The 72089-nt window shown below is 34.7% G+C and overlaps 3 protein-coding genes across 4 annotated transcripts; all 3 read right to left on the bottom strand.

Annotated features, from left to right (window-relative positions):
* Positions 1-379: 379 nt before the first annotated feature.
* On the bottom strand, positions 380-14725 carry LOC143233671 (17-beta-hydroxysteroid dehydrogenase 13-like). Of its 2 annotated transcripts, XM_076470158.1 has the most exons (5): positions 14478-14725; positions 14136-14332; positions 5808-6047; positions 3184-3290; positions 380-539 (listed from the first exon to the last, which is right to left on the bottom strand). In XM_076470158.1, coding segments are annotated over exons 1-5 (690 nt in total). In that variant the 5' UTR covers positions 14479-14725; the 3' UTR covers positions 380-394. The 2 variants fall into 2 exon arrangements, with proteins under 2 accessions (XP_076326273.1, XP_076326272.1); XM_076470157.1 differs by lacking the exon at positions 14478-14725 and having other exon boundaries at positions 14136-14471.
* Positions 14726-25567: 10842 nt separating this feature from the next.
* LOC143233672 (transport and Golgi organization protein 11-like) lies at positions 25568-42218 on the bottom strand. Its single transcript, XM_076470159.1, has 4 exons — positions 42077-42218; positions 38566-38779; positions 27698-27929; positions 25568-26342 (listed from the first exon to the last, which is right to left on the bottom strand). Exons 2-4 carry the CDS (start codon positions 38774-38776, stop codon positions 26123-26125), a joined length of 663 nt encoding a protein of 220 aa, XP_076326274.1. The 5' UTR covers positions 38777-38779; positions 42077-42218; the 3' UTR covers positions 25568-26122.
* A 4638-nt stretch (positions 42219-46856) lies between these two features.
* On the bottom strand, positions 46857-60089 carry LOC143233673 (techylectin-5B-like). Its single transcript, XM_076470160.1, has 5 exons — positions 59786-60089; positions 55943-56109; positions 54737-54842; positions 50501-50665; positions 46857-47200 (listed from the first exon to the last, which is right to left on the bottom strand). Exons 1-5 carry the CDS (start codon positions 59985-59987, stop codon positions 46938-46940), a joined length of 903 nt encoding a protein of 300 aa, XP_076326275.1. The 5' UTR covers positions 59988-60089; the 3' UTR covers positions 46857-46937.
* Between the last annotated feature and the right edge of the window lie 12000 nt (positions 60090-72089).

A 72089-nucleotide genomic window follows, 5' to 3' on the forward strand; every position in this document is an offset into this window, starting at 1 on the left:
AAATACAGTGGGGTCCTAAAGTACACAAGTTAAATGATTATGAATTTCACTTAAGCTGCTGCAAATAGGAAAGTTGTAACCCTGGAAATGTAAGGTTTACAATATGTTGAAGTTTAGCAACCACAGTTACAAAGTTCTAAAGAGAGCCAAATTGAAGACTTGTTTCCATCATAAAATCAGTTTGCAGAATAACTTATTAGAAAGTATAGTGGGTTCCACTAACAGATTTCTCTACAGCTAAGATGGAAAAGGTAAAAGGTTTTGTTTGACTCTTCTTCCACCTACTTGTTATTGATGTTCTTTATGTTCTAAAACGTTACACACAAACACTACACATATTCATATAAAGCACATAATCTCACTTATAAATAACTAAAACAATTCAGTTTAAAATTTACCTTGTTCGTGGGTAATGAGTAAGTCTGGTGTTCATAGTGCTCGGACAGACTGTCGTAAGGTGAATACAGTAATCTTTTCGATCAGCATATATCTCCTCGGCCAAAGCAGCCATGAAACCCACAACTCCAAATTTTGAAGCACTGAGTAATACAAGCAAAAATGGACATTTGAACAAATTTGTTAGGACAATTCAGCTTCATTCAAGATTTTTTGGGGAGATGTTTGCACAAACCTATTGAAGACTGGTTTGTTGTGCTCACTGTCTATAATTTAGAACTTACAGACTAGAGGGATGACAGATACATTCTACCAAGTATTTCGCTATCTGTCTGATCTAACAACAAGATCTGACCACAACCATAACACACCCATAGCTTTAAAGTGTAGAACGTAATTTTTTTTCTTTTCCACATAGTTTGCTACTTAGATCCCACACAAATAAGAAAACATACCACTACATATATAAAGTTTATGTACTGATGTAAAAATTCATGAGGTTTTTTTTAGTGCTGAAATTTATGTTACTGCCTTCTGGTAGTAGGTCAGTTATTGAAAACATTTGGCATTTTTCAATTTCATCAATACATATTTTTTGCATAATCCTGTCATTTGTTTATACAATCAATTAATTATAAACTGAACTAAATACACAAGGCTATCCTTGATTGAAAACAGAAATTCATACAAGATAGTCCGAGTTAAACTAAACAAACTATCATAATTATTTATTACACATTTTTGGTATCATGTTTTCATTATTGTAAAGATAAACTGGAACCAACAACAAATTCTGAACATGGATGACCATTTTAAAATCTGGAATATTAAAGAATCCCTTTACGTCAAATTACACTAACCCACACTTCCCTTTTATACCTAGAATCTCTGTGACCAAATAACACAGTTTGAATAATGGCATGACCAGACAGTTTCAGATATGTTCACTCACTCAGGGAAACAAAAATAACTCATTACGGACCATAATAACTACGAAAAAAAAGATGCTACACCATTCACAGTTTTGACTTCAATCTGAAGCATAATCCTAGTCTAAGAACAGACAGAAGAACAGCATTATAACCAAATTTCTACTACTTTCACACAGTTATTTTTTTTAAGAACTTGTGCAAAGTTTATATAATTATATTAAGCACATAATCTATTAGATCAATACAGATGTACACAACATTTATAGTAACACTTATGATTAACTAATTCACAGTTAAGTCATAAAATGTGCTATATCAATTCAAGGTTAATTTCTTGTGTTTTTGTGTTTTGTGTGTGGGGGAGAGAAAATTACAGTTGAAGGTTTATTTTAACTGTACTATTAAAAATAATTAGAAGAGAGTCATTTCACATAGGTGGATCTGTTATTTTCAAGAGTAGAATAACGTAATGTGGGAATGTAACTGAAAAACAGAATCCGATTATCTGTGTGTAGACAAGTCACATGTTAACAACATTGAAGTGGATACAAATGTAAGGCAAAAAGATCAACTTGAAGGTTGAAGAAAACCTAACAACAACACAGAACAGCTTACTTATCAGTGTAATCTGTTTATTTAAAGCTAATAACACAGAACAGCTTACTTATCAGTGCAATCTGTTAATTTAATTTTATATGTTCTTATTTTTTTAAATATTTTTTTTACTCAAATCAGCTACAAATTTGAAATAGTAGAAAATTAAATACAAACGTGTAGCCTGTTTGTACAGAAGACAATGTATTTATGTCATTTTCATAAAATAGAATAAAACTAATGGGTAAAATTAAAAGATTGTTAAAAATTAGAAGTTTCAATAATATGTCGCTGAATGTAAAAGGTGTAATATAAAAAAAGACGTGTACACAAGTTAATAATAATTTTTGGTTAGAGGAAGCCACAGTATCTACTTAGATCAAATTAAAAATAAACCCAGGAATGAGTATAGCTAATTAAATATACTTTTCTTACATTCTTCCTTATAAATATTAGAATGCATTATTTTATCAGTTGGACAGCAACTAAAAATTTAAAACTTTGTTTAAATGACACAGAAGGTATTAAATGTTGATATATAATGATGTTGGAGTCAAGTTAACATCTTAGGCTTAAAACTATTACGATTGGGCAATCAGCAAAATAACTTATCTGCTTCATGCTTTAGATAAAATGATTAGATTTGTTGTGTGTCCATTTCAACATTAACAGAAAATGTGTGGAACAAATGATGTTTTTCTGTTATTTTTTTTTTTATTTTAAAGTTGTTCTGATTGTGTTTGTTAGAGAAAAACTTAGTAGTTTTCCAGGATCTTTCAGGTATGACAACTAAACCTATTAAAAGGACAACCATTATGGTGAATTTTATTTATGAGATTTTCCTTTACTGTGAGTCTATAAATAGAGCAAAACTATTTCATAACTTTGAACATAAGCCCCACAGGTGCATCAAGTTGTGATAACAAATATAGTATCATTTCAAGGTTATCATAGAATATTTATTTTAGCATTCAAATTTCAGATAATGTATATCACAAAATAATATAACTTTTTAATTATATAACAGCATAATCTATATGTAATTAATATTACATACTTGAATAAATTTTGGATAAACTTTAGTTGAATATAAATGTAGTAAAGTATGGTAACATAATTTTAACATCATCTGCCTATAAATGCACACAAGCATCTGTCTACACGTAAAACAACTACATACACACAGTTTCATATATATAATTTCTATATTGAAAAGTCTTATAATACAACATCTATATGCATCCATAAATTATATCCTTACCAGTAATCTACAAGATTAGCACATCCAAGTAGTCCAGCTATAGATGCTATGGCTACAATGTGACCATGTCCGAGCTCCAACATACGAGGAAGAAACTGCCTGACAGTCTGAAACAGTTAAAATAAATATTTTTTAGTGGCTATTTTATTAAATTTCTTATTTTGTAAAGATATGATTATCACCATAAACTTGTAGACAATGCTTCTGATTCAATTGTGAAAAGAAGATAGTGAAAGTAAGTGCTGTGCATTCTCAATTTCTGTTGGCAGTTGTATTTGTTAAATACTTGTTTATTCCAAGTTAGACAGTTCATGAAACTATATTCTGTAAGTTAAGATTCCCAATTTGCCCATGAAGAAGAAAGGTCCACCTTTCAAAAGTGCTCAGGTCATAGGGTTTTTATTCATTTCTATCAAGACTTCTTGAACCTATGAGTTTTTTTGACATCATAATTGGATGTTAATTATTTTTAATTAAGGTTAAAGTCTAAGTTATATAAGTTCCTTAAATTTGCTAAAACATACACATAGATCTTATGTACTAGATACTTTTAATGACCTAACAATATAAAGCAATCTCAGCTATTAGCAACAAAAGCTTTAAAAATACTGTAAATCAATTATTTTTCTCACTACACTTGAGACCCTACAGAAGAATGTAGCATTAAAAATATAATAACTGATCTAAAGTATTCCTTTAATGTAATCTTAGTTTTATTACGAAACAATCAGAGAATACTCCACTAGAAAGTAGCAGGTCTCATGGAAAAGTGATTACATGTTTGAAACATTTTTAAATTAAAATTTTGTGACATAAAAACACAAATCATATGTATGCATAAAAATAAATAGCCCTATGTTAAGAGTTACAACTGTATACATAAATTATGTTTGAAAGGCAATTTGGTAATCTAAATGAACCCATATGCTTATTAAACAAATAAATTCTTTTTCAGGATCTCAAAACTTCAGATGCTTGTACCTAATCTTAAGATAGTTTCTATACAAATACAATTACATATAGTTATGTAAGAATTGACAATGACTACATATTGTCAATTTTCAGATGTTTCTCAGGTTATACAGTATTTCTGGAGTTTTTTTATTTTGACTGGAGTTATTCTTGCTATGAATAATTTCTATCTTTATACTGCTAACTGTTTTGTCATTACATTTCCTATAAATTTACACAAATAGTGCACCATGAACTGAATGATGTGTTTGTGCTCAGCTTGTTCTGTTACAATCTAACACTACATGTGGAGCTGGGCAATCACTGGAATTCTAATAAATTAAACATCAGTTTATCATTAATCAGTTACATTCAAGTAACTGATTATTCTCACATGAGACTTGAATAATCATGATAACCAAAAATTGTAATAATTAGAAAACTAATTCTGAGTAGTTGAGTATTTTTCTCAGTCAGTGATGAAAATAATCAATTTAGCTGAAAACCTCAAATTAATTGAAAATAATGAGAAATCATAATGGAAATAATTTGATCGCTTGAATGATTGGAATAATTAAAAACAGTGATAACACAGGCCTGCATATTTAAACTTCATAAAAGTTGTTTCAATTTTAACAATGGAATTTTCATGATGTTTCAATCCTAGAAGAATCATTATCAAGTACATAAGTTTCACTGCTATAGGTTTTAACATGTCAATCAACATTCAAACAGTAAATAAACTCAAAACAAAACTGTCTGCCCTCTCACAATGTTAATAAATTACATATATTATTTATATATTTACTGAATTAACTCCGTAAATCCGAACAGATTCTGCCAGAGTCTGGCCGAAAATCCTGACTCATCCATCACACAGTAACAACATCTCATAGCGTTTCTTTTTTTATTCTTTACCATTAAAACGTGTGTACTTGAGAATCATTGTACCAGAACTGAAATAATGTACTTATTTTACAAACAGCCTTCATTGCTGCAAAACAATAATTCTCAAATAGTATCAGCAAAATTGTCAATGAGTAAGTAAGTAGTTAGACTACTGGGACACTTATGACCCTGTTCCATGAGTAAGAGAAAACATATGTAATTGTATATAAAATTGTTGTATTTATTTTTCACAACTAGGATCCAAATCAATTACATATAAACCATTTGTCTGTGTTTTTGTTTCTTTGACACATATACAGGCATATACAGTTTACACATGCATGTTAGTTAAAGTTCTGAAAGTGCAAGTCCCTGACACAAAACAAATTGAAGCTGCCTAGTTCAACTATTCTGTTTATCTGAAGCCTAAAATCTAGAACCTAGTACAGAAAGGAAATGTTGTTTGAAAATGGTTTAAATCAACTTTTACCTTTTAACATTTTTTTTTACTTTCTGGAGGTGTGTAGTTAATAATACAATCACCTTTGATTTTAACAATTTGTATAAAACAAAATTAAAACAATTACATTACAAGTACAATAATATGACTTGTAAACTATTCCAACGAATAATATATTTCAAACTTCATATCAGCTGTAGTGATATCACTGTAAATTCACATTTACTGAAAAAAAGGTGATGTAATTATAACTTTCAATCATATCCTTCCACCTTGAAACATATCACCCATTTTAACAAAGTGAAAAATTTTAAAATCATCTCACCCAAAAATGAGAAAGTGTATTGATTTCAAGAGTTCGCCGAATTTGCTGGTTGTTCAAACAAAGAAGAGTTTGGCAGTGCATAATTCCAGCATTATTGATTAAGATGGTGATGTCTCCAATGTCTCGTCTAACTTCATGAGCTACCAACTCTACTTTCTGTTCATCTGTGACATCACAATGGTATGCAAATGCAACCCCACCTTTTCTTTTGACATCTGCTGCTGTCTTTTCAACAGCTTTCTGACAGTGGAAAACAAATACAAAAACAATCAGGTCTGGTAAACAAACAATTATGAATATTATATGCTAAGCTTTCTTCTGCAGTGTAACTAAAGAATTATAAATGTAATGTATGCACAGAAAACTTAGAACTGAGAGAAAAAAAAAATCTGAAATTGGAAAATTGGGAACTATGTTGCCTGAAATATGGGCTTCATATTTTTGTTTTATTTTATTCTAAACAAATGAACACAAATATTTTCTAATGACAAACTGAAAACAACAAAATTGCAACAGCAGTGTGCAATAAACTTGTGCACAATTTTCAACAAGCATACAAATTTAATGCCTTCAATAAAAAGTTTTTATTTATTTTGGGTGTGGGATTCAAAAGTGATCTGCAAATAAAAGGATCCCTCCCCACAAAATATATTTTCACAACACTTATTTTGTCAACATAATGCTGTATACAAAAATGTTTTAAAGCAAATTTATTCTCAACATAACAAACCACCTGAATGACAAGAAGTATTCAAAAGGATACAGGACCTTAAAAAAAAATATTATAAAACAGTATTTTCTAGGTTTTCAGATTATAGCCAGAGTTATGATCATTAATGTCTAGCATATCAACTACAGAAGGTACAATCACAACTGAATGTACTGATAATTTCCCTAACTTAATTTTCTTACACAAACATATAGATTAAAAAGCCTAAAAGTATCACAAACAGCACATGAGGATAAATGACAGTTCTATAAAGAACTTTATTAATAGCCTGGAGAAAAACATTGTAATTTAACTACATAAGAAAACACAAACACCTTGTTATAATTTTTGTACAAATATAAAAACCAAAATAAATGTGCATCTGTCCTTAAAATGTACAAAATTTAACAAATAAAAACCCTTATAAAGAGGTACTCATGTGGGTGATGTTAACCTGTCTTTGAAATAGAAAAAAAGATGTGTGTAAATATAAAATGAAAAGCAACTCATACAAGTTCCACTATTAGTACCGCCTTAAAAAATAAGTTTTGATAGTGAGTACCAGCAGAATTTTACCCATGCTTAACATGTTGGCTCCCACTCTATTTTCTTTTTAAAGGGCCACATATTGGCTGGGACACAACAGCTACATATTCACTCTTCCTAAAAAAAGTAATTGTGAAATGACTAGAGGGACCTGGAAAGTATCAGTAAAACAGAATTTGGAGCCAACAGATTAAAGGTACTGGTCTTAAAGACATTTTCCTAAACTGATTGAGTCCAATTATTTTAAACGTTGAATTGCTTTATGAGATGATCATAAAACTGAGAGCTAGGCCTGCAAATGTTAGGGAAATAAATGGTTCCTAAAATACAATACCAGCAGAATTTTACCCCTGATAAATATAATCATAAAATAAGGCAATTGGTAATAAGCATATTTAATCTACATACAAACTAGGAACAGACTATATTTAAAATTATTTCGTGCTCAAAATGAATACAGGAAGCAAGTATTACTACTTAACCATTTCACAACAGGTCACAGGCCAAAGGCTATTTAGATCATGTTTGTTAGCTTAAATTGAAATTTATATTGAACTATTATTTTATGAAATTATGTCAATAAGTTTGGAATCATGTTGTAGATTATAATTCAAATTTTAATACTATATGTGAGTTAATTTCTTAAAAGTAAATATTTAAAGAACACACCAAAATAGATTGTAGCGAGTCACATGCTATGTTAAAATCAGAAATGTTTAAAATTAGATATTTATGGGATCAAAATACTTCGGCTATAGTTTCAAACAAATTAGGAACTCAAATTACCAAATTTAACAAGCTATAATATAAGAATCTCATATTGTTTTATTTTGCTGAGATATGGCTTATGTATTGAATCAAACACAGTAACACTGTGCACCTCTTTCCATTCGTGGAAACAGTCCCTTATACATAGTTACTTCTTTTATATATATATATATATACACACACACGTGTGAATAACCAATTGACAGCTTAGAATATCCCCCAAGTGGTTTCCTCAGCCATTTTACTCTGTGAATGGGCTACAACATTCTTTGAAACCAAGGTTTCAAGAAAGTAGGTTGTGGGTCATTCCATGTCAAATCATCCAGGAGGCTGCAGGTGACCCCCACAGAATGCCTTGAAAAATTCACATTTGCTCATCTACCCATATAATGAGAAACTGCCAAAGATTAGATCAATATCTCTAATAATTTCTGATTTACATCCCTGTAAAATTTAATTAATTTTTGTTTATTTTTGGCAAATTCATTTTTGGGCAACTTTGGCTGCTTAAAGCTGCAAGAGTAATGATGGTAGAAGGCTGAAATTTGCTACACTGACTGAATTAATCTCAAAGAATTCAAAAATGGTCTCAAACAAAGTTTGTCTCTCTTAGGATTTGCATAGTGAGGTTGTAAAATCACCTGAAAACCCAAAATCGAAAAAAACATGGATCTATATTATAAACCATAGCTCTAAGACTTAATATGTTACAAAGCCGAATAATTTTTCTAATGTCCTATAACATATCAGTTGATAAATCATCAATTGCTGTAATTAAAAGTCTGTTAGATCTCCTGTAAAAAAAATCAGCTGCATGCAACTTTTTATGATTTAGCTAACAATTGCCCTACTTCAGGCCACAGTTTGATCATGTCACCAGTTATTCAGCCTTTTCAGATTTTTATCATATATTCTTACATCTCTCAATATGATCTACAAAAAAATCAGGATGGTGGTCAACCTACTTTTTGAGTTATAATTTTTTAAAGTGTCCTCTGACCACACGTTTTATATGTACAAAAAATTCAGTTCAGGTGTGTTACTGTGTGCAAATATATCCATACAATTTTGAAAAATATCTGTCAGAATTTTATGAATCCCACTGAAATATTCTAACCAGCCTTTCACAATGTTAAATAATGAAGTTGTGAGAAACAAGAAAGAATTAATTCATTTCTGAAGAAGTTTATTGGCATGACTAGTTAGATCACATGGCAATGCAAATATATTGTGTATGCATTACAGATATGCAGATATGGTTGACTTTAAGATTCATAATATAATAAATACAAAGGTAAATCAGACACAAAAAGCACAGTGCTACAACAAGGGATAACCGAGAACGATTATAGTCACACCAAACTGCAATAATCATGGCAATGAAATGTTTCAAAAAACTGCTTTGGTGATAAATTAGCCTTAACAACATCAAATAACATTGCTTTTTTCAGACAGCTTGAATAAATTTCTGAAATTTCGAGTTTGATTATGTTGAGATCACTTTGACTTAAAACATAGTGGCGAGCACTACTGCCTTGCATGGTAGGTGCATTTATCAGACAAAGAATATGCTGGAAAGGAATACAGCTTTCATCTTTACGTGACCTTGCAGGCCATGAGAACAGTTCATTTCTTGATTTCTTGATAAATGGCACCAACACATCAGAATGTTCATCTGATCTATCTTTTACGTTTCCCACATAACATTCATGAACGTATACGCATGCCACACATTTCCCTGGCTGATAATTGTCATTGCTATCATTAGACCCTATTTGAGCTGCTGCAGCATCACTTTCACTGTTACTACCAACAGTTACAACTGTGTACACATCATCATCTGATAGCCTTCTCATATACAATTTGTTGGTAGAATAAAGCTATGATGTGACCTAATACCTGTCACAGTTTTGTATTTGTCATAGTGCTCAAGTAGATCAAACTTTATACAATTTTGCAGGACTGATTCCTGATTGACAAGAACTGAATGCCCTGAATGTGGTCCTTTGCTCAATGGTACATATCAGAGACATTTAAAATTTGATAATTTATTATTTTTCACAACCTTGATTCTTTTGAAGATCATGTTCAGAGATGTATGAATATATGGTAAAGACCAATTAGAATATTTCAATGGGATTCATAAATTATTTAAAAATTGTATGGATATATTTGCACACAGTAACACACCTAAACTGAAGTTTTTTTTATTCAAGTAAACAACATATGGTCAGAGGATACTTTAAAAAATATAACTCAAAAAGTAGGTTGAACACCATCCTGATTTGTTTTGTAGATCATATTCAGAGATGTACAAATATATGGTAAAAATCTGAAAAGGCTGAATAACTGTTGACATGGTCAAACTGTGGCCTGAAGTAGGGCTATTTTTAGCTAAATCATAAAAAGTTGCATGTAACTAAATTTTTTTACAGGAGATCTAACAGACTTTTAATTACAGCAATTGCTGATTTATCAACTGATATGTTATAGGACATTTGAAAACAAAATTCAGCTTTGTATCAGAGTCTAAGAGCTATGGCTTATTAAATAAACCAATGTTTTTTACGATTTTGGGTTGTCAGGTGATTTTACAGCCTCGCTATGAAAATCCTAAGAGAGATAAACTTGGTTTGAGACCATTTTTGAATTCCGAGAGATTAATTCAATCAATGTAGCAAATTTCGGGCCTTCTACCGCCAATACTCTTACAGCTTTAAGCAGCCAAAGTTGCCCGAAAATGAATTCGCCAAAAATAAACAAAAATTAATTAAATTTTACAGGGCTGTATATCAGAAACTATTAGAGATATGATCTAATCTTTGGCAATTTTTCATTATATGGGTAGATGAGCACATGTGAATTTTTCAAGGCATTCTGAGGGGGTCACCCATAATATTTTCCAAAATCTGGATGATTTGACATGGAATGACTCTTGTGTCTTTAATCAGCTTGAAGTTTCATATTTTTTTAAACATAATCACATGTTAGTTACTAAGTTTAATAACTAATGGTAAAATTATGCAGCATCAGTATATAGTTATTTTATGATTTTTTGGTTATTCAGCTGCATATATAAAACCTAAAAAATTGTTTTTGATATCGTCCATGTGCAAAATTGTAAAAGGCTTAGTAACATGTGTCCAGCAGCAACTGAGTACAAAGGTTATAGCAAGAAGAGAAAATTGTTTGCTTTACTTCTTGATTTATTATTCTACATTTTGATAAAAATAAGTTTAATAGTTTATTCCTAAATAGTAATGATCTATATACATACATATAATGTATAATAATTGAAATGTAACTGTATATTACAAAATACTAGTCCACTAAAATCCAGCCAAGACAAGGAAGTTTAAAGGTTGGTTTTATATTACTGGATATGTAAGGAGTGTAAATTTTGTAATGTCACCTTGAGATGGCTGGAAGGTACATATAATAAAAAATAATATATATATATAGCACCATGAAACTTAAGCTACTTATAGTAAACACTTGTATTTTTGTGCTATAATGTGTATTCATTCTAGCATTAAAAAAGCATAACTTATATTTATTTCCTAACTTTTATGATGGTTACGAGGTCAGTCAAGTAACAGACCACACATAAATAGTTAGAGTATAGAAAATAAACTCTTACCGAAAAGAAATATTTGAAATGTGTTTAGGAGGTTTTGGAGATTATGCAAATAGTATACGAGATTTCTGGGATGAAGAATAGTTTTTCAATAGTGACATGAAATCACTTTGCACTCTGACTAGTAACAAAACAGACAAATTTTTATAAAAACATTTCATTAAAAAATCTGATTTTTTGTGTATAAAAGAAATGTAATCTTTACTAAAAGTGTATCAACTTTTGTGAAGATATACACATTGTATCAAACTTTATATTACAAATACTTAACATGTGCAAATGTGTAGACAAACCTGTATGTATTATATCAAGCCCATAGCAAAAGGTTAATTAGAGACAATTTGGAAAGGTTGGTTGATCTATAACATAATCACTGACTGAAGTGTATAGATAAAAAATGTCAACATATTTCTGCCATCTGAATAAACAGTATCAACATCTGATTCACTTAAGATCATGGAGAATGCACTGGGTGTTGAGGCTGCTTAGAAAAACATTTCATAAATTAAGTGAAAATTGTGGGTAAAGAGCAGTCCAGGATTTTGTTTGATGGTAACATTGGAGTACCAAAGAAGAGATGATAATCACTTCATCTGCCATTAACTTTACGAGAGAACACATTTCATTTAACAAATTAATAGGTTTTTGCATCTGTTGAAACTAATACAGTGGTTGGAAGACTACATAGTGTTAACACACAACTAAAGATTACTCATCCTTTAATTGTCAGTGTGAACCAACAGTGGTTGAAAAACTAAGTGGAATTCCACATAAACTTGAAGATTAATAATCTTTGAATCATTAGTGTGCTCTGTAATGCTCATAAATTAGAACTTTTTCTTTTAATGCCAACATTATTCAATATCTTATGCTATTTCAGAAAACAGTTAATGGTGATACCACTGGAAAACTAAAATGTTAACAATTACAAATGTTTAGCCAAATTAATTTCACTTAGTGTTATAGCTATAATGTCAAACTTTTCAAAGGGAGAATACTGATATCCAAAACAATGAATGGTGTGCTATTCTCCTGTAGAGGGCTGGTCTTGTGTATAGTTTAGTGGACAGGATGGCCTAGATGGTCCCTTATTGCCCTTAAATGCTACATTCAACTTTAAGACCATACACAGATAATTCTGACCCTATCTTGAAGAAGTTTTGAAGTTGATTGATAATAGAAGTAAATACTATCGCAATGTGAAACTAGAGGTTTTTCACCAAAAATATTAAAATGATAAAAAAGGGAAACATTTTAAATATTAAAGATAAAATAAAGATTTGTACCAGAGGTATTTGACAAATAGCCATAGCTTAAAACAGTTCTGAATCCCAAACATTTTCCAAATTCACATGTTAACACTGTTATACATGGGTTGGAAAAAACAGATCACTTCTTCCATCATTATGGAGAAATATACGCTTTTGGTGCCCTCTAATCTTCACTGGTTTGGTTTGTTTTAAATTTTGCACAAAGCTACGCAAGGGCTATCTGTGCTAACCTTCACTGGCTCATCCAGAAGAAGTGAAATATTATTTTGTGAAGTTTACGTTTCTGATGAATTAAAAACAAATTTAAGTATGAATAAAATGTCAGATTTGAAACAACTTCATCATGAAGACAATTTTTCTTTACTTTTGCACTCTTGATTCTCTTTTCATCACTATTACTTACCTCAATCATGTAACATGCGAAAGATTTAGCAACCAAAACAGAATTCAAAAAGTCCAGAAATCAATATGGAATCAAAAAAACATGTTGAAACAAATCTTGTATTCTTAACCCTTAAACTGTCATCAGTTGATGCTGCTACCTGAAGCACTGCAACTGTTTAAGGGTTAAAAATGTTAATGGTATGAAATGTAAAGTTATAGACAGCAATAATGATTCAACTGTTGGCAGTTGCAATTGTTACATGATTGTTTATTCCAGTTAAGCAGTTTACAAAATCATGTATTGTAAGTTAATTAGTATTTTTAATTAATTTTACTATTACATGTACTTAATGTTCTAAACACAAAATACAATAAGCTACAAAATTACTTTAATAAAAAGAAATATATGATCATATAACTAAACACAAGAATGCTGAAAAACATAAATTTCTTTTCAAATTAAATTAATATTAGAAGTAACTTTTGAAATACACATTTCAATAGCAAATCCTGTCTTTTCTCATGCTGGGGTACTTACAATATGAAAAAAAATTAACTTATATCCCAAGATACTGTATTGTTTTACATGTGCAGAAAAAGTGATTCACTAGTGATTTGCACATAAAAAAATCCTTTTCCTCCCCTCCCTATGGTTATTTGATACAATAAAATTTTAAAACTAAATTATAAGTTTCTTGCTAAACTTGCCATTAATCCAGTAAATGTGCAGTTGAAGTTTAATGAATTGCATGATCTTTCATTTAAAATTTTCTATCTATGTACTGCCTTTGTTGTCCTAAAATATCATGTTAAATATTTCTTGTTTCAAAAGATGATGTAACCAACATGAGACAAATCAAGTATTTACTGGCTGAGATCTACCTTTTCAACTTAAATTTAACTGTAATTTATATTTAACTTTTCTGTATTTTTTTCTGATGTAAATTATTTTAAAGGAAAAAGCCCATTATAAATAATAAAAAAAAAGTTTTATGTTGAATGTTAATACAAACCTGGTCAACATCCCATAAAACTAATCTCACTCCAAAGTCAGCGAGCTGAAGGGCAAGTTCACGCCCTAAACCGTGTCCAGCTCCTGTGATAAGTGCATTTTCGCCTTCAACTGACTTATGTGCACGTGGAATGAACAAATACATAAAAGCTTCTACAACTGCAAAACCTGCTTTCAAAACGAGTTGAAATACCTCCACTAGTAGAAGAAAAATGTTGAATATGTACACAAACATTTTATGCAACTGGTATTACTACAGTTAGAATTATAATAAAAAGAAAGAGAAACGTCGAAAACTTAAGCCTACTACTACCAGTCTTGTAAGTACTAAAAAGTTACTTACTAGTAGCAGTTACTTCACTTAGTACCACAGACTCAAAGTTCCATCTCAGTTCACTTTTTCATTACTTATCTGGCAAAGTGAATATATTTCATGATATAGTACCGCTGAAATTTAATAACCTTTTATACATATCGGTACAAGCAAACGAGTTTTATTATGGTAATTGTAACATAATAATTTCACCCTTTAGTTCTAACTTCAAGAATATTATATTATTTAATTAACTATTAATAGTGTCTAATTCCTGTCTAACAGATGGCGCATTTTCTAAAATTGCTGCGCAGATTCCACTCATTATTTTGTTAAAAAACACACACACATATACATAATGAATTTGATAGCCCGCTTTTCGAAACTGCAATTTCAAAAATCGTGCTTATTTTCAACAATGGCATTAAATGCGTAGCTCCTACAAAGTTTGCAAATAAATGGTCACTTTGATGTTTTTCTTTTTTCTTAATTTTTTTAAAATTTCACTATTTTGGAAGAAACATTCCAAATACTTTGTGAAGACTTGTATCAATTCGGCATTAAGACATAATAAGTCCATGGTTATTACTATGGTAAAAATAATGAATGAAATACTCACGAATTTCCTCTTTCATAAATTGTATAGAATATGTATCTTTGTTTAAGTTCATCTGTGTTATATTTTTTAACTTCATGCAATTGTTGTTGTACTTTTGCCATCCGCATTTTGCTACTCTATTTACACAGTTACGATTAGCCCGGTATGGCCAAGCGTGTTAAGACCTTCGACTCTTAATCCGAGGGTCGCACCAAACAGCCGTGGGGGCATTATAATGTGACGGTCAATCCCACTATTTGTTGGTAAAAGAGTGGCCCAAGAGTTGGCGGTGGGTGGTGATGACTAGCTGTCTTCCCTCTAGCCTTACACTGCTAAATTAGGGACGGTTAGTGCAGGTAACTATCGAGTAGCCTTGCGCGAAATTCAAAACAAAACAGTTAAAATTAAGGGTCTATACATACCGCAGTCTTTGTTTTAAAGTCTCAAGCTGTGCATATGAATTTTTGTAGTGAACAACTAAAAGAAATTTTGGTTTGAAGCCTTCAGAAGTTTTCCTCAAAAGAAAACCGGCGTTGCTAGGAAATTTCCATTCCCATTCACCCCGCTCGAAATTGTGGTAGACGCAATGCCTTGAATTTATTATTTTAGTGCTTCATGTGGTGTCCTTTCATGCTCTGGTTGTCTGTTCTAATATGCGGCTGGTATCGGGAAAAAGGGTCTATAAATCCGAAAGTTAAAGTTTTAAATGTGGGGGAAAACAGGTGTGTCCTGAGAAAGCTCAGTTTTAACGGTTAGGTGCCGAACAGTGTACCTAACCAGTACCTGATTAAAGTTCAAGATTGTTAAAACAAATTGATGGAAGAGAGGGAACGTATGAAAGGCGTGAAGGTATGTTATTGTAATAGAGAATTCAACTTACTGTAAATTTACATGTGTTCTCACATTTATATGAGCACTGAAATGAAAAAGTTAAATTGAAGTAGCTCTCAATAATATAGCAAATAAACCTTTTATACCATGTCCATATAGTGATTGAAGTACGAGGAATCTAGTATTTCCAAATAGTTATCAAACTGAGTAAATACATTTGTTTGTCTTGCTCTCCAATGCAGCTTACTTTCTGGGACAAATAGCAAGAAGATTCCTTATTTATTGAAGTAGCTCGAAAATGTCTGATGGTCAAGAATCCTTTATAAATTCTGCTTTTATTAATTCTGTTTTGGACGACATCTCTATCTGGCATACAAAACGTAATATCTGCAGTGATCACCTCATGTAAAAGGCGTTTAAACCCGAAAGATATAATTGTATAAAGCAGTCTAGAAACATTTACAACCATGTGAAGCTTTCTGGCAGCACTTGCATTCTCATGCATCTCGTCATAACAAAGCAAAGCCAGGAATAATTTCTGCAAAAGAAACACTCCATACTGGTAGAAAAGTGATACAATCAAATACGATATCATCCAACTTAGTCAACATCTGCATAGAATAAAGCCTGGGATATGTGCAAATGATTTGATAAGCATCCATAGTACGTGCCATGAAAGAAAATGAACAACGCAGCAAAGCCAATATCAATAGCACATCATTTTGGCTCTTCTACTAACTGAAGGCTCTCACAGGAATCCAAAATATTATAAATTAGACGAGAACATCGTGCAAATAGAGTTTTCTGAGTCTCAAGTCCAAGGCAAGCCCATGTAAAATGTGATTCGAGCCCAAGTCCTTTACTTTTGTATTTATTTATACCAAATGTCCGACCACATTCAAAATAATAATTGTAAAATTACAAAATAAGTCATGACTAAATCAAAGAACGCAAAGAATTTGACAAAAATAAAGTAACACCTTCTATGCAAGTCGATGAAACCGAATTCGGGGGGATTGAGTGTGCTACATAGTAATACCACAGTTTTTGGTATTCAAATTATCTCCCCACACACATTAGGTCATCCCTATTTTAGGTTCAGGAAAAAAAGAAAAGATTTCAAACAGTTTAAATGTTATTTAATCAATAGTGCAAGTTCAATTATTATTAATTACTTCCTGCCAGCGATTCACAAGCTCCTGAATGATACTTCTATAAAATTCTTGGTGTTCGGAGGAAAATAGTGTAGAGAGGGTAGTTTTGACGTCATCATGTGTTCCAAGCTTTGTTCCATCAAGACAGTTCCGTAAATTTCGAAATAGATGATAATCAGATGGGGCAAGGTCTGGAGATTAGGGAGGATGTGGAATTTTTTCCAAGCCTAGCTCATCACTCTTTGCAGATGTGATCCTCGCCATATGGGGCCGTGTATTTTCGTGGTGTAACACAATACCTTCACGATTGATCAAAGCTCGCCTCTTTTCTTTTAGTACAACATTCAAGCACTCTAACAGTTGACAATAGAAGTCTGATGTAATCATTACGTTGAGTGGCAGCAACTCAAAGTGGATCACACCAACAGTATTCCACCAAATGCTTAACAAGACTTTCCTGGGGTAGAGGTCCATTTTGGACTGTGCTCTAGCCAGTTTACTTGCACTGAGCCATTGCCTGGGGCGCTTAGCATTTTTATTAGATGTTCATTTTTCATCTCCATTCACTAACCCGACTAAAAACTGAGTTATGCTCACGAGAGTGCAGAAAAGTGCAAATGTCCACTCTTGCTTGTGTCAAATCATAGGGGACCCACTGTTCACGTTTTGACACCTTTTCAAGCTGTTGCAGATGATTGTGAACTGTTGAATGGGTTCAGTTAAGCTTTTGTGCTAGTTCTTCAACTGTTACAGCACAATCTTCATCAAGTGCAGCTAGCAGCAAGTCATCATTAAACTCAACAGGACGGCCTGAACGTGTCGTATCACTTAAGCTGTAGTCACCTAATCTGAACCTCTGAAACCACCGACGAAATTTTCTTTCATTGATAAACTCCGCATTTTAAACACCTTGAATGTTTCGTGAAGATTCTGCTGTACTATTGCCTTTTCAAACTCATAAAGCATTATATGCCTAATGTAATCCTCAGATACATCCATCTTCATAAGGGTTTATTTGATTAATGATCTGAAAAAATTGGATTACTTTCTTTCATTTGTCGGAACGTTTTTATACACGTCCTACTACATATTTTAGTCATTAAATCATTCTACAAAGATAGAAATGATGATGCACTTTCTGTATTAAATTTTCGGACATTACTTATGGGATAACCTGACATATGATGGTGTTCTTCCACGAAGACGCGAAATTTAAGTGGTTAGCCAGATAACGAATCATGTACTCCATAATTAAACGTTTATGCATCATTTCTTGTAATTCTTGACTTCCAATGTTGTTTCAACGTTGGATATGAAAACTTCTACGAGGGACGTGACAAATGTGAGAAGTGACTTAAAAAACCATGTGAAAACATAACATTTAAATAAACACACATGGGCGTTCGCTGCAAGATACATTTCAATGGGGCAAATATATTTCTCACTTTTTCTTTCAATTTTTGGCCAGGTGTGTTAAGGTGTTCGACTCGTAGTCTGAGGGTCGCGGATTCGAATACCCTTCGCAGCAAACGTGCTCGATCTTTCAGCCGTGGGGGGCATTATAATGTGAAGGCCAATCCCACTATTCGTTGGTAAAATGGTAGCTCAAGAGTTGGCGGTGGGTGGTGATGACTAGTTGCCTTTCCTCTAATCTTACACTGCTAAATTAGGGACGGCTAGTGCAGATAGCCCTCATGTAGCTTTGCGCGAATTTCAAAACAAACAAACACCTGTAGGTGCTTGAAAATCGACAAATGTAACTTTGAGTAAATTATCGAAGATTTGAAAATTTATCACGGGTAATATGGACCATGTTTGGATCAGAAGAAGCTCCTCAGATTTAGCTTTTAGCGTGGCGATTACTGTTAATTCAATAACTTCCTTCTGTATGCTAACATGCAAGTCGCTGAATTTTTGTTCAGTAATGACAAATAGTTCTGTTCTTTTCTTCTCTGGAAAATTCACTAAAACGTAATTCAAATGAGTCTTGCAATAGTTTTAATTGATGCAATATATTCTGATAAATCAGTTTAAAAATTCTCATTTTCACTTTGCATTTTAAATGCTCAAAATGGTTACAATTTCTTGCTTCTAGTTGGGAAACAAATATAGTTAATTTCATTCTAAATGCATTAATATAATTCACTGAGTTAGCAAACAATCTATCGTTGTCTTGTAGTTTATACTTTAACTTGTTGAGATGATCGGTCTTGTCAACTATAAATGCTAAATCACAATTACTGTCACATAAGAGCATCCTCTTCTCAGGCAACTCCTATTTTATCTAAATAGAAATGAACGCTGTCTTCTAATTGCCAAAACATCTTCAGAACGTTTTCTATGTTGAGTCATCATAATGAATATGTTGTAGTCCTGTTCCAACATATCACAGTATTCTCGGAATTCTCTTATCCAAATTATATTCACACATTTTAGCACTGTTGATTTCATGCCCTGGATGTTTAAACTTTTCCCACTTAATGATTCAGTGATATTCAATAAAGAACAATTTTTTAAAAAAAGTTTTCAATAACAGGAATGGTGCCTCTAACTTTACCAATCACTGAAGGAGCTCTCTCAGTGCAAATAATAATGCGTTTCTCCAATTCATTTTTAATTGTTCTATAGATGACTTTGGGCCCGGCATGGCCAAGCGTGTTAAGGCGTGCGACTCGTAATCTGAGGGTCGCGAGTTCGCATCCCCGTCGCGCCAAATATGTCGCCCTTTCAGCCGTGGGGGCGTTATAATGTGACGGTCATTCCCACTATTCGTCGGTAAAAGAGTAGCCCAAGAGTTGGCGGTGGGTGGTGATGACTAGCTGCCTTCCCGCTAGTCTTACACTGCTAAATTAGGGACGGTTACCACAGGTAGCCCTCGAGTAGCTTTGTGCGAAATTCAGAAAAATAAACAAAACAAACAAACACATGACTTTAATTTATTGAAAATGTCTGAACCTTTCGTCCTTCCATGGAGTGATTCGAGACGGATAAGTTATTCAAAGACGTTAAAATCCCCATGAGTTCCTATAATAAAAATGTTTAAGTTGGTTGTATCACATTGGTCGGCAGATTCGTCCAATGCAGTTGAAAATAAAGGTGCAAACAGGGGTAATGCTTTATAGTTGTTTAGATAAATTATTAGAGAGATCTTCACTACGCCTCGTTATCGTCTGCTTTGAGAGTGCAAGCTACTTTTTTTTCAACACTTTGAACAAAAAGTGGTATGACGAATATTTCTAGTATAGATTTATCAATGTCTTGGCTATCAGAAAATGGCTTCTTCTTTTTGGTTAGAGTGAAGGTCATTTCGTATCATGTTGCTCTCATTTCAGGATTGTCACGACTTATTTTCATATGATAAGTTTGAATTTTTCCCTTTTTTCTTTCATCTTATTTAAATAATATTTACGTCCTCAGATGCCATAACTGATTTTAATTTTTCCATTATTTCCACCTTGCACTGTGCTGTAAAATATCTGTTGATATATCTCCTATTACGTGACAGTGCATTTCTACAAGCCACGCGCAAAGGTTTTCCAGAAGGTCCCATCACAACTAAATATTGAATTTCTCACTGTGAATATACATCAATATGAAGTATAGATGGCAAATTACAATAATGTAAATACCAAGGTATATTTCAGAAGGGTGTGCTATTTTGAACTGCGTTTTCAATGCAGTTGTCATTGGAAACTTATACTCTGATTAATAATTCAATATTACAAATTATAAATAATCTGTTTATGAAAATATGCGTATATGTAAAAGAGGAGGCTTACCTAAATTTCACCCAAGGTAATACATAATAATAAAGAAAATCAAGATTAGCTTAGATTGAACATTTATTATACCATTAAGAGTAAAGCTACAAATCAAAAGAAATATAACATAAAGACATAGTTTATATAGCAGAAACGAATTATCCCATGTGAAGTTAATACACTCTGAGGAAAAGTAAGGTCACTCTCAGGCTAACTATCTTTCATCATGTTGTGTTTATAGTCAATATTACTTCAAAACAATGCGCCTGTTCTGGTGATTGGCAGCAAATGTGTCTATTACAGTATCAACATCGAGTTGTTTTGCCCTCCTGGAGTTTACTGATATGACAGCAAGGTTGCTGGTGCGGTTGTTACCACTGCTGTTGCGCAAGTACGTCTTGAGAAGCTTCAGACATGAGAAACTTCTCTCACAGACAGCTGAAGTGACAGGCAGGGTCATAGCGATGCATATAAGTTTATGGAGATCCATGAAGGCATACTTGTATGGCTCCAGCATGGTTGCAAGCTCCAACAGTGTGGATACTTCCTGTCCCTTGTCTTTCTTCCTGGTAATTAGCTGGTTCAACTGGTGGACCTCCACTGCGAGGTCATCCTCTGCCACACCATAGTTTGCTAAATCGCAGTTGACCTTCACAGAAAGGCTGGTTTCTTCATAAGTTCACATTATTCATACAGGCCAAAGTGTGGTTGTGATATTATTCTTGTTATTATAAGTGTGACAAGCACCTGTTACAATAATGTAACTACTGCATTACATTAAATTAGGCACTTCTAAATAGCCCAATGACAATTTCAAAATTCATTTTAGAACTGGTTAGAAATATTATTTGATCACTTAACGTGTAAGGTTATTATCTACATTCAACTTAATTTGGGGCCACTTTTATTCGGTACTTTCATATCTGCTTAGGTTAATTTACAAGTTTTTCTATTAGGTTGTTCGAAAAACATGACGGATTTTTATACTAAAATATTAGTCATTTATGAAAATAACTTCATGTACACCATTGAAAAACCAAAGCTTTCTTCTATTCGTTAGTGTTTTTCATCTTTTCTAAGACTATATTTCAAATATTTCAGACCCTTACAATTAATGATGAAAAAAGTTGCGCATCATTTTTTTGCACGAATTCAAACTTGGTCATAATGTATGGCAAACAGCTCGCAATATACACCAAGCAGGAGGCGAAGAACCACCTCCGAATGGAGAGTATAGCGTTGGCTCCAAAAGTTTCATAATGGGGAAGCGAGTCTTGAAGACAAGAAAGACATCCTTCTACAGTTGAAAACGACGAACTGAGAGCATTAGTGAAAAGAAACCTGCACCAAACTTTTTGGGAAATGGCACAAGGATTGGGTGTTGTCATTTCCACAAGTTTGGACCATATCAAGAAAATTAGAACAGTGAAAAAGCTCGAAAAATGGGTTCAGTGAAAATTTTGAACTGCACTCTTTGTTGATTTTACGCAACAGAAATGACCCATTTCTTAGTCGAATTGTCACTTGCGACGAAAAGAGGACCCTTAACTACAACAGACAGCGACCTGCGCAGTGGTTCAACCGTGAAGAAGCTCGAAAACACTTCCCCAAGCCAAATTTTGCACCAACAAAAGATAATAGTCACTGTATGGTTGTCTGTGGCCAGTCTTATCAACTACAGCTTGCTCAACCAGGACCAGAATATCACTGCAGAGGTTTACTGTCAAGAATTGGAATAAACTCACAGAAAGTCGCGTGAAAAATTGAAGAAGGCCAATCTTGCTTTATGATAATGCTCGTCACATATTGTTCAAATGATGCTGGAGAAATTCAACGAATTGGGATACGAATCATTGTCTCATCCTCCTTACTCTCAGACTTTTTTCTAGCATTTGGACAACTTTTTACAGGATTCAACAACAGACGAGTAGCAGAGAATGGATTTAAAGAAGTTTTGAGTTCTAAGACTTCAGTTTTATCACCATGGCATAAATAATCTTGTTTCTCGTTGGCTAAAGTGTGTAGATTCACTAGGTTCCTATTTGGATTAATCGTTGCTTTTGAAGATTTTTTTTTGTTATCAAAGTTAAAATTTTAAATTCTCCATTATATTTCCAACAACCAAATATGTTTTCATCGTGAATCTTGTTAGCTGTTTACCTTGTCTGTTAAACACACAGCACAAAATCAATTGCCTTATCATCAGCTTTAAGTGCCATAATGCACGTTATTTGTTTGAACGTGTGTCTTATCTCATTCTCAGTGATTTAGCTATTACAACTGCAGGGGAAATACACATATCAAAACCCGACATTCGAGGATCTCTTAAATTTTCTGTTCTGCTGGTTATCGAGAGATTCCAGAAATTTATCTTTGCTAATCGTTATCTAAGGTCACGCTTGTTTTGAAAATTTCTAGCAGTTCAACAGTAAATGTTAAGTCCACCATTGTAGTTCTGTCACATTTCAGTAACTGAGGCTTCAAGAATACATGGGTAATTCACAAACATCGAGACTGACAAATTAGACAAAACACATTGCATGTACTTCTTCATACATTTTTCAAATTGAACACTCAACAACATACAAAAAAATACCAAATCTTGGCACTGGCTTCAAAACAAAAGAAAAACTCACTCTACCTAAAAAAAAAAAAAAACAAACAAATTTTAACAAATCTGCCAGAACTTCATTCTTCGAGGCCATAATCTTTCACGTTTATGCACTGCGGTAATTCATGCCTTAAAATAATGTGATAACGAAACTTCAAGAAGTATATTTCCAGAATATGTTATTCCTTTTCCTTTGCCTACTTTTCTTGCATGATAGTCTGTCAGTGTGATAGCTGTAAGTTAACGAACTTATAATGCTAAAATCCAGGATTCGATTCCTTATGGTGGTTATAATACACATTCAAATTTGGCTTTGCTTGAAAAACAACAACAAATTGCATGTTCTAATAATCCAGTCTTCTCGAAAGTATCTATGGCCTTTATTTATGAAATTAATGATTATTTATAATTAGAGTTACACATTTTAAAAAACATAAATACGTCTTGGATAAAAGTGATCCATGTATAGTTGTATCATGAATGGTACGTCACGAGTATTGAAATAAACTTTCACTGATTTCAGTATATGAATACAATCTCTTGTTCAAAACAAGTGAAGTCAGCCATTTCTTAATGAAAGTTTTGAAGGGGTCTTCTAAGTAAAGCCAAACAATTATAAGAAAAACAAATTTTTTAGTTTGCTTGTAATTCAGCACAAAGCTACACAACTGACTATCTGAGCTCTACCCCCCCATGGGTATTGAAACTTGGTTTCTAGCATTACAAGTCCACAGACACACACAAAGTTGCTACGCCCATGTTGTTAAGGCACTCGACTCGTAATCTGAGGGTTGCGGGTTGGAATCACCGTCACACCAAACATGCTCGCCTTTTCAGCCATGGAGGAATTATAATGTGATGGTCAATCCCACTATTCGTTGGTAAAAGAGTATCCCAAGAGTTGGCTGTGGCTGGTGATTACTAGCCCCCTTCCCTCTAGTCTTACACTGCTAAATCAGGGACGACTAGTGCAGGTAGCCCTCGTGTAGCTTTGCTCAAAATTAAAAAAACAAAAGTAATGAAATAAAGTATTGGGCATATGTAAGTGTACTTTCAATTACATGGAGAGAGAAAATATGGAAAAGTTTGAGGAACATTTATAAATCAGAAATAACATGGAAATGGAATGTGTATGTAGGTGCTCTGAAGAAAAGTCAGATTTGTATTTTCTTTACAACAGTGTGTGTGTGAGTATATCTGTAAAATGTGAAAACATAACTTTTTGGGACAACATGATACCAATTCGACCATCTCAGTTGCCCCACCCTCTAAACTAAATTAACTTAAAAAATAAAATTAAAGCCAGCCCTTATCATTCATATACTTATCACATTTTGTTGTCTTAAACTCATTTAAATTTACAGCCTCTACAACATCTGAAGGCAACTCATTCCAAAGGCCAACCACTCTGTTAGCAAAATAAAACTGTCTTAGCTAAAGATGACTCTTATCTTGCCAAAATTTGTGCTCTTAAGTCCTACAATTTTCACAGTTAAATATGAAAAAAAGTGATGCATATATATTAAAATTCCCTTCACAGCTTGAAAAACCTCATCCCCCCTCATAAAAGGTCCAATAAAAAAAAAACTCATAACCAGAATGCAAGCTTTGTTTTCACTGTCAATGAAGAACAGAAAAGAAATGAACAGTAATAGAGCCTTATCCATAACTGGGAAAGTGGTAGTACATTCACAACCTACTGGATCATATTATGGCAAAGGAGAACAAATTTATTTATGAAGTTTGTTTTGTTTGTTTTTGGAATTTCGCACAAAGCAACTCGAGGGCTATCAGTGCTAGCCGTCCCTAATTTAGCAGTGTAAGACTAGAGGGAAGGCGTCTAGTTGTCACCGTCCACCGCCAACTCTTGGGCTACTCTTTTACCAACAAATAGTGGGATTGACCATCACATTATAACTCCCCCATGGCTGGAAGGGCAAGCATGTTTGGCGCAACTCGAGCGCGAACCTGCGACCCTCAGATTACGAAGGGCATGCCTTAACGCACTAGGCCATGCCAGGCCTATTTATGAAGTAACAAAGAGAGATGTCAGATGATCGCTTCATAGGTAAGATAGTATAATACGTTTGTGTCTCAGTTCTTAAAATAGGTTTCAGTTTATCAAACACATAATACATATAAAAATGGATAAACAACTGTTGTGATCATATTTCATTAGTCTTTTATTCAGTAACAATATACCTTATTCAATTATGTGAACACGAATAATTTCCAGCTTTGTTTTATCTATGGGAGATGAACTTCTACAATTAAATTATAATTAACATTCTTTGCATTTACATCATAAACAAAAGATAGTTCAACATTACACATCTGATGATACTATTATGTACTTATATACAAATCTACAGACAATTCATAAATTCAAACCATTTTTTTTTACATCTAAAGAACACGTCGTCTGTTATAATGTATACTAACATAGCCTCTATTTGAATTTGGTACAACAGAACACTTGTTTAGGCTAAAAGTATGAAGAAAGACTGAAATCTTATAAAACACTTGAAACAACCATTTCTTTTCTTTCCTTTCCTCCTTTGTAAAATTTCAGCATTAAAATCTGATACTACTGTAATCTGTCAAGACTGACTTTTAAGGTATAATACTTAGCTGTAATTTTGGTTTCTGCTGCTTTCGTTTAAGAACCCTGGTATACTACAAGTATATAGGCTAGAAGACAGTTTACAACAAAAAACAAATCACCAATGTCGATGGAGCCACAGTATTCCCTTTAATAGAAAATACAGTGCACTCATTGCATACAAAATAATTTCTCTCTGTTGTTTCTGCTGGTTTTCCTGTTCAACTGCAAGCATGCGGCGACTCAAGTGACGAACTTGGTTACGAAGAAGAGCAACTTCTTCTTCTGTTTCTTTTATTGATAGTCCTTCCAAAGGTTGTGAAAAGGGTAGCTGGTATCTTAAAAACAAAACATCTAAGTGTTTAAAAGACATACAAAAGCAAACTTCTTAGCATTATGTGTAACCCCTAAACAATGAACACTTGCTTAGATGTTGAATTTTCAAACTATCCTATCTTCTAACAAAAAATGCAAAGAATCTAAACTTTAGCACACCTTATTGCCTAAGACAAACTAATCTAAAAAATTCAAATTTGTAGGAGAAAATAATTTCATTATAAACAAGTTTTACAAAGATTTTATTTAAATTAATAGTACAGAAACACATAACCGACCAAATACACTAAAACTCTTAATGCCCAAATCTTTCTTATTTCACTGTAATTCAGCAAAAACAGCAGCAATTTTTTTTAAACTTGTTTTACTGAAATTTACTACTTTTTCTCATCACGTTAACAGTGTGAAACCCTCCTTTATGAAACAGCAACCAATTGACTCTTAGATCTTAGAAATTTAGTGTTAATCAACAAGTGAAGCATTTATGTAAAGGTTTTCAGTTTCTCTTAACATTATCCAGTTTTCGATATCAAGCAAGTCTTTTCAAGTTTCATTGTCCTATAAATATGCTTGTCAATGTTAATAACCCTTACATTTGATCAAAGTCATCAAACATTTTCTCAATCAAAATATCGTTCTCTTCATTATCAGCATCCTCATCAATCTGATGACTTCAAAAAATTTACATAATTTACGGGTCATAAGTATAAAGGATTTAAACATGGCAGAAATTAGGCTAAAATATTAGATAAAAAGAATGGGACAACCATATAATTTCATATGAAGAGAATACCCTACATTAATCTGATAAACAAGTAGTTATAAAATGTATACAAAACCTTCAGAATGTTTTACTCAGCATAAAATAATAGAATATTTTATTGAAAATTTAATTCCAATAATATTAACATCCAAGAATAAACGTGAAAAAGAATTATAACTTTTTGGAAACTCCTTAATATTTGAAAAAATAATACAGTTATCTAATGCCCTGAAACTCATGAAAAATAACCACTAAGTTCTATCTCTAGCAACTTAATTTCTTTAGTTTCAGAAGATACCTCGTTAGTGTTAGTTTAATGCTACAAAAATCTAACTGTCTAATGATAATAATAAACATGAAATTAGATGATTCTTTTGTAATATTAAGAACAGAGATCCATGGCTCTTAGCTCGTGATCTAAGGACCACTATGGGTCCATAACAGCAAAGATATTAGCATTAAATGTACTTTCCTAATCACTTACAATGTAATTTGAAATATGTGTTATCCTGTACAGTAAATACAAAGTAATTAAAAAACCAGTAAAATTGGGGTTCATTTCATCAAATATTACATGTTACTCAACTGCCATACCTGGAGTGGTCTAATTTATTTGGGAAAACATCTGCATCTATTTTTCCATTATGATTTTTCTGTTGAGTTGCACCTGATTCTTCCTCAAATATGGTAGGAAAGTAATGTTCACCTAGGGTTAAGGTATGTGGAGGAGTGTTTAAATGGATGTCAGACTTCTGTTCACCCACAAAACTGCACTCAATATTCATTCCAGGAAGAGATTCTCTTCCTTCCACATGGTGATTACTTTCTAAAAGTAGAAACCTTTATAGTCAAATGTAGTGTCCTTCGAAAACATTATAATCCAATAAATTCAGTTTAATGTCATGACTACATATAAGCAAATATTTTTAATGAAAATATTCGGCAATACATTACACCAAAAAACACCTTTATACATGTGTATAAAAGCCATCTTATCTTAGGTTTATTCTGTTGACACTTTGATTATCAAAATCATATTCTTACCATCATTTTAAAATTTGAAAAACCCGAATCATAATTTATTGTAGTACATTTAATTAATAAATATTTTTTGCAACAAAAAATGAGAAAATATTTTCAGAAAGGTGCATAGGAACATCAGGAGTATGTTACTGTAGTTCAAAATGCACCATAAATTTGTGAAAATGTAAAGTATCTGACAGCATCTCTCGAGCTTTAAATGAGAAGTAATTAACCTCATGTTTAAGTCATGTTTATTCTGGAAAAGTTTGGTTTCTGTTTTAAAACAAAACAAACAATTTTAAGACTGTTTCCGTTATGCTTACAAAAGACAATATCATTTACATAAAAGAATTTTCAGAACAGAGCTGTCTTAAGTATAATGCTGTTTCTGATTTCAACAATGTTTTTAAAAATGGTCAAAATACATGCTACTTATTAGACAAAATAAATAGTTGGAATAATTTATCCTCCACAGATTGTGCCATGTAAATTAATAATTTTACAATCACTCACAATACAAGTGACATCTAACTCTTTTTACTTGCAAGCTATTTTGTACACATTGTCAAAACATTAGTAGGCCAGAAGTAAAACAAAATGAAATGATAATTTATTAAGTATTCTTTGTTTACAAATTTTTTCATGTTGTGAAAAATACTTTTTTTAAAATATAATTTTAAAAATATTCTATGACCTGACTTTCAATTTACAGAATGGTGCAAAAGTGTTAGGACAAGAGAATACTTTTTATGCAAAAACAACTTGTTTGGGTTGAGAAAATATTTTATGTAGAAGAGCGAACAACGTTTCGACCTTCTTCGGTCATCATCAGGTTCACAAAGAAAGAAAGAGGTAACTGATCAGAAGCTGACCACATGTTTGGAAGGGGTTGTGTAACCGAGTGTCGGAATGTAGAGGGCGGTGTTAGATGTTTGAATATATAATTGACAAACACCACACTAACATTATTTATAAAATACAATGTGATAACTGCCACGACTTCTATATTGGAGAAACAAGCAGAAAAATGGAAACCAGATTTAAAGAACATAAAAAAGTCACCTTCACACGTTTTCTAACACTGCAAGTCAAATAAACACAACATAACCATAGAAAACACTCAAATACTAAATAAAGAAACAAACATAAACAAAACACAAAATTAAAGAAGCCTTACTTATACAACAACTTAAACCCAAAATAAACCAATATAAAGGAATGCCTTTATACCTATATTAAATATAATAAAATAAATTATATATTCAAACATCTAACACCGCCATCTATGTTCCGACACTCAATTACACAACCCCTTCCAAACATGTGGACAGCTTCCGGTCAGTTACCTCTTTCTTTGTGAACCTGACGATGACCGAAGAAGGTCGAAACGTTGTTCGCTCTTCTACGTAAAATATTTTCTTAACCCAAATGAGCCGTTTTTTGCATACATATTTCTCTACAAGTGGGTTTTCTTGACATCACTGAAGAGAATACTTTGTTATTCATTTCATCTTATGGGGATAATCGTTCCACACCATTATAGAATATAAATGTCAACACTATTGAAAATTTAATGAACCAGAGTGAGAATGCTTATCATTCTTTATAATTCCCATATACTTGTACTAAGGTATGTCGTAAAGAGTTCTGCTTCAATGAACATACTGATTGTACTGAGGGCATGAAATAACTGTCATGGTATCCCATGCAGTACCTTAACTATACAGAAAGAAACTATCAAGGAGTAAGCATATGGTACCAGTATATGCTGAAAAAAAAAATCAGTCCTAGCACCCCAGAAATAAACCTTGATGAAAAATGTTTAACACTATATATAAAGTTTTGTTGCCATGCAACGGCCAAAAAAGCATAGTGAACTGTCAGTAGAGCAGAGATTACATAAAAGCTTTACATGATGTTCGATGGACTCTCAACAAATTTCTGGAGGCTTGAAATGCTCACCAAATAATGTCATGTACATCCTATATCATGAAACTCAGACAGTTGATTGATTGATTTAGTGTTTTATGGCACAAAGCAGCGAGGCTATCTGCGCCAGACATTAGGTAAAAATGTAAAAAAAAAATAATAAATAAATGTAGTAATAGACATAAATGGAAATGAAGGTAAAACAAAAAAGTATAAAACCAATGTTGACACCTAGTCTACAATGTTAAGATAGGAGGCAGAGTATAAGAAGTTGTAAGGTATTTACTCTAGCAAAAAGGTAATGGTCATAACCCGCCAGGAAGATTAACAGGTAAGTTCAAGAACCACCGTCAATCACCTGAAGTTGGCCTTTCCATTCCTGGTTCCGGGTGATGTGTCATAGCAGCTATTATCAAAATGTAAAAGAATAAAAGTTTTAAAAGACACTCTGCAAAATCGTAATAATGAGTAGCCAAATGTCCAGTAAAAAGATAAAGTCAAGTAAATGGAGTAAAATTTGTAAAAGTAAATGAAGGTAAAAACAAAACAGCAATTAAAACAGAAAATGGTGTAAAAACCAATGGTGACATCCAGTCTTCAAAGTTGTAAAATATTTACTCTAGCAAAATGTTAATGATCATAACCCGCCAGGAAGACTAACAGGTAAGTTCAAGAACCACTGTCAATCACCTGAAGTTGGCCTTTCCAGTCCTGGTTCCGGGTAATGTGTCATAGCAGCTATTATCAAAATGTAAAAGAATAAAAGTTTTAAAAGACACTCCATAAAATCGTAATAATGAGTAGCCAAATGTCCAGTAAAAAGATAAAAGTCAAGTAAATGGAGTAAAATTTGTAAAAGTAATTGAAGATAAAAGCAAAACGGCATATTAAAACAGAAAATGGCTTAAAAACCAATGTTGACATCCAGTCAACAAAGTTGTAAAGAACTACCTGTAGCAGAATGGTAATGATCATAACCCGCCAGGAAGACTAACAGGTAAGTATAAAAACCACCGTCAGTCACCTGAAGTTGGTCTTTCCAGTCCTGGTTCCGGGTTATGAGTCAATATGGCCAGTACTAAAAGTTAAGTAGTAAAAGTGTGAAATGATATGCAGCAAAAGTATAATAACAACTTCGCCAGGATGACTAACGAGTAGTTCAAACGGATAGTTCAAACAGGAGCGTTAGTCACCTGAAGTTGGCCTTTCCAGTCCTGGTGTCGAGGTAATTTATGGTTTTGGCATTTGTCCATTGTCAAATTGAAGGAGAGAGATTAAAACTGTAAAAAAGGAACCACAATTAAAAAGGTGTAATGAATAAATATGCAATAACTTAAATGAGATTAAAAAGGTTAATGGCCATTAAAAAATTAAAAACATTATCAAGGTGGACAGAGTCACCATCACCAATAACTCTGTCCAATGTTACAGATTGACCCTGGGAAAAATATGTTTAAAATATTGCCGTCGTTGAGAATTGTAACGATGGCAAGAAAGTAAACGTGGCTGATAGTGATTTGAGTGTTACACAAACTACACATTGGTGCATCAATTCCAGATAAAAGAAAATGATGAGTTAAAAAACTGTGACCAATGCGTAGCCTAGTGAGAACAACTTCCTCCTTTCGAACTTTACGGAAGCTAGATGGCCAAAGTCCAATTTTGGGTTTGATTTGAAAAAGTTTGTTGTCACATTGCTCATTCCAAGTGGACTGCCAGCTGGCACGGAGCCGAGCCTTGAAGACAACACCATAGTCCATGTACGGAATAGGCATAGGAGTGATGGTGCTGAAGCAGACATATTTAGCTGCCATGTCTGCAAGCTCGTTCCCGCGAATACCAACATGGCCTGGTATCCAGAAAAACTGGATTGAAGTAGCTGCTAATGAGAAATGGGCCAGTCGGTTTCGAATATCAGCGAGAATAGGATGTGAGCTAACGTGTAGCGATTCCAAGGCAAGTATAAAACTAAGCGAATCAGTATAAATAGTGCAGTTGGAGTACTGCTCAGCTGCAATATGATCCAGGGCAAGAGATATGGCATACAGTTCAGCAGTGAACACAGAAGCTGTAGAAGGGATTCTGCACGCAACTACTGACCCATAGCAAACCATAGCAGAGCCCACTGAATTACCTGATTTGGAACCATCTGTATAAATGGGAACTGAATGATTGTTTGAAAGATATTCATTGAATAAAAGACGGTACTTCCAATCTGGAGTATCTGCATTTTTTAGGTGACTGAAAGAAAGGTCACATTTGGGGGGCTGTAATAAGCCATGGTGGGATGGGCCACCTGTGGAATCTGCAATGTTATCCAAGGACAGACCCATTCATCCAATTGCTCCCGGATGCGAAGGCCAAACGGAGCAATGACAGATCCTCTGTTCTGAAAAAGTACTGCCCACCGAGGAAGGAAAACACATTTCCAGGTGGGATGCTTTGGTAAGGAATGAAGTTTCGAAGTATATTGTAAAGATAGTTGCAAACGGCGAAGGTGTAGAGAAGGTTCATGAGATTCAATGTATATACTTTGAACTGGAGAGATACGGAAAGCCCCAGTGCAGAGTCGAAGTCCTTGGTGATGAACGGGGTCCAGCATCTTTAAGACTGAGGGTCTGGCAGAGCCATAGACCATTGATCCATAATCGAGTTTCGATCTAATAAGAGCACGATATACCTTTAACATTGAACAGCAATCTGCCCCCCAACTGGTAGAAGAGAGAACACGGAGGATGTTCAGTGCTCTTGTGCATTTGACCCAAAGCTGCTTTAAGTGTGGTATAAAGGTCAGTTTACGATCAAAGATAAGCCCCAAGAACTTGGTCTCCGGGACCACTGGCAGCAAAACTTCACCGATATGAAGTTCAGGATCAGGGTGAATACCGCGTCGACAGCAAAAGTGCAGGCATACAGTTTTGGAGAGAGAGAAATTAAAGCCGTTCGCCAGAGTCCACTTCCGTACACAATTGAGGGCGGTTTGTAGTTGCCGCTCAATATATCTCATGTTTGATGACTGACATGAGATGTGAAAGTCGTCGACATTCGCAACAGTGAGAGGGAGTTGTTCAGTGATGGCATTTATCTTTATACTGAAGAGTGTAACACTCAATACACAGCCTTGAGGGACTCCAAGTTCCTGTACAAAAGAACGGGAAAGTGTCGAACCCACACGAACTTGGAATCTCCTGTCCATTAAAACATTTTTAATAAACATGGGTAGATGGCCACGTAACCCATATGTATGGAGGTCTCGCAAAATGCCATACCTCCATGTTGTGTCGTAAGCCTTCTCTATGTCAAAGAATATTGATACAAGATGTTGGCGGTTGAGAAAGGCTTCTCTGATAGATGTTTCAAGGCGAATTAGGTGGTCTGTGGTGGAGTGCTGTCGACGGAACCCATACTGGGTGGGCGAGAGGAGGTTGTTTGATTCAAGGAACCAAACAAGACGAGCATTAACCATCCTTTCTAATGTCTTACAGAGACAGCTCATCAAAGCAATTGGACGGTAGTTTGAAGGAATCTTGGGATCTTAGAGAAAGGTAAAATAATAGCTTGGCGTCAGGCATCAGGAAAAACATTCTCCTGCCAGATCCGGTTGAAAACAATCAGAAGGACATCAAGAGAAGCAGGAGATAGATGGTGCAGCATGTCATAAGGAATATCATCAGGTCCAACAGACGTACTGGCAGACCGATGAAGGGCCATTTTTAGTTCCACCAGGGTAAAGGGACAATTATAGTCAAAGAAACAGTCAGTTCGAAAGGAAAGAGGTGATCGCTGTGCCCGAGTCTTGATGGCCAGGAAGGTGGAGGAACAAGCAGAAGTGCTAGATACCTGGCAAAAGCTTTCACCTAGAGTGTTAGCGATGTTCCGAACATCAGTCACCTCCTGACCATCAGAGAGTAAGATCGAGAGGGGGATAGAATTGTAGTGTCCATTAACCTTTCGAATCCGTCCCATATGATCTTGGAACTGGTGGTAGAAGATATACTGGTTGTGAACTTAATCTAAGATTCCTTCTGGCTGTGATGTCTTACCCACCTAGCATGTGCACGGGCCCGTTGGAAAGCAACCCTGTTTGAAAGTGTGGGATATCTACGAAAAGTATCCCAGGCCCGCTTTTGAGCCTTCCGTGCTATGTGGCAAGCAGGATTCCACCACGAACGAGGATATCGTGGAAAAGGTGTCGTAGTTTTAGGAATACACTGAGCAGCTGCATGTGTAATACAGTCAGTTACCACTGCTACACAGTCGTCTATTGATGGCTGATTTACGATGGCAGGATCAAGTTCTGCGAGAGCAGTGAAAGTGGACCAGTCTGCCTGATCCAGCTTCCACCGGGCACGCTGGTAGGGTGGCATCGACCACGCCAGTCTCTCTCAAAAGGATCGGAAAATGATCACTGCCTAGTGGATTCCTGTCAACCCTCCATGAAAAATGGGAGAATAATGAAGGGGAGCAAACTGAGAGATCAATAGCGGTAAAGGACTGACTAGGTGCATGAAAGTAAGTGGAAGAACCAGTATTGAAAAGAGAAAGATTGTGATCAGAGAGCATCCGCTCTACAGATCGGCCCCTCCCATCAATAATAGCACTTCCCCAGAGGGGATGATGTCCATTAAGATCCCCTAGGATTAGAAATGGAGATGGCAATTGTTCAACGAGAGCATCAAGATCTGATTGATCATATGTCTTTCCAGGGGACAGGTAAGAGAACAAAGTGATGGTATGACCCAAGGAAACACGGATAGCTACAGCTTCCAAGGGTGTGTTGAGTGACAAAGACAGGGTGGGCACATGTTGATCAACCAACAGTGCCACCCCTCCATGTACTCGACCATCACACAACCTGTCATTTCTGTACAGAGAAAACTGCCGAATGGAGACAGTATCAGCAGTTTTGAGAAATGTTTCTTGTAAAGAAAGACAAACAGGATGGTAGGAAGCAATCAGCGTTTTGATATCATCCAGATTAGAACGTAAACCTCGACAGTTCCATTGTATCAAGGTGGCCATTTTTAAGAACGGGTAGGTGAAGTGGCTGGAGAACCCTTCGGTTTACGACCAAGTCTTTTTTCTTTACTGTCTTTAGTCGGAGGAGGTCTATCAACCTCCATGGATCCTGCTCTGTGTCGGGTGGGCAGGTTTTTGTTATTGGAAGGGGAATCCAGTGACTGAGGATGCGAACGAATAATTGTTTTGTCTCTTGTGGTGGGAGAAAAAGATGTATCAGAAGAAATGCCTGTATTTGAAACTGAAGGACATGGATCTTGAGGTTTGTTGGAAGGTATGGGAGGAACAGAGATAGATGTGGAAGTCGATTCATTAACCTTTTTAACCACGGAGGTCAAAAGGCTTTTCATTTGTTTTGAAAACGATTCTCTTGGAGGCACAGAGAGATCTGTCTGCACTCCCACTGTAGTTGTGGAATGAAGTGCAGCAGCATATGTCCAAGATGGAGTTGTGGACAGCAATTTCCGAGCCTCAGGATAACTAATGTTATGTGTCGTTTTCAAACGCTGCACCTCTTTTCCTCCAACCATTTTGGGCAAGAATGAAAGTAAGAGGGGTGAGAACCATTGCAGTTTACGCAATGTGGGTTTATGTCACAGTCATAGGCATCGTGGTCCTTGCCTCCACAACGAGCACATGTCAGGGAACCACGACAGGATGTCTTTGAGTGGCCGAATCTCTGACATTGGAAACATCAAAGAGGGTTTGGTATGTATGACCGAACCCTGCAAATGAGATAACCTGCCTTGATGGTGGCAGGTGCACGTGGTGAAGTAAATGTTAAAACGAGGGTATTTGTTGGCAGTGTAATTCCATCTTTGCGGTGGAGATGCCTCACTGCAGAAGCTCCTTGAGTGGAGAGACCAGCGAGAATCTCTGACTCAGGAACGTTCTTCAAATCCCTTTCAACAATAACTCCTCGTGAAGAATTCAAGGTAGCATGGGATGTAACCTCAATAGGTATATCCCCAATTGCCTTTGAATTGAAGAGGAGTTCACTGTGTTGGGATGTGGATGTTTCAACCAATATGTCACCAGATCAAGTTTCTTTACTGATTTTGAGAGCCAGCAAGTCCCTCTAGTCCCTTTTGAATAAAAAAAGGAGACATTTGCCCTAAAGGTTTTTTCCGAAGAGAATGTAATATAAGAAAATGAGGTACGTGTGTTACTGATGTTGAAGATTGCTGTTCTGAGTATTCAAGACGGGTCGCTACCCATTGACTGTTTTTTTACAATTTTATTTAAATTTTTTAGAGGATCCATAGGAAAAGGAAAAAATTTCGGTACCCACTGACCCCACCTACCATGGAGTCCTACAAGGGGACGCACTACAAAGTCACGCAAGAACAATGCAGCAACGCCAGGGTTTCGTGAGCACTATACCCAAACACCAGCATCAGGCACAATGTCCACAACACCCGTTGAGAACTTCCAACACTGGTACTTGGTTGACTCTAGCCCAAGTGGACCAGCCGATTGACCCAAGGGGGGCCACCCAAAGGCCACCCGTCTACAGGAATTCGAGGCCAAAGTGGTGTGTTAGGATTGAACCCCTCAACCACCAGGATCCTCTCCTCCCCTTCACGGGTCACCACGCACGGCAAACACATGGGTGGATGTTTAGATCCCAGAGAAGGTAACCAGATAGAACAGAACCTTCCCTGGGAGGTCCCCTCACCACGTACAGGAATCCACACCGAGGGGGAAACTCAGACAGATAAATGTGAAAATGGGAAAGAGGTAGAACTCCTAAACACAGTGATATTGATGTTAAGTATCTTCATTTATTCAGCCTATAGAACACAAGGAAAACTGTTGCTAATCTCAAGAGTTAGATAAACAACCATGTACCAACTGACAGAACAGTGTCCAGATCTACAGTATCAAGAACAGTGAACAAGAAATGGAACATTTGGTTGTGTAGCAGTTAAAACAAATCTTTACCTCAATCTCCAAATACTGTCAAAAGACTGAAATTTGCTAAAAAGTGTAAAACTGGACTGTTGGTGATTGGAAAAGGATGTTAGGACAGATGAATCCAAGTATGAAATATCTGATTCAAAGTGCAGGTTGTATGTCTGGTGGAAGATACTTACCTTGATGCATAGCACCTACCATGAAGCATTAGGTGGGTAGTGTGATGGTTCGAGAATGTTTTCTGCTGAGGCAACAGGAGATATTTCCAACATATATGGTATAATAGACCAGCACAAGTACCATCAGATACTGACCCATCATAGTATACACAGTGATTTGTGTACTGCTGATAAAGGATTCTACTACTAAGAATATAATGACCCTAAACATTCATCCAACCCATGCAGAAATTACTCAGCTAAAAAAGAAGCTTCCAAAGTCATTCAAATGATACAATGACCCCTACACAGAGTCTTATTCTCAATCTAACTGAGCAGATCTGGGATTTGATAAACCAAAAACATGACAAGTCAAAAGTTACTTCCAGAGAAACTTCATAGGGGTCTGTTAGACACACTTGGAGTGAAATCTCAAAGGATACTTTGATTAAATATGTTGCAACAATGCCTGAAAGACTGTCTGCAGTTATTAACACAAAAAGAAACACACAAAATATCAACCGTTTGTTAAACTCAAGCTCTTCCACTGAGTTTCTAACGTACTAACTGTGAAGATTAATAAAATGTTGATGTTTCACCTGTGATTTATCTTCTATTGTTCTTTGAAAGTAGCCTGAAATCTAATTTTTGACTTTGTCTTAATAATTTTGCACAGTACTGTATTTACTGTAAACCTTTATGTTTCTAAATACATGCAAAAAAAAGGAAAATGTTTTATCATAATAAAACCCCATTCTTTTTTTCTTGAATGAGACCTTAATTACAGTGGTCAAACCACCGTATTATAACAAAAACTAATGAAAAATGTGTAAAAATAACTGCTGCAATATAACTATTAATAAAATATTTTATATGTCCAACCTATTTTGTTCTACAAATTATGTCTATTTTTCCCTTTTATCCAACAAACAGTAATACAACTCATACAATACTACCAAATATTTACCATGATGATGAGAAAGCCACTTGAAGTAAAAATATATTCTAAAGATGGCTGGTATGGGTATTAAAACTTTAATTAAAATACAGAACGTTTCGACCTTCTTAGGTCATCTTCAGGTTAACAAAACAAAAAAGAATCCTGAAGATGACCTTAGAAGGTCGAAACGTTGTTCTGTACTATATTTTAATTAAAGTTTTAATACCCATACCAGCTGTCTATAGAATACAAACTTACCACTCAAGTTGCCAAATTAAACCATGGTTACTTATTTTTGCATTGAGATAAAAGTAAATGTAACAATATTTTGAAATAACATGAAGTTGTCCCACTTCTTTGTACTTACTGGAATATGTTTTGCAATATTGTTGTTGTTCATACAACGTAGTCAGTTTTGTGAGGATTACAAACCTGTCTCTGGTATTCATCATAAAATTTAATGTTAATAACTTTACCTAAAACTAATATCCTTTCAGGAACATGCATAAACAGATTTTTTGAGTCATCTAGTGTGTGTGGTCGACTGACGGTGGTGAGGGACTCTTCCATGAAACTGATTTTCTGAGGGACTGTCATTTTTGTATTGATTTCTGCTGTGAAGTCATGGTTGTAAAAGGAATCAAAACTTCCTGAAAATTGATGTTGTGAGTTTTCTCCTTGAGACATCTCCTGTATTATCAGCAATACAAAACATAAAGAGTTAATATTGACCAAGTTTACATTGATATTCTTAGTGCTGAATGGACAACCTTCTAACACTTCTTTTGAAATCCTTTTTACTCTTATATACAGATTAATACATCTTCTTGCTAGTAGTTATATAGTAACAATACAATTTTTATCACCACGTAAAAGTACATTCAGAGGTGACAACCACTACACTATAATTGTACACAACTGTCTCAATGCATGTTTAGTACTGAACCTATACAATACCATCTAAAGGCTTTATGAAACTTTATTACATTATTCTAGCGGCTCAGCGGTATGTCTGCAGACTTACAATGCTAAAAACCAGGTTTAAATACCCGTGATGGGCAGAGCACAGATTGCCCATTGTGTAGCTTCGTGCTTAATTCAAAACAACAACATTATTCTTATAATATATTCAGCTCATGGAGCTGTCAAGTCAAGTAATCCTAAATTCTTCAGTGCACAAACATTTGTGCAATTTAGTCATGCAAATATGTAGGTGTTGTAATCAGTGGCACAGTCAGGTATTCCATTCAGGATGGATGGGGCAGAAAACGTTAAGGGAGGGGAAATAAATTATAAGCCTGAAATGTATCTGCGCTTTTAATAAAATGGTCATTAAAATAAATCAAACATAATAGTGTTTATAGAAGTTTTGAGCAATCCTCTTTTGAACCATTTTTAACAAGTCAGTATCACTTCTTAAACAAGAGAACCAAAATCAGAAATATGTAAAATAGTCCAGCTTAAAAGTGAATCCAAACTGACTTCATAAAGAGATGATTACTTTAACTTGTGATCTGCATCAATAGATGCATCCTAAAAATTCCGAAAAGAAAAAAAAGTAAGCTTAAATGTTTATTTTCCTGAAAGGTTGGCTTGTGAGGACAGCCTGTTAAGATCAAATGAACCCTCGTTTTTCATAGTTTAGGTTCCTCGTACAGGGCAATATTTACTACTAATAGTAAATTAACATGCACTACATATTTTCACTACTACATTACTTATAACTTACGCAGGAGTACACTATTCAATTAGAATTAATCTCCTGTACTTCTATTCCTTTTAGTGCATAACTACAAGTGTCTGTGGTCTAAAAAAACTGTTTAAAACCACCTCAAAACACTGTTGGCTCTATGCAACTATATCTGCAAGTCATGTGTATTGGAACAATAGTACCGAAATGTTTAAAACAGCGTCAAATTTTTTAAAAACTAAAGGAGTGCATGTTTTCTTATAGCAAAGCCACACCAGGCTATTCCCTGAGTCCACCGAGGAGAATTGAACACCTGATTTTAGCATTGTAAATCTGTAGACTTACTGCTGTACCAGTGGGGGACAAGAACTAAAGGAAATAGATCATTCTATAACTAAGTATGATCTAGCAATTGGACTGTGACATACAAACAGTCTAAAAAATTTGTCAAAATGTAACATTCAGCAATTTTGCTAATTATAGGTAATAACTTATGGCATATCTTCCCACTGTATCAGATCACGTTTATAAAACTACTTTAGAATATATGTTAATGTTACTACTCATCACACTCTTCCTAAACACTCATCATTTACTATATTTAGATGTTTAAATCTTTTCATTTCCTTTGATACAAATACCACATTATTTTCTAATTTTCTTGCATTTTTCAAATATAATGCATAAGTATAAAAATTTATGAGCTTTACTAAATATCACTGAGTTACCAAAGATATTATTTTAATTTTAATTGTATTAATTATCTTGAATGTAACAATTGTGTTCTGCAATATATTAATGTAATTTAATTCACATAATGATGGCTGCCAGAATTCACTTGTGAAAACAGTGTTGCCATGTGGAGTCCATTTTATTAATATTTTTCCTTTTTTTTTATATTTTTACTGGCTTCTTTTATTACTTTCACAAGCTTATAACCTATTTCTATTTGTTGCATCCAACTGTATATAAAATATGTACTTGACAATTACGAATTATTTTTTCAATAACTTAAAATATCATATATAACAGACTATGAACATTGTAAGAGAAAAAAGAAAATATCAAATTTAACAATTCAATACAGCTTTCTTGGTAAACTTCTAACAAGTACATAGGTGGGAATGTAATATATACTGTCACTGTAATCTACTTCCACACCAAATATATGTTTAGACTGTGTGCAGTTTCTTTATGCAAGTTTCTTTGCTAGTTTTAGAATTATAAGCATCGTGTATTTTTTATTTCTTTATGTCAAAGATGTTTGCTCCTTTTTTTTCTCCATTTGATTTCTGAAGCTGTAAGAAATATGCACGTTTTACCCCTGGTTTTAAACTGCCAAAATAGCTGATATACCTTGCATTTCCTGTATGACACCCATAGCTCAGTGTTTTCATAATTGCTAAGATGTTGGAAGTTGTACATGAACTATCACAAAGCTTTTATAGGAGCTGTGAATTTTCTGGGACTGTCATCCATAGACTTTCTTCAAAATATAGTTAATGGACTTGCAGTTATTAATCCATCACGTTTGTTCTTTTAAACAAAAACAACACTATAAAAGGTGGTCTTGTAAATTATCCTTAACATATCTTAATAATTCTGGATTGTTTTCCTCGTATTTGTTTTCGAAAGCACACATCCTTTCTTCAAAAATAGAACAAAATAGACTTCCATCTATATACTACTTAAAAGTTTATCATAAACACACTACATTTAATAGTATTTGTTTTAGTCCAGTACATAAATATTTTAAAAAGTAATTACACACATAATACATAATAGTCAATTACACATCTCACACACAGAAGATCAAAAACGTATAACACCCTGAGTTTGACACGCCAATACAGGCTGACTTATACAAATTCATTACAATTTACAAATTACACGCACATACGTCTATTGCACACACTTTTTGTTTTAATACACTGAAAATCTGAACTACGTTCTTAAAATCTTTTTTGGTATTCAGTATCATCTTAATTGTAAAATACACAAGCCGTAACTGATGTTAGATATGCAAATTGTAATACATTTTCAAGCAGAGTTACCAAAGTTTTATTAGATGTTTTGTTAGATTGTGAATTAAGCAATTTGATGTAGCTGATATAAAGGTAGTAATACTAAACGTAGCACATTCCACTCTTTAAGTCTAAACTATACCCTATAAATTTAAATATGAAACTATGATTTCGTCATAATTGGCGATTGATTTACAAATATAACGGTTAATGTATATCATTCTGTTCTAATAATTAATTAATAGTAATAACATTTGGTACAACTGAACTTACTTTCTTTTTGTTTTTGATTGTGTTTAAATAGATGTGTATGTACTATTAAATTTAGTGCTTAACAACCTTACACTTTCTAGTTTAATGTCACAGAAAACAACTAAAAACCGATGCAGACTCTAAAGGCATGAATGTTTAAAAATTTAACGCCCTCTATCATATCTTTATAAAGCGTTAAATTTTCTGTTTTGTGATTGGTGAGGCTTTGGCTTTATAGTACAATTCAAAATATATATTTAAAATAATAATAATAATGCTAAGAGAGGTTCAATTTTGTTTTATACCGTTTGATATTAAATATTTTATTGTAACAAAATAATATACAGAAGATGGAGAAACTTCGTTATAATGTGATCGCTTTTTACCAGTTGGCGAAGAATGATTATAATTATATTTGTCATAAGCATATTTTTAAACAATACATTCTTTATCTATTCTTTGGGGATTTTTAAATATTAGAAGAGTGTATACCAGTAGTATTCCAAACAAACTACACTCGCTATATCCATTGAAGACGATACGTTTCACTCAACATGGAGTTTTATAATTGCTTTTCAGTATAAAATGACTAGTTTTTAAATTTAACTTGTTAGAGCAAATCACATAAAAACTAACAAAAGTTTCGCAGTTGTATTTAGTTAAATACAATAAAGTTTTAGGGGTGCTAAATAGAGTCACATACTTCCTGCTAAAACTACAAACAACAATGACTGAACATAAAATTGTATCAAACTTCGTTAAACTTCAAAGCTTTCCTCTTTTAAGATAATATCTTAACTAATTACTTTCCATTTTTGGCCATGAAACTCTTTTATGCAGTTAATCTTTAACGTATTATCAAAATATTCTTAAATAAGCTAAAGCAGTCAGTTTTTGTGCATCTCTGACGTTATCCAAGTTTGTTTGTTTGTTTTGAATTTTCGCGCTAAGCTACACGAGGACTATCTGAGCTAGCCGTCCCTAATTTAGCAGTGTAAGGCTAAAGGGAAGGCAGCTACTCACCACCACCCACCGCCAACTCTTTTATCAACGAATAGTGGGTTTGATCTTCACATTATAACGAACCCACAACTGAAAGGGCGAGCATGTTTGTTCTGACGGAGATTCGAACCTACGACTCTCGGATTACAAGTCGAGTGCCTTAACCACCTGATCATGCCGGACCTTGCCCAAGTATGAGATCAATTGTCTAAACTTACACATATCGATAAACATACAAATAGATAATCAAAACAATATATTCTGCAAAAATAATTTACCAAATGAAAGTATAATCTGTTTTTACAATACAATACCATTATCTTCATCAATTTACATATTTATTATTTTTATAATTTTTACTTGTTTGGGTTCCAAATCATTCATTTATAAAATGCATTAAAATACTTAAACGATCAATGTTGTTCAATGCTCAATTAAAACATTCATTCTAAGATTAATTAACGGTCTTAAAAGGCACCCACTCTACTTGGTTCAACGTAGATTTACGTTATCCTCGGGAGCAGTGGTGAATTTAAGGTTGTGTAGGTTCAGGAGGCTAACAATTTTTGTGGACCCTACAACCCATATAATTTTACATAGAATAAAATTATCAATGGGTTCCCATTAAGACCATAAGTCCTGGGGTTGAACCCCCTCTAACTCCTACCTAAATACGCCACTGCTCGTGAGTAAATTGATGTTGAAACACCCAGAAGGATGACGTGAATAGTCGTTGAACCAAGTAGAGTGACTTTTAAGACAGTTAATCAGTCTCAGAATAAAAATGTTGATTGTGTGGTAAAGAATGTTTAGCGTTCGAGTGTTTTAAATATTTACATGAAATATTGAACTTAAACCTTTTGATATTCATTTGCATTTCTTTGCAGTATCTGTACTTTTATAGTTTAGCATTTCCATCAGGAAACCAAGAGACATTTTTATCATAACCTTTCCGTTACGAATATTTGAACGTTAAGTGAACCAAGTGGAAATTATAAGTGATTCCATAGATATAATTTTGACTTCCACGGTGATCATATAATGCGTGGTTGCATGAAAAAGCTGAACGCGAAGGATCTAGTATTCTCTCCTGCTATGGAAAGTACCTTCTTCAATGAATATATTAATACATCAATTGGAATACTGTTCTTAATCTTCTGCGTTATAGGTATGAGATCTTAACCATTTTCAAGCCTTTCACTGATGCCATTAGATATGAGTTTATTTCGATGGACCATAATGCTCAGGATCAGTTAAAACATATTTCACTATTAATTCTCCCAACGGATCCTCTCAGATAAGCTACAGTGAAGGAATGGAGAACTGTCCCAAAAAACTCCATTCAGAATCATACAAAGACATGTAGGGACGTTGTGGAGAGTTGATTGCTTGGGGTAGACATATTTGCTACCAAGTTGGATATAAACGCTCTAATAATTTTACTTTTAGATATCTTTAAGCAAAAGGTTAGTGTGTAGACGCTCCTTTGCTAATAAATGTGACATGTTGGGAAATCTTAGCATAGCACTTCAATATTTACATTTTGATGTGATGTGTTGTGAGTTTGATTTAATACTTTAATAGGGTTTATTTTGATTAATAATCTTTGCATATTTGCATCTTCTTTCCCAGAATTGTACACCTTTGAGATGTAAAACCCATGAATACCAAAAAACTGTTAAATGTTCGTTTAACTCCATCTTTATAAAATTTTACTGTTATCGTTTCTAATTAAAAACGTATGAGGACTACTTTTTTAATATTTTGACATTTTCACATTAACAAAAATCATTAAATGACAAAATTCTGTTTTAATTACAAGGCATAGACTTTATTTTACTGGTAATTCATTTCGTATTACTTTGTGTATCGGAACATAATCCAGTTGTTATTGGTATACCAGAGTGTACAATAAAAAATAAAAGAAAGAAAGAGAATATATCGAAACGACTTTCCAATTTTGTAAATTTGGCACACTTAAAACTATTACACCTTGAGAATGGTTGTTGTTGTCACTTGGGAGAATAATGTAAGCGATGAACATTTTTAGATAAATATGAATAGCGTGAAAAGTAAGTCAGTTATTTTTTATGGTTTTTTTTTCATAGCTAGTACAAAGAGGTAATTAAACAGTGTTTTGATAGACTTGAACAAACAGAGTTTTGTAAAATAAAAACGTAGAACAAAAGAAATTGAGAGATGGTTGTTTTATAATTATTACATTGTACATATTGTATTAATAATAATATTCTAAGATATTAATTTGCATCAGTAAAGAAACCAATCTCAAATTTTACGCCAACGTCAAGTGACAATTCATAGCAGTCAAACCTAATTTTAGGATTCTCAGTTTCCAATGATGTAATTGTCCAATTTATATATTTCCGACTTTTACTATTTCTTAAATAAATTACCGATTTCAAAACTCTTTGCAATGGATTATAAAATATGTCACGACAGGGAAGACATTTTTCTTCATTAGTAAATAAGGTATATGAATAGATTGCTTTGTCAAAGCTAGTAATGACTATGACGTACAATGTTCGGCTTTGCAAACCTGATTTTATCAATATGACATTAATTTTCACCGCGTTTTGTCCTCTTTCGAGAACATATTGTATTTGTTTTGTGCAACAATAAGCTGGGTCAGAAAGTACACATTCGAACCTAAAAAAGATCTACAGATAATATAGTAACAAAACTCAAATGTTCTTGTTGTTGTCAGGCTCCACAATGAGCTACCTATCTTTTCCCATCGAGCCTTATATTTTAGTGAGGCAGTTCGATAAACTTATCGCTTCAAAAGAACAGCCGTTAGTTGCAGAACTTTATAAAAAATATCTATCCTTATTTCCAGCATAAGAAGATTGTTTGTTTGTTTTGAATTTCGCACAAAGCTACTCGAGGGCTATCTGTGCTAGCCGTCCCTAATTTAACAGTGTAAGACTAGAGGGAAAGCAGCTAGTCATCACCACCCACCGCCAACTCTTGGGCTACTCTTTTACCAACTCAGAGTGGGATTGACCGTCACATTATAACGCCCCCACGGCTAAAAGGGCACTCATGTTTGGCGCGACGGGGATGCGAACCCGCGCCCCTCAGATTACGAGTCGCACGCCTTAACACGCTTGGCCATGCCGGGCCAGCATAAGAAGAAACAAAGAACATTTATTTTAAAACAAGGCTTAGCTGAAAGTTTGCAGTTATTTAAAGGGTTTCCTAGCGATTTTTGTTTATTTCTTTTAAAACATGCCCGTAGGCAACATCACATTCCTCCGGCGTTGTCGTTTATCAAGTGAGCTAGCTGATGGTTTGGTTTGAATATCGCGCAAAACTACACGAGGGCTATTTGCGCTAACCGTCCCTACTTTAACAGTGTAAGACTAGAAGGAATGCAGCTAGTCATCACCACCTACCGCAAATTCTTTGGCTACTCTTTTACCAACGAATAGTGGGATAGATCGTAACATTATAACGTCCCTATGACTGAAAGGGCAAGCATGTTGGGTGTGACGGAGATTCGAACCTGCGACCTTCAGATTACGAGTCGAGTATCTTAACCACCTGGCCATGTCGGGCCCTAGGTGATAGAAAAGCAGTCGTTACTAAAAAGAAAAAAAGAGTACCATAACCGTGGAACACAAACTACAGACCTGAATCATTTACTTTTGTACTATAATAATCCGTTCTACCCTCTCCTGGTTTTTGAAATCGTTTGTTTTATGCTATTCGGTTTTGCTCAGTGTTTATTAATATCTTATACTGTTATAACTGCTCAAACGAATAAGGAGACATCGGCTTGGAATACTAATTTTATTCTGAACTTTAAACCAGACCTCATAAAACAATATGTGGATAGTAAATAATCATTTAACTAGACCTATTTTAGTTTTTTAGGGCGAACTTTCATCTCTACTGCCTTTAAAGAATAATGGAGACCCGTCCAGGGTTCCCAGTTGATTCCTCTCCCAGTCGGTTCGTGAAGACCTCTTTCATAGGGACCATTTAGGTTGGCCTTGTGACATACATCAAACCACCAACCTGCTCTATATTTTTCCGCACAACTGGGGCTTGAATTCTTCAAATCATTATCTCGGTCAAAGGTAGAAAAGTTCCTGTGGTTATGAACGGCCATGGCATCGCCTACGAACACAAATTTTGGAAAACAAATATCATTGCTTTATAAGTTAAGAAGGCTTAACTAATTCATCTGCAGAAATAGATTTGGTAAGGTATTACTAGGCCACGAGTATACTAGTTATGATGCATTACTCTCGTTATATGGTAAAAACGACGATAGCTTAACTGCCGTCCTACGCAGAAATTAAAAATGACCTGTTCTCACAATGGCTTCCTAATAAATTAACGCCCTAGACAGCTGACTACGTTGCCTATCAGATCTGTATATCACGTGTGAAAATATCGTCGTGCAAACTTAATTGATGCTCCCCCAGTGGCTAGAAATCGGGTTTCGATAATCGTGATGAACAAAGATTTGTGCTTAACTACAAAGGAACAAAGAAATTAATTAGATATTCTAGAGTAATGCTACATTTAAAGAAAATATTATAATCGTGATGAATATCGAAAAAATACGAGGATGTTTAATTAATAAAATATAATACACAAAATATATCTTTAATTATACATATGTAATTAAATGAAAATAGTGCAACATAAATAAAATATTCTGTCGGCATCAAGTACTCCATATTAACTGACCGGTGCGCCACCTGAAACTTATGTACAGAACTACCAAAAAAGTTTAGTTGTAATAAAAACAACAGTAGCAACCAAAAATTAAAAAACAAAAAAAACTCGTCACATTCACTTCAGGATCTAAATATAGAAGCCAATTTATTATGTTTTTGAGAATAATTTGTTGTAGTTATGTTAACCACGCCTATGATAATCAGGTATTAAGCACAAAGCTACACAAATGGCCATTAGTGCTCTACCCATCAAGGGTATTGAAGCGCAGTAAGCTCACAGACATATCACTGTGCCACTGGAGTCAGGTAAAATGGAATACAAATATATTTACTATGTATTCATCAAGATAAAACTTAAACAACAACAACAAAATTTAAATTAGATACGATTACAATAATTGAAAAGCATGTTGGATTACAACTGTAAATAAAATGGAATTTAAAGTATGGATTTCATTAATTGGGAGTGTATCAAACATAACCATTCAAGTTCAAAGTATAACAAAATCGAAATTAAAGTGAATAAAAATGTATATAAGGACGAGGCAATAATTGAAACAAAATAATAGCAAAAATATTTTAAAGGTTTAAAATATAGATAAGGGTTTGTTTTTGAATTTCGCGCAGAGCTGCTCGAGGACTATTAGCGCTAGCCGTCCCTAATTTAGCAATGTAAGACAAAAGGAAAAGCAGCTAGTCATCACCACACACCGCCGACTCTTGGACTATTCTTTTACCAACGAAGAGTGGGATTGACTGTCCCATTATAACGACCTTACGGCTAAAAGGGCGAGCATGTTTGGCTCGACGTGGATGCGAACCCGCGATCCTCAGATTACGAGTCGCACGCCTTAACACGCTTGGCCATGCTGCCGGGCCGGTGAGAAAACTGTTGTCGCAGATGTCGAAACTTGAAGTTTAGAGTTATCTGTAAAGCCACTGTGTGAGCATTTGGGTAATAATTACCCGATTCTAATAACAAAACAATTCAAATTGAAATAAATTGTAAGATGCACTTGTTTCTAAATAGCGTTTCAGCGGTTTGGTTTAGCTTCTGATAACAGTTTTATAATTTTCTCAATATTTTTATAAATTTTTCAGTATTCCTGTTATTATTTAAACAAAAGTGGAAGGTTTAATTTTTTTTTCTATATCGCATAAATTTATGTCTGAAACTTCTACGTTCTAACACTCACACACACATACACAGATGTCATCCAAATCACAAGCAAGTTTAAGTTATTATGAGATCAGAAGATGGCATTGTAGTTAGTCTGCTATGGTGCAGATTGAAAGGTTCAAGGTTCGACTCATGATGTGCCACTCTGACCTATCTGTGCTTTCAGCTATGAGGGTGTTCAAACTTTGATCAATAATCCTGTATTTTTGGATTCTTTAGGTTTCTCTTTTGTCCGGGTCGTTTACCCAATGATCAGCATAAGGTGTCGTTTCGGTTGAAAATACCATATAAGCTGTTATCTAAAACCAACTTTAGGGCATCTGTACTATTACATGAACTTTGATGTTTTGTGGCAATATACGTATACAGAAATGTGAAATACACAATACCGTATACATTAGCTACGTTGACGTAAAAATATTTGTTTGTCGTTAAACTATATAATGGGCTATTTATGTTGTGCCCATCACGAGTATCGAAACTCGGTTTTTAGCGTTATAAGCGTTCATACTTAACTCTGAGTCATCGTGGTGTAATAAAATTGGAAATATAAATAATACGGCATTTCTTCACACAATAAACGTTTACCACCATACGAACTGAAAATCAGCCAAAATTACGTATAAAAACGGAGATTATGTAAAACGAATAGACGCTAAAAGTTGTGTTATTAGAAATTTATCGCACGTTAACAGATCTGAAAGTGAGACATTAACAGATCCGTAGGTGATACGTTAACAGATATGAAAGTGACACGTTAACAGATCCGTAGGTGATACGTTAACAGATATGAAAGTGACACGTTAACAGGTATGAAAGTGACACGTTAACAGATCCGTAGGTGATAGGTTAAAAGATATGAAAGTGACACGTTAACAGATCCGTAGGTGATACGTTAACAGATCTGAAAGTGAGACGTTAGCAGATCCGTAGGTGATACGTTAACAGATCTGAAAGTAAGACGTTAACAGATCTGAATACCACTTCAGCTTGAACAGTTTCCTGACCATGTGAATCCTCAAGGAAATTTTGCAGTCAGGTATCACTCTAGCGATAAACTTTCTTCTCAGAACTGTATAAGTATGGCCCAAGAGAACCCCTACGAAAGTATCGAAACTAGTTTTCTAGTCTTTCTAGTAATATTTACTTTCAAAAGTGTGGCTTATCTGTTTACACTAATTCACGTAAACGGATTGGTACTAAACTACACACGAAACGTAAAAGATTTTAAACAACCAATTTTCGTATCCACAATACGTATATGGACGTAATTAAAGTTAACATTATCTCACAATAAGGTTATAAATCTCTACAGCATTTTATTCATAACGAACGTGACTACACTTATAATAGTTACTATCGGTAGTTGGACTTCATCTCATCCTGTGAAGAAAACAAAGCAACAACAACAACAACGAGAAACATAATCAGTTTTATCAACATTCTACTTCTATGTATACACAAAATTGAGCTTTTGTTTTACATCCACCCGAAAACAACAGCAAACAAGAACAACAAGAAATCAACCAATAGCAATTAAGACTGTCTTACCAGCATTTCCCTCGTAGTTCTCATAACTCATTTGGTATTGTTCTCTTTCGCTCCTTACGAGAAAATTGCTATATAAAGCATAACGTTTCTCTCCTTCAAAATTCTCTAGATAGATAAAAAGTTCCATGGTATTCTGGCTTGTTAGAGCGAAAATCTTGTCATTTCCTAAAATCATTGAATAAAATTTCATTCTAGGAGCTATTTTTAATTTGTTTTTAATCTAAAATAACTAAACACTCTATCCGAGGATTAATGATCAAACCAGATATATTTCGAACTAGCTGGAGTATTCGTCCGCTGGGCAGAAGTTGCGTAAGTTCATGATTAAAGACTGGTTATTTTCGAATATGAAAAGTTGCTTCCCTTATGTGTTAAGTGTAATAAGGACTGAAAACACGAAATTTTAAACCACAATTAAGCAGTAATCTCCGCATGTACCCAACAAACCTTCTTGGTAAATATGGTGAAAATGCATCAATAAGGGGGAGAGGTGGGTGAAAGCAGTGGTAGAAAACGCCCATAAAATTGTAAAACGCAAAAGTGAAAATTTGCGTGTGTCTTTCTATAGATCCAATTTGCTCCAAGTATCAAGTTTAGTGAAAATCTAAGAAAATGGTGCGAAAGTATTGTTAAAAACACACACACATAAAAACTGCAAAATATAAAATTGGAAATCTGAATGTTATCCCGCATGTGTTTAATGAACCTTCATACAAATTTGGGTGAAAAGCTATTCACATTTTACGAAGCAATTACAAGGATATACAACAGACAGTACTGTTATATTTACATAGATTTAGCAAATATTTTATTCCAGTTGGAGGGGGGGGGGGGTTGGCAACGATCCCGGACTGTTGATAACAGTTTAGATATCATGAATGTAACTGAAGCTCAGTAGAAATCAAACTCGTTCTCACATTCTGTACTCAAACAGCTCTTTTATAAAAAAATGAATGTCTTATAATTTTCTAAGACTCTTCATTCAATTTTCATATTAATAATTATAATAAAGATTATCCAGTATATTATCATAGAATCGCTAAATCTGGAATATGTCCAATTCCGACATGTTCGTTCTATAAGTCATTAAAGTTGTTTACAGGTTTTCCAAGGCTCCAGTATTCATTATCAGAATCCAAATTATTAAAGCAACGAGACGTTTGGCACCAATAACTTCCTGTTAGTAACTAACCAAGAAAAACATCTCAATTAACCCTAACTTCTCTAATTCTACGAAATAAAGCATTTAAATTACTACGGTAAACAACAAATTTTGAAATTTCCAGGACAGATTCTTCCAGGGATAGCGTTGTCTGTAAATCCCTCTACATGATAAATAGCTAAAAAGGTTTTTGCATGAATATTAGCCATATTAATCGAAAAATGTATTTTCTTTGTTTGTTTTGAATTTCGTGCAAAGCTACTCGAGGACTATCTGCACTAGCCGTCCCTAATTTTGTAGTGTAAAGCTGGAGGGAAGGCAGCTGGTCATCAACACCTGTCGCCAACTCTTGGGCTACCGTTTTACTAACGAATAGTGGGATTCACAATCACATTATAACGCCCCCACGGCTGAAAGAGCGAGCATTTTTGGTGTGACGGCGATTCGAGCCCGCGACCTTAAGATTACAAGTCTAGCGCCTTAACCACCTGGCCAGGCCGGGCCATGCAGTAATGGACTCTATATAAAAAAACAACAACAAAGAAATTTATACGAATATGAATGCTTCTAGTACAGATTTCTATATAGAATTATGCAAATATACAAAAAATGTACATGCTAAAATTTTAATATCTATATAAAAACACCTGAGACTTCGGCTAGTGCATAACACACACACATATATATATATATTATTTAATAATGTTATTCATTAGCCCCATAAATGTTTCGAATATAAAATCAAGTTGCATCTGACAAACCTGAAATCACTAAAACTAAATATTTCATAACTTACATTCTGATATCATTCGCGTGTTAAGAGAAAAATGGCCCAGTTGGTTATGGTATTGGACTCATAATCGGAGGGTCGAGATTCAAATCCCCGTCACACCAAACATGCTACATGCTCGCCCTTTCAGTCGTGGGGGCGTTATAAAGTAATGGTCAATCCCACTATTCGTTGGTAAAAGAGTAGCCCAAGAATTTGCGGTGGGTGGTGATGACTACCTGCCTTCCTTCTAGTCTTACACTGCTAAATTAGGGACGACTGCCACAGATAGCCCTCGTGTAGCTTTACACGAAATTATAAAAAGAACAAGAAACAAACTTAACCTAAAATAAACTCTAAAACAGTTTCTAAAACAGTCGAAAATAACAGTTTTATTTTATTTTTTCCGCTTCTTCTTGACGTTAAGCGTGACCTTTTACCTCAGTCAGATGGTATTCATTACAATCAAATACTTAACTGGGACCACAAACGAAAAAGAAAAAAAGAAAGAAGGAGTGGGTGTGTTCTTTTATTATAGAAAAACCACTTCGGGCTATCTGCTGTGTCGACTGAGAGGAATCAAAACCTTGATTTTAGCGTTGTAAGTCCGTAGACTTACCGATGTACCAGCGGGGAAAATAAAGGAAGAAATAACAACAACTGTAGAATAAACTCTACAACTTTGAGTGTTTTAATCTCAACTACGCGACTTGTTTTACAAGAAAAGAAAATCTCATGATCAGCTTAACTTTCATCTGATACATTTCTGGAACGGCTACTTAATGGGCTTAATATCCTATGCCCTGAAGAAAAATAATGTACGTTATTGGAAAACCTGCTGAGAGAACTAGCATTTAATTTATTCATCGATTTCCAACAAAAACTTGCCTTCCTGTGGTGGGACAGAATATACAAGTCTAAGACCAATTTGCTTTCCTGAAGGGAGACACAATACACAGGTATAACACTGATGTATAAGATGCTTTTAAAGTTTGAAAACACTGTATTCCATCTATCTTTATATGTGTTTGTTTGTTTGGGAATTTCGCACAAAGCTACTCGAGGGCTATCTGTGCTAGCCGTCCCTAATTTAGCAGTGTAAGACTAGAGGGAAGGCAGCTAGTCATCACCACCCACCGCCAACTCTTGAGCTACTCTGTTACCAACGAATAGTGGGATTGACCGTCACATTATACACCCCCACGGCTGGGAGGGCGAGCCTGTTTAGCGCGGCGCGGGAACGAACCCACGACCCTCGGATTACGAGTCGCACGCCTTATGCGCTTGGCCATGCCAGGCCTATCTTTATATGTGAAAAAAAAAAAAAAGACAGTTGAAAGGACTAAGTGGAACGGTAGGAAGTTTATTAATGTTTCTGGACTAGCACTCCTGAAACTACTGAGACTTTTACTCTTGTTTCTGGACTAGCACTTCTAAAACTATTGAGACTTTTATTAATGTTTCTGGACTAGCACTCTTGAAAGTACTGAGGCATTTATTAATGTTTCTGGACTGGCAATCCTAAAAATACTGAGGCTTTTATTAATGTTTCTGGACTAGCAATCCTGAAAGTACGAGCACTCCTGAGACTATTGAGACTTTTATTAATGTTTCTGGACTAGTACTCCTGAATGTACTGCGGTATTTATTAATGTTTCTTGACGGCAATCCTGAAAGTACTGAGGCTTTTATTAATGTTTCTGGACTAGCAATCCTGAAAGTACTGAGGCTTTTATTAATGTTTCAAGACTAGCACTCCTGAAACTATTGAGACTTTTATTAATGTTTCTGGACTGGCAATCCTGAAAGTACTGAGGCTTTTATTAATGTTTCAGGAGTAGCACTTCTGAAACTATTGAGACTTTTATTAAGGTTTCTAGACTGGCAATCTTGAAAGTACTGAGGCTTTTATTAATGTTTCTGGACTGGCAATCCTGAAAGTACTGAGGCTTTTATTAATGTTTCTGGACTGGCAATCCTGGAAGTACTGAGACATATATTAATGTTTCTGGACTGGCACTCCTGAAAGTACTAACCGACCCACCCAACTCTTTTGATTATTACCTACAATTGAGCCAAGCACAGATCGTGAAGGTTATGTTATCTACCGTGGTTCAGTAATAATAAATCAATAAAAGTCGGTAGGCTGGCGTGCTAGATAAAACACTTTATAAATAACAAGTATTACAGGTTTAGGTTTTTGCATTTTGAGGAAGATTTGGGATATCACAAAATCGTTTTCGAGGTAGACACCCAAATACTGTTCTTTCGCGTATTCATATAACATTAAAACAAAGTAGCTTACCAAGCCAGAAGTCTTCAGAAATATTTCCGAAACCTTGCTTGTAATCGTTCCAAGACTTGTAGAATAGCAGGGGATCGTTTCCATAATCACCCCTCCGCTGTATCACCTAGGCACGGATATATTGAGTAATTAAATATCAATGGTTGTTTTTGATATATATTATAACTAGACAGAATGCGCGATGTTAACAAAACATTCATGAAAACTGGAGTATGGTTTTTGTAGTTAGGCACAAAGCTACACAAAGGGTGATCTGTGCTATGCTTACCACGGGTGTCGAAACCCAGTTTTTGGCAGTCCGCAGACATACCGCTGTGCCACTGGAGAGCCACATTTACTTTAAAACTTTTGCATGGAAATTATGTTATATTTTAAAATAGTTCACGTATTTTAGTATACAATTAATTTACAAGTTGAAAAATTACACTTCAGTTTATTATTTATTGCATATTTACTTTCTCGTAAAACTTTCTACAGTAAAGTTGAATTTGTTTAAGTGTGAACTCTTGTTTTGGTTAAAGAGAACTTGAAATTTTCAAAACAAATGGTTAATATTTCTGTCACATATAAAAAAGAAAATAGCAAAAGAGTTTATGTCGATTTAATTTCAGTAATTCTAAATGCCCCCTCCTTTACTTGCCCAGCGGCAAACTTGCAGGCTTACGACGCTAAAAATCGAAATTCGATACTAGGGGTATACATATCACAAACAGTTAACTGTGCAGTTCTGTGCTTACAAACAACCCAAAATTTCACATTAAACATGTATATTACGTTGTTGCCTTGTACTGAATTAATTCCCCAGTAGCACAGCAGTATGTCTGAGAACTGACAACGCTAGAAACCGGGTTTCTATAACTGCGGTGGGCAGAGCACAGATAGGCCCTTGTACAGATTTTCGCTTAATTATATCCACAGAATTTAATTTTAATTTACAGTTGGATTTAATCTTTCGGCCTTTTAAATATGTAACAGAGTTACAAAAGCCCAGCTCTTCTACCGACAGAAGTTTAAGAGAAATCAACAAGTTTTTTGTCCAGGTTTAAAAGGTATGAACACTGGTTTTTGCAGAGGATAAAATTAAAACACTATAGTTTTTTGAAGCCCTCTAAAATTAAAAATATTTTGAATGTGTATCGTGTACGAACGTTATACTTCAAATTACAAAGTCAGAAGGCGTTTGTGAAATAAATAAAAATTTCTGACCGTCCAGCCGCCTCCATCCTGATGCATGTCACACCATACATGCACAGATTCGTTCAGAAACCTTGGCCAAACTTCGTATATCCCGCTCTTCTGGTGTTCGCTGTTCAAGAGGTTGCTACAGTCTTGAGGCAGTGTGGAACGGCAATTTCTGGTACAGGACTCCACATCTGTAGCAAAAAAAAGTAACAACTGTGATAGAAACATTAGACACATCGCAGATATCGTCCTCCAACCCTGTTTCTGCTGATTTTCCCATTTGTGATTTCAAAACATTGGTAGAAGAATAGTTTTTGAAAGTTATCTTTAGTTCTCTCACCGGCCCGGCATGGCCAAGCGTGTTAAGGCGTGCGACTCGTAATATGAGGGTCGCGTGTTTGCATCCCCGTCGCGCCAAACATGCTCGCCCTTTCAACCGTGGGGGTGTTATAATGTGACGGTCAATCCCATTATTCGTTGGTAAAAGAGTAGTCCAAGAGTTGGCGGTGGGTGGTGATGACTAGCTGCCTTATTTCTAGTCTTACACTGCTAAATTAGTGACGGCTAGCACAGATAGCCTTCGAGTAGCTTTGTGCGAAATTCAAAACAAACAAAAACAGTTCTCTCACCGCCCCGGAGACCTTTCGTTTAACATCAGACTGGGCTGAATAAAAGCAGTTTGTTTTAGTTAAGAGGAAGTTAAGATCATCTGCCGCCGTTCATAATTTTACCATAAAATAGTGGGATTGACCAACACATTATAACGCACATACGGCTAAAAGGATGAGAATATTTGGTACCGAGTTTCAATTTAGTTTAGGCCCGGCATGGCCAGGTGGGTAAGGGTCGCGGGTTCGAATCCCCGTCACACCAAACATGCTCGCCCTTTCAGACGCGGGATCGTTATAATGTGATGGTCAATTCCACTATTCGTTAGTAAATGAGTAGCCTAAGAGTTGACAGTGGGTGGTGATGACTAGTTGCCTTCCCTCTAGTCTTACACTGCTAAATTACGGACGGTTAGCGCAGATAGCCCTCGTGATGCTTTGCGCGAAATTCTAAACAAACCAATCAGTTTATTTTGTGATGAGAGAGACAAACCTATCTGAAACGTTATTTATAAACGTGCCTTTGAAATGTCAGAATTATAGTTTAAAAGGCCGATAGATGGCAATGCTTTTGAATTAATTAGGCCTAATATTTGTGATCTGAGAAAGATAAATTCCACTTCATTTATTAATTCATAATACATCATCACCTTTTGTAATTGAAGTTGTAAATAAGCCAGTTGTGCCGAAGTCACTTAATTAAATGTTTGGACAATATAATTCCTGATAATGAATATATTTAACCCCTTTATTTTGCTTTCTTTGTTTTGTTTTTTTGGACAACAAAATTATTGAGACTTTAGTCGATGAAATCGTGCTATAAATTTTAAGCATGGACAGTATGCTGCATCTTAATTTTTTGCGAGATGTTCTATAATAATTTATTTTTTATAAGCTTTCTTGAAAATAATGGCATTTGTGAGGAATGCACAAACAATTTTCATTATTCAGTTAGCTGCTGAAATACAAATATTCCAGCCTACGTTAGTTGAATAAAATTTTACCTTATATTAGATTAAACTAAACTTTTCAGACAAAATCAAGATATTTGTTATAAGGTATTTCAGTGCTATTTTTCTTGATTGAGCTAGCATTTTGGGCATTTTAAATAAAAAGCTTCAGTCAGACAAGATTAGTCCAGTAGTTTGCGGTAAATATTGCGGACTAGCTGATTTCTTTCTTGTTTATCAGATTTAGGGATCCAGATCGCACCTGGTGTAGCTTTCAGCGAAGTTCTGAAACAAGCAAACAAATAACCTCAGATGTACTTTTTACGCCTTTCTATTTTTTTACAGTTGAGGCCTAGAATGTGCTAATGGTTAAAGTACTGGTCTCGCTGTCTAAAGGCCGCAAATTCGAATCACATTGCCAACCATGTCCGCCCTTTCTGCTATGTGTACGTTATAATGTTATGGTCAATCCCATTATTACTTGGGTTAGAAGTTGACGATGGGTAGTTTTTAAATGCTACTTACCTTCTTTCTATTCTATCACTTCAAAATTAGGAATGGCTAGCGTTTAGGTCTCAAAATTCAAATATAAACGAAAGAACTCTACAATTCCTCGTTTACTAAGATCTTCTAAATTATTTCTATGCAGAATTTATACACTCACGAAATATAAATAAAACAAAACAAACAAACACATGAAAATACGAAAACAACTACATAACAACACCCCTCCAAAACAACAACAAACAAACAACAGAAAACACACAAATTACATAAATAACTAGCATTCTGTCTTTTTTAAACAACTCTTTCTCAGAAGCAGCTAAAAATGTTTATAGAATTCATCCAAGAATATCAAAATTCACAATATCAAGCAGATGACACATTACAATTGGAACACTTTACACCAATAATCATACATTTGATTAAAACAACTATGAAGTTTTAATTGTATAAAACCTAATAGTCACTCATTACCAGAACTTACTGCATTACCTGGATTATCGTATTGAATGTGTATTTAAAGACCTTTTCATGTGAAATGTGCAATTAACATATTAATTTTGCGAAGGGTGACTGATTACCAGTGAACGATTTGAGACGTGTTCGACAGGACTAAATAAAGCAAAGCGGTATTACAGAACTAAATGGTACTGTATTACTGTATAAGGGAAGTAGTGTTTTATCCCTCTTTTCGGGAATTTTTCACTAGCATTTTAAGTTTAAAATACAGTAAAGTAGGGAAGAAGAGAGCTAGTTTACACCTGACCATCACATGTTGCGATCTAAATAATGATTCAGACTAAAGACGCTTTCAAGTGTCTGTGGAGTTACAACGATAGAAACCGAGCACAGATAGACAATTGTGTAACTTTGTGCCTAACTACACACAAACAAAGAATAGACCAAACAGTTCTTCATGTATGAAGTGGTAAGTTTGCGTATTTAAATTTCTGAACCAACAAATTGTCAAGTACAACTATTGTTACTTGCAACCAATAGTTCCTGTAACATTACAGGATAATTTCATCTGTTAGGTACTACAGAGCTGATTGTTATGTTTTTTAGATAGTCGCAGCTTGCTTTTACTTGAAGTATTGTCAGTTTATTTTCTACACCTGATTGTATAACTTTATGAAAACTTTTCAATATTTGATAGTAATTCTTAAATATATTAATTATTTCACACTATAACGTATTATATGATGAGCCATTACATAATTTAATAGATAGTACAATTTTTTTGCATGGTTTGTTTTGTTTTGTTTTGAATTTCGCGCAAAGCTACTCGAGGGCTATCTGCGCTAGCCGTCCCCAATTAAGCAGTGTAAGGCTAAAGGGAAATCAGCTATTCATCACCACCCACCGCCAACTCTTGGACTGCTATTTTAACAACGAATAGTGGGATTGACCAATAATTATAACGTCCCCATGGCTGAAAGGGCGAGCATGTTTGGAGTGACGGGGATTCGAACCCACTACTCTCGGATTACGAGTCGAGTGCCTTAACCATCTGGTTCATGATAGATACCCTCAATCTATTTTATTACACACTATTCTGCCAAGCTATAATCTGTTGCGTGTTAAAGTTCGGGTTTTAAGTTATTCCAGAGTATGTACACATAGTCAGTGCATCACACGATATTATTCTATACTACAACCTACTGCATTATAAAAGTTCAGATTAGAGTTTATTTCTCAGTAAATACTCAGATCTTTTATAGGTAATATTTTCACACTAGATTCTGTTGCATGGTATCTATTAAATGTATTAAAATCCTCTAATATCAGATCATATGTCACGTTACCTCTAAGTTCCTGGATACTTGTTGTTGCTAAATCGACTAGTTGTGATGTTGTCAGAGATAACGAGTGAAGAATTCCTTCCATGGAACCCAGACGTTCACAGTATCTCTTCTGGTCACTTCCATCAACTTTACATTTGTTTAAGGTAAGAAGTGTAAAAACCAAACAATATAAGATTAGTTTAGAGCTAACACAGAAACTCATGATAGACCGTTGGTTCTGAAAAACCACTGACAATATCCTCTCTCTCAAATGGCTGTGATTAATATCTTCTGGGTATTAAATATCTGACTTGAATGTCCCAAAACAAGTTTGTTACTTTTTCTTGAAGGGAAATATAACATCCTAAAAACTTCCGGTTTGACTGGCACGAACCATTGTTCTTCCGGCATTTGTTTTTATTCTTTTCATTTGCTTTGCGGATGTTCCACAGGCAACGAAAGCCTAATATTAAATCATAATTGGATTCTGTCATTGATCGATACTCCTGTCAACCCTCTGGCGATTTTCTCATAAAGGTGATTAACCTCTTTAAAGCCAAACTCGTGAAGTTTGTTTCAGTATTTGCGCATTTCCTTCGTTTTAACAAAACAATAATAATTTAAATTAATTGTTGACAGATTTTTTTCTTGTTAAATTTAACGGTAAGACTTTTTGTTTTCAAACAGTAATTTATTTACAGTAACTTATTGCGGGGTTTATAATACAAGAATATTTTAAAGATTTATTTTTAAAGTTTCCCAACTTATTTGTCATTGTTATTGTATTGTTATTTGTCTGTTTATATAAATTGTTTTCTCTCAAAAATGCAAATTCGTGAATTATTTCAGTTACGTGATATAAAGGGTCAAAGTATTTGTAAAATAATAATATTTTAGTTCAATCTTTATCAGTAATCAAATAATCTTTAACGATACGCAAAAATGCATTAACATTTTCGAAACATGCACAATTTCGAGTTTTTAGTTGTTGTTCAGAAATTGTTCTTTGCATTTTCCATGTTCAAATATTTTAGCCTACTACGTTCTTATATAATAAATACATTCGTAGTTTTATAAAACCAATTAATCTTCCATCCTGTTAATGGTTATTCTATTCGTTTGTTTTTACTGGTAAAATATTTGGTTACAAAATCAAACACTTTTATAATGGCGATTTGTATGAATAGAAAGTGGTGAGCAGAAAATAATATCTAACTGCGAATGCCAGCTAATTTGAAAACTGTGGTCAGTAAGGAAAGAAACTGTACTGTGAAACTAAATTGATTCGAAACTTTTATGTAGAAAAAGATAGTAATTGCATTATTAAACTACCTAATCAGAAAATTTTGACCAGAAAGAAAAGGAACTGCATTTTTAAAACTATCTAATTAGAACATTTTGACCAGAAAGAAAAGGAACTGCATTTTTAAAACTATCTAATTAGAACATTTTGAGCAGAAAGGAAAGTAACTCAATTATTATACTATCTAATCAGAAAATTTAGGACAAATAGAAAAGGAATTGCATTATTAAATTATCTAATTAGAAAATTTTGGGCAGAAAGGAAAGAAACTGCATTGTGAAAACTATCCAATTAAACACTTTTGGGCAGAAAATAAAATAAATCAAATTACGAAAGCTAGCAAATTAAAAATATTAGGGTAGAAAGGGATGTGTATTTAATGTGCAATTTATTCTATTATAATGTTTGGAGTCGAAAGAAAAGTATACTTCAATACAAAAAATTGTAACTAAAGTTTTGGGTAGAAAAACTAGAACACTACAATGTAGAACTTGTTAGGTGAAAAGAATTAGTTTCGCAGCATTGAAACTTTTCCACATAAACCTGTGAATATAAGAGAAAGACCAACAACAACAAAAGAAGTCTGATTAGAATTTTGTACGAAATACAAACTGAAATAATGATATATACGCGTATAATATAACATTTAACTCTGTAATTCTAAAAGTAGTAGCAGTGTAGTATGCCGTAACAATGTACTTATTTTCAGAATTCTAAAACGTTTCACTTCACATGTTCAGAGTTCGAAAAGTAAATTGATTATTTGTTTTCGTTTAAATTTCGCCCAAGGCTACACGAGGGCTATCTGCGCTAGCCATAAATAATTTAGCAGTGAAAGACTAGAGAAAAGGTAGTTTCTCATCACCACACACTGCCAACTCTTGGACTACTCTTTTACTAACGAATAGTGGGATTGACCGTCACATTATAACGCCCCACGGTTGAAAGGGCTGGCATGTTTGGTGTGACGGTTATTCGAATGTGAAAGCTCTTTGATTGGACCCCAACAATGGCACCACTTGAAAATGCACCTCAAGTTTTCAAGGCACTATTTGAACATGTACCTCAAGTTCTCAATAATTTTTCCACATTAGAGTAAGAGGAAGGTACTTTGTATTTTGAGAAGTTCATTTTGTGTAATTCAAAAATAATTTAAATGCTGTTGGAAATAATATTCTGGAACCTGTATGGTTTACGTTACATAGTTTTCGCAAGCTTACATCGATAGTTTACAATTTGTTACCACAACTTTTAAAATACCTCTGTTTTACTTGGATTAGATTCTTATACGTGTCATTTTTTGTGAATTTCGGGTAAACCATTAATTTGATCACAACTGGTGTCAGGAAACTTGGAAAAATATGTCACATGTTGGAGGTTAACGTAATCCTGTCTTGTTACCTGTTTGTTGGTTATTATTCATAACACTGGGGAACACTCATTTTGTTGCATTTAAAAAAGACCTTTCTATAGTCAATTTGAGTGTGTTGATTTCAAATCTGAAGTCGGTTTTTGTCTGCAAGCTACAGATTTTATGCAATTTGACATTTTTATTTATTTTTTAAGGCAGACCATTGCGTTTTCCTTTGGTCCAGTCTCGAAGCATTTCCTCACAATTGTGGCACACAACATGAGGAGCCCATTGCTTGTCTTGATCACCAAGATGAACTTCAAAATATGCCTTGTAGGCACGCTTGACGAACGAGGATATGTTACGTCTCTGACGATTGAGTGTGTAGCATCCACATATGTAGCAGAAGGCATCAGGCTTGATTCTGCAATGATATCTATTTTTGGAAGCCATGTTTGATCTGAAACAAAAGAAGAATGATCAAAATATTAGAAGCTATCTATATATATGGACGTGAAAATGCTTATACATGGTTTACGCAAGTTCACATTTGTACAATTTCATTAACCTCAAATTGCATACAAACTAGAGCTTGTAGAGAAAAACTAATTTCAGATTTGAAATCAGCGCCTAAAACTCCTTCAGAATCAGTTAAAATATCCAATGTAACTCAAAGTTACTGAAAAAGTGTTCCCAAGTGTAATTCTATGCGCCAAACTTAAAACAAACTCATTTGAAAGAGTTTGACCTTGATGGTTTATTGTAATTTTGCAGGCCATGATATTAGTGATATTTTTGCCTTTCGATAATACAGGAAGTTAATTATCTTTATATATATATATATATTTCAAACAAGTTGCTATTATATGTTATGTTGTCGTGGTAATGTGATTGGAAATTAAAGGTCAATGGGTTTGTTTATTTTGGAAGAAAACCATGTGGGTGCTATCTGTTGTAGCCGCCGGAGGGAACAGAATTTCAGATTTTAAGATGAAAGTCTGTAAATTTACGGCGTTTCCACCGGATTTTGTGTCAGCAAGTTGATATCACAGATTATATGTCAAAGAGAGCATCATGAAAAAGTACTGTATTGGAGACGGGAAGTCGCTAAATAAACACCCAACAGTTTGATTTATATTTTTTCAGCGGAAAGTTACGCAATATACTCTCTGAATTTTGTTCACCGCGTCGATTTGAACTCCTGGATTTTAGGGTTGAAAGTTTGTAAACTTACTACTTTCACACAGGAGCACCAAAAGTCATTTGGATTTACTGAATACTACGACGTGTTTGTTAATATAACAAGAAAATAGCTTGTTTGTAATTTTAACGTCGAGTGTGTGTGTGTTTTTATAGAAAAGCCACATCAGGCTATCATCTTCTGTGTCCATCGAGGGAAATTAAACCTTTGATTTTAGCGTGGTAAATCTAAAACGAACTATTTGGATCTAAAATGTTTATAAGTACTTTAGTTACATGTATAAAAAATAAAAACAGCAAACATTTTGATCATTAATCTGTTGTATCTGAAGAAATCAATTGGGAAACAAAAAACCATTTATCTTATACAGTGTAAAAAAAATGGAATTATCAATATGTATGACATACACAAACAGCTCTTACAGAACGTTTTAATAATCATAAATCTTCTATTAAAACCAAAAAATATCTTCTGTTTCTCAACACTTCAACCAACCCAGTCATTCCATTGATGATGTTATTTACTCTCATTGGTATTGAAACATGATTCAAAATTAAAGCAGACAGAGAAATAGAAGAAGTGTTTGGATTGTTAATCTAAATACTGTTCAACATGTCGGAATTAATCTAGAACCAGGAATCACTGGTCATCAGTTTCATCTCTTGTCAGAAGAAGTGTTTGGATTGTTAATCTAAATACTGTTCAACATGTCGGAATTAATCTAGAACCAGGAATCACTGGTCATCAGTTTCATCTCTGTCAGAAGAAATGTTTGGATTGTTAATCTAAATACTGTTCAACATGTCGGAATTAATCTAGAACCAGGAATCACTGGTCATCAGTTTCATCTCTGTCAGAAGAAGTGTTTGAATTGTTAATCTAAATACTGTTCAACATGTCGGAATTAATCTAGAACCAGGAATCACTGGTCATCAGTTTCATCTCTGTCAGAAGAAATGTTTGGATTGTTAATCTAAATACTGTTCAAAATGTCGGAATTAATCTAGAACCAGGAATCACTGATCATCAGTTTCATCTCTGTCAGAAGAAGTGTTTGGATTGTTAATCTAAATACTGTTCAACATGTCGGAATTAATCTGGAACCAGGAATCACTAGTCATCAGTTTCATCTCTGTCAGAAGAAGTGTTTGGATTGTTAATCTAAATACTGTTCAACATGTCGGAATTAATCTAGAACCAGGAATCACTGGTCATCAGTTTCATCTCTGTCAGAAGAAGTGTTTGGATTGTTAATCTAAATACTGTTCAACATGTCGGAATTAATCTAGAACCAGGAATAACTGGTCATCAGTTTCATCTCTGTCAGAAGAAGTGTTTGGATTGTTAATCTAAATACTGTTCAACATGTTGGAATTAATCTAGAACCAGGAATCTCTGGTCATCAGTTTCATCTCTGTCAGAAGAAGAAAAATATATTTATTCTTCACTTATTTGTTCATGAAATATCAAAACTGATTTTTGTTTAATTAATTAGTATAACATATGTCTTTCAATCACTCCCCAGGTGTTATCTTTATTTTATTTTACTTAAACACCCAAGCATACATGTTTAAAAATACACATACATTTAGCCATTTCAAAATTAAAATGTCCCCAGTGGCTCAGCGGTACGTCTGCATATTTACACCGCTAAAAAACTGGTTTCGATACCCGTGGTGGGCATAGCACAGATAGCCCATTGTGTAGGTTTGTGCTTAATTCAAAACAACAACAACAACAAAATTAAAATATCACTAACAACTTTTGACATACACTGCACCAGAAATGAGACGCTCACAACAGTACACAGAGAAATAAACAGTTCCCGGAAAACCAGATGACCTCCATGATGTCACTAAACACCATCTATATATATATATATCACTCCAAGTGTCCCTGAAGAAGAAAAGTCAACCTTTAGAAAGCGCTAGAGTTATAGGGTTTCTATGTCATTTTTATTAAAACTTCTTGTTTTTATAACATCATTAATCTGCTGTGACACAGCGCAGCAGTCAGAAGGCACAGGGTTAAAGTGTATGCGTTTCACAAGACTGTCACGAGGGTTTGCTTACTTCTCATAAAATCTTGAGGAATTTTTAATCAGTTAAAAGGAACATAAACTGCACATCAGTTGGAATAGTTATTATCTGAGGCCACTATTTATACGTCTTTGTGAATTTTCAAGATTTGGTTGAAATCTAGAACTTTAACATTTTATTAATACCGACTAGAAACAGTATTACCAGCGTGATAAAAGAAAGAAGAGATAGTGAATCGTATCCAGGTAATAGTATTTTATTGTTTATGGCCAGGTGGTTAATCCCATAAACAAAAAGGTCGCAGATTCGATTTCCCGTCACACCAAACATGCTTATTGTGTATTATGTTGTCATCTTTGCAATTCTGTACAGGTGCTATCTAATATTACATATCTGTGTTATCTAATGTTACATATCTGTGTTATCTAATGTTACACATCTGTGTTATCTAATGTTACATATCTGTACAGGTGTGATCTAATGTTACAGAACGTCACTGGTTAATTTTCTTCTCGAACTTATATGTTGGGCCCAGCATGGCCAAGCGTGTTAAGGCGTTCGACCTCGTAATCCGAGGGTCGCAGGTTCGAATCGCGGTCACACCAAACATGCTCGCCCTTTCAGCCGTGGGGCGTTATAATGTGACGGTCAATCCCACTATTCGTTGGTAAAAGAGTAGCCCAAAAGTTGGCGGTGGGTGGTGATGACTATTTGCCTCCCCTCTAGTCTTACGCTACTAAATTAGGGATGGCTAGCTCAGACAGCCCTCGTGTAGCTTTGCGTGAAATTCAAACCAAACCATACAGCAATATGATTTATTTGTTAAAAGTACTGAACGGCAACAGTGCTCGGATTATATATGCAAAAACGGCTCGTTTGGGTTGAGAAAATATTTTACATAGAAGAGCGAACAACGTTTCGACCTTCTTCGGTCATCGTCAAGACCTGACGAAACACATATATTTCTCTACAAGTGGGTTTTCTCGACATCACTGAGTGTTCGGATTGTGTATTTTGGTCACACGTAACTCATTGTATCAAAATGATTTAATGTACAAAGCTAAAAATTTTCATAGATTTTACTGATATAAACTTAATTGTTTTTGTATATTAAACATGCTATTGTTAACTGATAAAATCAACAGTTTTTAAGAACTCCACATTCTCAGTACTACACTTAAAAATTACATCAGTAATGAAGCTCTCACGTACAGTCCCAGAGAAAGTCGGGCTCTTGTTATGAGGAGAGTTATTTTATTTAAACTTGTGTTCTATTATAATGAAATGGTTGTTGTACATACCGTTGTTACTTTTCTAATTGTCCGAATCTTGAATGGCGAAGGCGTGAAATAATTTATGAATCTTTGTTTGCGGCGCTTTTCAATAGATGGCGCAGGAGTTTTGGTTACACATAAATTACTGATGTACATGCTACGTCCATTATAGAAATATTATTTTACTGTAAAGACCTACAAGTCCATGTGTGCCATTCTTTCTAGAGTTAAAGACTCATTCCCTAGTGACTCGCAGCAAGCAAGTTGAGGAATCAAGCTGCCTTTGACTGATAAAACTGTCAACTTTAGGACATAAGAGAAGGAAAGCAGCGGCTTGAGACTCCCTAGACCTATCCCACCCCTCGTGCACATAACTGATCATTGTTATACAGACCAGTATGCATTAGTCTTTGCCATATCTTATGGTCAACGAATACAAAACTTTGTTTCTCACTATTATTTTTACGAGGTCGTTTTGTAACAGGTCAGTTTTTACAAAAAGTTCTGGCAATGTTGAATTTTCTTAGATTCAGGAGACAATGGCTTAATTTTCTGGATTTCATTAAATACATCTTTTATTACTATGAATTCCCAAGGGCAGCTAAAAGTTAGTTTAGGAAATATATATATATATATTTGTGAACAGTACATAGGAATCAACGACCGAAATGCTGATTGCTTGGGTGAGACTTCTATGGTTGTCCTGAAGTTGAGTTTAGGTGACGTTTTCGTACAGTACACTGGAGTCATTGACCGACACGCTGGTCACTGCTCACAATCTGTCTTAATTAAACAACTACCTGTGAAGCAAGAGTGTTCCTCAATCTTGATCATTTCTGAAAGCTGCTGTTATACAGTTACTACCCTTTATAATCTAAGTGACAAGGTCTACTGTTAGAAACTTCTTCAAAAATATCAGGATTTGTTTGTTTGTTTTTGAATTTCGTACAAAGCTACACTAGGACTATCTGCGCTAGCCGTCCCTAATTTAGAAGTGTAAGACTAGAGGGGAGGCAGCTAGTCATCACCACCCACCGCCAACTCTTGGGCTACTTTTTACCAACAGTGGGATTGACCGTAACATTATAACACTCCCACGGCTGAAAGGGCGAACATGTTTGATGGGACGGGGATCCAAACCCGGGACCTTCGGATTATGAGTCGAACGTTTACCTTAATTCGAATCTGTAGTGACAAAGCTTGATTATTCTTGCGAGATTACTAAGTGTGTGTTTTGTTATAGCAAAGTCACATCGGCCTACCTGCTGAGGCTACCGAAGGGAATCGAACCCTTAATTTTAGTGTTGTAAATCCGATGACTTACCGTTGTACCAGCGGGGAACAAGAAAGTGTTAAGAACTGACGATTTGAAAAACAATTAGTTTGTTTTATGCGCAAACAATATTTGAGAAATTATATAAATATATATATTGAATTTGGTCAAAGCTAGTCGAGGATTATCAGTATCAGCCGTCCCTGAGTTTGAAGTGGTAGAACAGAAGGAAGGTAATTATTACTCAACATTATCTACCGCCAATCTTTGGACTGTTCTTCACCGAAAATAGTAAGATTAGCCGTTACGCTATAATGCTCCCATGGCTTAAAACGCAAGAATGTCTGGGGAAGGGATTCGATCCCACAACCAATATATTCCGAGTCGAGTGCTCTAACCAAAGAACCTTGTCTGGCATGAGGGTTATCTGCGTCAATCGTTCCTAAATTTAAAGTAATAGACAAGAGGGAAGGTAGCTAGCTAATATCATTTACTGTTTAATTTTGAGCTACCATAATTTAGTAGTAGGATTTGTTACAGAGCGATTTGGGTTTTCGACGGCAGTGGGGCTCGGACCATGGAATCTTGAAAATTAGAATAGCTTAGTGGACAAATTCAACGGCTGTTGTATTTGTGTTAGAACTTTAATATATATATATATATTCTATACTAGCCTTGTTATGTGGTTAAAAATGAGCGAGGACACAGATCCACACCCATGACCCGTGACAGTAATAACATCAGAAGTGTATTACGAGTCACTATAAAAAAAAACAGTAAACGTGCTTGCAACGAAATTAGCGCAACGTTTTACAAAACTAGTTTTGAAACGAAGCCAGTTGATAAAATATTGTTACTTGAAAACATTTACCTTCGGGTTGTGGGTTCAAAATTTAGTCACACCAAACATACTTGTCTTTTCAGCTGTGGGTATGTTATAAGTTACGATCAATCTCACTATTCGTTGCTAAAAGAGTAGCCCAAGAGTTGGTGGTGGGTTTGTTTTGTTTTGAATTTCGCGCAAAGCTACACGAGGGCTATTTGCGCGAGTCGTCCCTAATTTAGCAGTGTAAGACTCGAAGGAAGGCAGCTAGTTATCACCACCCACCGCCAACTCTTGGGCTACTCTTTACCAACGAATAGTGGGATTGACGGAACATTATAACGCCCCACGGCTGAAAGAGCAAGCATGTGTGGTGCGACAGGGATTCGAACCTACGACCTTCGGATTACGAATCGAGTGCCTTAACCACCTGGCCATGCCGGGCCTGGTGGTGGGTAATATTGACTAAGTAACAGCCTTCCCTCTAGTGTTACACTTATAAATTAGGATCGGCTAGCGTAGATAACCTTCGTGTAGCTCTGCGTGAAATTCAAAACAAACCAAGCCAGGATGTTCACGAAGTTACTAAATGTTTCACACACACACACATATACACTAAATGTTTCGTACCGCGTAGTTTTAAGAATTGTAAGAGCTTTTAGAATACACACTTACTGCTATGGATTATTCTAAATACAGTTGGGGTTATTTTAACAAACGATCCTAATACACAGTAAATGTGTATAGTGCAGGTTAGGGTTTACAGTATACGGGATCTCTTAGTCGCCTCTAAAAAAAGAAAACAAAAGTAACTCCATTTCAATTCTTTTATCGTATGGAGCCTGTAAAACCTGACATAGCTTAGAGCCTTAGATGTAATAATCCGACACTTTGTAGAACCGTAAGAATCAAAGAAACAAAAGTTAATCAAAGAAACAAAAGTTACTTCTTCGAGTCAACATGAAGTAAGATAGTCAATAAAAATGTCAAACACTGTCGCAACAGCATTCCATCTTGTAATCTGAGAACGAATATGGAAATGAAGAACCCGATCACTTACACAAAAACATAATTTTGATGTCATCACAAACTGAATAAACAATATTTAAGTGGTAAACACGTTTGTTTTCTTTCTTTTGGAAAACAACAATAACAAAACAACAGGGCACGATTATAGCATTCATCATGACTTACAAACCAGTTTAGGTCGACTTACTTAGTTAAAAGAAGGTTATCCCTCCCTAATAACTGAGGAGTACGCTTGAGTGTTTTTAATGCTAAATGTCGGGTGTTCGTTCCATATGTGGCAAATGACACTTTCCACAACTTCGTGTTTGACTAAAGAAATATTTCATCGTATCCATATTTTAGCTGGTTAAAGCACTAACTTCGTAAGTAATATAGTGGTGAGTTTTGAGCATGACTGTTGTCAGTATCTCTACTTAAAAAATAAGAAAAAATTAGCTTGAAGAACGGTTTACCTCCATTAAATGTTGTTACAGTTCAGACATCTGTTTATTACACAATGTAACACAAATTTTGTTCCTGGATTGTATGTGTTATTTATTAATTGCTGATGTTGTAAACGTACAGAAAATGTCCATTATTCCCTTCAAACTTTGCTTTTGTGACCTGGATAATGAAATTTAGAAATTAATCTATTTTCTATTTAAAAACGTGCAAATACGTACGTCCTAGTATTTGCAGGTAAAAGAGTAGTCCACGAGTTAGTGGTGAGTGGTGATGACTAGCTGCCTTCCCTCTAGTCTTACACTGCTAAATTAGGGACGGCTAGCGCAGATAGCCCTCGAGTAGCTTTGCAAGAAATTCAAGAACAAACAAAACATACTGCGTTAACGTGTCTAATCTAAAACTGAGCAACTGTATTGTGAATCTCCTTTGTCTGTTTTTCTAGAAATCAATAACTATATTATTTAATAGTGTATAAATAGACACGGATCTAGGAGATCTGACTATCTCCATTTTTTTTTCAAGAATTATGACTTTATTCTTCAAATGTTTTGTTTGTAAACGCGGATGTGGGGCAAATGCCCTCACTAATTCTTTTTAAAAATTGATAACTGAATTAATAGTAGGGACACATATAATAACAATAATGTATAAGAAAAGTCCGAGTCCCTTCATTTACGAGAAATTAAAAAACGCAGTCAAACGTCCTTCCATTACCATATTATTTGTTTGTTTTGAATTTCTCGCAAGGCTACACGAGGGCTATCTGCTCTAGCCATCCAAAATTTAGCAGTCTAAGACTAGAAGGAAGACAGCTAGTCATCAACACCTAGGTCAATTTTTGGGCTACTCGAATAGTGGGATCGAGCGTTACATTATAAAGTTCCTACGACTGAAGGGACGAGCATGTTTGGTGTGACGGGAGTTCGAACCAGTGACCATCAGATTGCAACTCGAACGCCCTAAACACCTGGTCATGTCTTGCCAAACACTGACTGAAAAAGTAAAAAAAAGAGTTTGCAATATTATGGCCCCCAATGGCACAGTGGTACACTGCTGGCCAAATTCTTAAGGACAATGAACATGAAGAAAAAATATGCATTTTGCGTTGTTAGACTCAACCACTTATTTGAGTAGAGCTTCGAAAGATGTAAACAAGAAAAGAAAGGAAAATAAAAAAAACTTTTAGCATTTAATAGGGAAGATGTGAACACTATAAAATTAACTTAAATACTATATGGTCAAAAGTTTAAGACCATACCAAAAAGAAGTCCTAGACAGGGTAGGAAATGCCCAACAAGAGGTCTCAGTAATGAGTTGCACGGCCGTCATTGCGAATAACTGCAAACATTCACTTTGGCATTGTCGATATAAGCGTTTGCAGAAGGCTGGCTGGAATGTTATTACAAGTGGTGAAGATGGCTTCACGAAGATCATGCACTGTTTGGAACTGACGTCCATTTCTATAGACTTCCCTTGTTATCTACCTCCAAACATTTTCAATGGGGTTCAGTTTGGGCGAACACGCTGGATGGTCCAAAAGAATTATAATATTCGCCATGAAAAGTCCTTTGTCCTGCGGGCATTGTGG

Source organism: Tachypleus tridentatus, chromosome 12, assembly GCF_004210375.1.
Source record: "Tachypleus tridentatus isolate NWPU-2018 chromosome 12, ASM421037v1, whole genome shotgun sequence".
NCBI lineage: Eukaryota > Metazoa > Arthropoda > Merostomata > Xiphosura > Limulidae > Tachypleus > Tachypleus tridentatus.

Excerpts from the sequence above, each read along its gene's own strand:
- LOC143233673 (XM_076470160.1), bottom strand. The coding sequence starts at position 59,987 with ATGAGTTTCTGTGTTAGCTCTAAACTAATCTTATATTGTTTGGTTTTT. Across the intron at positions 54,843-55,942 it reads AGGATGGAGGCGGCTGGACG|GTGATACAGCGGAGGGGTGA; the intron begins GTCAGAAATTTT and ends ATCCGTGCCTAG. Across the intron at positions 47,201-50,500 it reads GAACTACGAGGGAAATGCTG|GCGATGCCATGGCCGTTCAT; the intron begins GTAAGACAGTCT and ends TTGTGTTCGTAG.
- LOC143233671 (XM_076470157.1), bottom strand. The coding sequence starts at position 14,369 with ATGTTTGTGTACATATTCAACATTTTTCTTCTACTAGTGGAGGTATTT. Across the intron at positions 6,048-14,135 it reads TTTTATGGGATGTTGACCAG|AAAGCTGTTGAAAAGACAGC; the intron begins GTTTGTATTAAC and ends TTCCACTGTCAG. Across the intron at positions 540-3,183 it reads GCTAATCTTGTAGATTACTG|TGCTTCAAAATTTGGAGTTG; the intron begins GTAAGGATATAA and ends TGTATTACTCAG.
- LOC143233672 (XM_076470159.1), bottom strand. The coding sequence starts at position 38,776 with ATGTCTCAAGGAGAAAACTCACAACATCAATTTTCAGGAAGTTTTGAT. Across the intron at positions 27,930-38,565 it reads TGAAAGGATATTAGTTTTAG|AAAGTAATCACCATGTGGAA; the intron begins GTAAAGTTATTA and ends TTCTACTTTTAG. Across the intron at positions 26,343-27,697 it reads AATAAATTAGACCACTCCAG|ATACCAGCTACCCTTTTCAC; the intron begins GTATGGCAGTTG and ends TTTGTTTTTAAG.